A 72,089-nucleotide genomic window follows, 5' to 3' on the forward strand; every position below is an offset into this window, starting at 1 on the left:
CGTCCTGTCGGCTAGTACGTTTTTTTCCTTTAATGGACTTGTTGTGCTGCCGGTATGCTACGTCGTGACCCCGCTGCACCCTCATTTTCCTGTCACGTAATGACACGCGGTGTCACTATGTTATACTTTGAAACACGTTATATTACGTTATATGCTGCTGTTTGCTACGCTGAACGAGGTTGTGTATTACGTTATGCGCTGCTGTTTGCTACGCTGTACGAGGTTGTGTATTACGTTATGCGCTGCTGTTTGCTACGCTGTACGAGGTTGTGTATTACGTTATGCGCTGCTGTTTGCTACGCTGTACGAGGTTGTGTATTACGTTATATGCTGCTATTTGCTACGCTGTACGAGGTTGTGTATTACGTTATACGCTGCTGTTTGCTACGCTGTACGAGGTTGTGTATTACGTTATGTGCTGCTGTTTGCTACGCTGTACGAGGTTGTGTATTACGTTATGTGCTGCTGTTTGCTACGCTGTACGAGGTTGTGTATTACGTTATACGCTGCTGTTTGCTACGCTGTACGAGGTTGTGTATTACGTTATACGCTGCTGTTTGCTACGCTGTACGAGGTTGTGTATTACGTTATACGCTGCTGTTTGCTACGCTGTACGAGGTTGTGTATTACGTTATGTGCTGCTGTTTGCTACGCTGTACGAGGTTGTGTATTACGTTATGTGCTGCTGTTTGCTACGCTGTACGAGGTTGTGCATTACGTTATGCGCTGCTGTTTGCTACGCTGTACGAGGTTGTGTATTACGTTATGCGCTGCTGTTTGCTACGCTGTACGAGGTTGTGTATTACGTTATACGCTGCTGTTTGCTACGCTGTACGAGGTTGTGCATTACGTTATACGCTGCTGTTTGCTACGCTGTACGAGGTTGTGCATTACGTTATGTGCTGCTGTTTGCTACGCTGTACGAGGTTGTGTATTACGTTATGTGCTGCTGTTTGCTACGCTGTACGAGGTTGTGTATTACGTTATGTGCTGCTGTTTGCTACGCTGTACGAGGTTGTGCATTACGTTATATGCTGCTGTTTGCTACGCTGTACGAGGTTGTGCATTACGTTATATGCTGCTGTTTGCTACGCTGTACGAGGTTGTGCATTACGTTATATGCTGCTGTTTGCAACGCTGTACGAGGTTGTGCATTACGTTATATGCTGCTGTTTGCAACGCTGTACGAGGTTGTGCATTACGTTATATGCTGCTGTTTGCAACGCTGTACGAGGTTGTGCATTACGTTATATGCTGCTGTTTGCAACGCTGTACGAGGTTGTGCATTACGTTATATGCTGCTGTTTGCAACGCTGTACGAGGTTGTGCATTACGTTATATGCTGCTGTTTGCAACGCTGTACGAGGTTGTGCATTACGTTATATGCTGCTGTTTGCTACGCTGTACGAGGTTGTGCATTACGTTATATGCTGCTGTTTGCAACGCTGTACGAGGTTGTGCATTACGTTATATGCTGCTGTTTGCTACGCTGTACGAGGTTGTGCATTACGTTATATGCTGCTGTTTGCTACGCTGTACGAGGTTGTGCATTACGTTATATGCTGCTGTTTGCTACGCTGTGCGAGGTTGTGTATTACGTTATATGCTGCTGTTTGCTACGCTGTACGAGGTTGTGTATTACGTTATAAGGCTGTTTGCTACGCTGTACGAGGTTGTGTATTACGTTATATGCTGCTGTTTGCTACGCTGTACGAGGTTGTGTATTACGTTATATGCTGCTGTTTGCTACGCTGTACGAGGTTGTGTTATGTTCCAGTCACGTTCAGATACTCATGATAGCACGTTATCTGACATTGCGTTATGCTCTATAAGCATTTATTCGTAGTTGACTCTGTTATGAGTGAAAACAAAGTAGAAGTATTTCAGTCTAATTTAAAAACAACACACAAATTTGCACTGTACATCCACTAAAAGACTTACGAATCATAAAAGAATTAAGGCGTTGTGGAAAGGCATTTTCCTTTGTAAAGGGCCTAAGCACCAGGGGCCGTATTCAATAAGCAACTAAGATTGAACTTAAATTTAAGATTAGAAACTAAGCGTTTTGATTGGCCTGTAAATTTGACCAATAGGCTGAATGTGATCACTGAGGCATGTCTAGGATAAGATCAATATTTGATACTAGCTCAGACGCTACCATTGCAAGAAAAAAATACAAAGAAAAAAGGGAAAATATTAAAAACTTACATAAAATTGACATCGTTGTGTACAACTCATTGGATCTTACTTACTGATGTATCACATCCCTTAAGTCACATGCAGCTTTCGCAGTTTATGCGCATTTGTTCACTTCAAAGTTTAAAAATAGCGTCTGTATATATATTTGTACTCTTAAATTGGGAAACAATTGTGCGCTATTTAAACGGGGAAATTCAGATGAGACAGCAACATGATTGTTGCGTTTATTCTTTGTATCATGTAAAATGATGTATTATCGGCCTCTGAGTAGCTCGCGTTGACAATTCTAGGCATGTTTGGAGGAAAAACTGTATTTGCCGGTTGTTGGACCATCTGGTGTCTAGTCCCTTTAACATCACGAACCTTTTTCTTTTTTCAAAAAGACACAAATTTCGCAGTTGACAATTATTCAGTATTGTGTATAACGTCATTGTTTGTACTAAATTGCTATGCGACAGAAATACTGGTAGTATACACTGAAAGTAGTACAGTTATTTTCATACATTGTCATATATCTATACCAAACCCCAGATGTACTTAATCATACAGCAAAGGGAGGTAACGGATACTAACGCCGCGTGAAGGTTACAATGCAGTTATCTCGCTCGAGTAACAATATAACGTGATCATTCCAGGCTCATTTAAAGCTCTACATGTTGGAAAAGTTTTACCTTTTCGATGTTGGTAAAATATATAATATTCATTAATCATGCACAGCGTAAAAACATACTTAGTATGGATAAGACTCTAGTGTCAAAGGTATTTCCATATAAAAACACAAAAGCCGAAGATTTTACCATTGTTGTGAGGTTATTTGTGACCTATATATTTGATCATCCAAATACTAAACGGAAACGTCGAACCTGAAATACGACGTCAGTCTTTTGCGTAAAGTACGCATAATTAATGCTATATTAAGTTTTAGTGGCGATGCGTTGCAAATGTAAAATAAACTGACAACTGTGTTTAAAATGGGCTTATTAATGTATGGTTCTTGATCTATCCAAGAACTTGAGGAAGACAACATTCTATTTTTCAGTGACACTAAACACATTCCAAATGATCAACCATTATAATTTATAAGACCGTACATACCGTTGAACATGCTCAAACAGTGCGTTATTACAGGTCATAACAGGTCTGACACAACGGTACGTTATTTCTCGATCGAAACGACATAAGAAATAAAATAAATATAATTACATGTATAATGTCATGAGAACAGGCTTGCACACTCATAACACAAAAAATTATTAATTTACCTACGATAAAGAGGAAGCCGTGAATTATCTCTGATAATGAAGAAGCCGTGATTCACCTACGATAGCTAGGAAGTCGTGATTCATCTGTGATTACGAGGAAGGCGTGATTCACCAACGATAGCTAGGAAGTCGTGTTTCATCTGTGATAACGAGGAAGGCGTGATTCACCAACGATAGCTAGGAAGTCGTGATTCATCTGTGATAAAGAGGAAGGCGTGATTCACCTACGATAGCTAGGAAGTCGTGATTCATATGTGATAACGAGGAAGGCGTGATTCACCAACGATAGCTAGGAAGTCGTGATTCACCTGCGATAACGAGGAAGTCGTGTTTCACCTCTGATAACAAAGAAGCCGTGATCCACCTGCGATAACGCGGAAGTCGTGTTTCACCTCTGATAACAAAGAAGCCGTGATCCACCTGCGATAACGAGGAAGTCGTGTTTCACCTCTGATAACAAAGAAGCCGTGATCCACCTGCGATAACGCGGAAGTCGTGTTTCACCTCTGATAACAAAGAAGCCGTGATTCACCTGCGATAACGACGAAGTCGTGATTCACCTCTGATAACAAAGAAGCCGTGATCCACCTGCGATAACGCGGAAGTCGTAATTCACCTCTCATAACAAAGAAGCCGTGATTCACCTGCGATAACGACGAAGTCGTGTTTCACCTCTGATAACAAAGAAGCCGTGATTCACCTGCGATAACGAGAAAGTCGTGTTTCACCTCTGATAACAAAGAAGCCGTGATTCACCTGCGATAACGCGGAAGTCGTGTTTCACCTCTGATAACAAAGAAGCCGTGATTCACCTCTCATACCAAAGAAGCCGTGATTCACCTGCGATAACGACGAAGTCGTGTTTCACCTATGATAACAAAGAAGCCGTGGACAACCTGCGATTACGAGGAAGTCGTGTTTCACCTCTGATAACAAAGAAGCCGTGATCCACCTGCGATAACGCGGAAGTCGTGTTTCACCTCTGATAACAAAGAAGCCGTGATTCACCTCTCATACCAAAGAAGCCGTGATTCACCTGCGATAACGACGAAGTCGTGTTTCACCTCTGATAACAAAGAAGCCGTGGACAACCTGCGATTACGAGGAAGTCGTGTTTCACCTCTGATAACAAAGAAGCCGTGATTCACGTAAGATCGTAAGCAAGTCGTGATTCACCTCTGATAAGAAAGAAGTCGTGATTCACCTGCGATAGCGAGGAAGTCGTGATTTACCTGCGATAGCGAGGAAGTCGTGATTCACCAACAAACACGAGGAAGTAGTGATTCACCTGCGATAGCGAGGAAGTCGTGTTTCACCTGCGATAGCGAGGAAGTCGTGATCCACCTGCGATAGCGAGGAAATCGAGATTCACCAACGATCACGAGGGAGTCATGATTCATCTGCGATGGCGAAAGTCGTATTTCACCAACGATAGCGAGGAAACCGTGGTTCACCTACGATAGCGAAGAAACCGTGATTCACCTACGATAACGAGGAAACCATGAATCACCAATGAAAATGCGGAAACCGTGATTTACCTACGATAGCGAGGAACCGTGATTTACCAACGATAACGAGAAAACCGTTATTCACCAACGATAACGAGGAAGCCGTGATTCACTAACGCATACGAGAAAGCCGTGATTCACCAACGATAACGAAGAAATCGTGATTCACCAACGATAACGAAGAAATCGTGATGCACTTACGCTGACGAGAAAACCGTGATTCACGAACGATAAAGAGGAAGGCGTGATGCACTAACGAAACCGAGGAAGCCGTGATTCATCTACGATTATGAGGAAGCCGTGATGCACTAACGCTAAAGAGGAAGCCGAGATTCACCAACGATATCGAGGAAGCCGTGCTTCACCAAAGATAACGAGGAAGCCGTGATGCACTAACGATAATTCACTTACGATAACGAGGAAGCCGTGATTCACCTACGATAACGAGGAAGCCGTGATTCACCTACGATAACGAGGAAGCCGTGATGCACTAACGATAACGAGGAAGCCGTGATTCACCAACGATAACGAGGAAGCCTTGATTCTCAAGTGTTGCCAGGCTAGATCTTTACGAAAAGCTTCCGATTCCGCGGCTTCATGTCGCACTGTATAGGGCACTGTTTTAGAACTCTTCATTTTACAGGGTACACACAAGTCCTTCCGTTATACAACTTATACAGTCATAAATTCATTCATAGCCATATTTTCGCACCTTTTAATGTGATGACCAAAGGTGTTACTATCATTGTTATTATAATAATACATTTATTTATAGAATATTTGATAATAATATAAATAAACTGAACAAGCAATAAACGGAAGGCAGAAAGTAATACCAAATCGCTTAAATAAGGCAATTTACTCATTTTTTAGGAATTGTCATTCCTGACTTGTGCCTCTTAAATATGATATTATATCATGTCGACAAGAAGTTGGTCGACGTAAGCCAATTACAAAGATGTTGACAGGACCCCTCCTTGCCTAACATAACGTCAAATGGCTCTGATTTAAGTCCTCGTACTCTTACCACACATTTCAGGTCATTGTACGAGCTCATTAAAAGTCGCAGACATTTACCAGTGTATCCGGATTTGCCTAACTTGAAGAAGAGTTCCATGTGCCAAACGTGGTCAAAGGCAGCTTATAAATAAATTTATATTTAGCCATATTTATTTAAAAGGACCTTCCATTAATAACCCCGTTAGATTATCCTTTATTACTACTATTCATATAAGCTAATATATGTGAATACACAACTCTTAACTCTATAGTATTTGTTTGCTTGAACGGTCTTTCATTGCTGACGTCCTTGACGAAAACCAGACTTGTTTTGGTTAAACGTAAACTTAAAAAAAAGGTAACTGAAATAATACTAAAACGCTGAAAACTGTGGCGGTGTAGAAATACTCCTACCGCATTTATATTACCTTGTTCATGTACATCATGTATATCATATACCTTAATAATTGTTTACTCTTTATAGTTTGTCAATGATTTTCCAATGAAATACTATTAGTTTCCTGAATTGGCTTGTCATGAAAGCTAAAACAAATCCACCGACAGTTGACGATATCGAGTACTTTTGCCGTGTGAAGGAGAAATGCCACGTCTCGGAAATTCGGGGGAGGGTCTTCAAAAAGATCCGTTTTAAATGATATAACATCGCATTTTCACTCAAAACCTCTGTTGGAACATTTCTCTATTTGTAGATATTGGTTAGTAATGGAAAAATGAATTTAATTTTGAAGAAAATATTTATAGAGATTATAATTCCACAAAGTAAAGAGCAGGGATCTGAGGGCTGCGGCGCCCATACTTAATGACGTCATGATTTCACCCTTAAGGTGGTAAACAGACACTGATGCGATTACAAGCGTGCAAAGAACAATTAACATTTGTTTTTTTCAAAAACAGGCGCAAGTCACTGCACAGAATGAGATCAAGGAAATCTTTATAGTTCATACACTCGTGTTTTTTTTTTTTAATGTGGAGAATCCCCATAGAATTGAATCAGCGCTATATATTATGGTCAAGAAAGACCATTCGTGATCATAGTTTTTACGATCGAGTTGTTTCCCTTGCATGAATAGAAAAAACCCCACATGATTTGTCTGTTTTCAAATGTCACTTGCGCAAACGGACGGGGGCAAAGGAGCGAATGAAGTTACCTCCGCTCCTTTGCCTTAGTATTCCGTAAAGATTATTTGTCGTTTACTTCTGTGGGTACATTTTTACGTGTTGGTACATTTCCTATCTTAACGCTGCACTCTCAAAGATTATCTGTTTATACAACTTTTTTTTATTTTTTTTGTCTTGGAACGAGCATTTTTTTGTGCAAAAACCAGTGATAAAAGACTGCTGACGAAATATCAGATCGCATATTTTCATAATTCCGTTCCAAAACGAGTGTTTTTTGGCTTTAATCATTACTTACGGTTTAAGAAAAATGATAAAATATCAATTTTAAACTTAAATATATAATGTGCAATCGAATGTTTGACATCAGTCTCATATGAGTGTTTTCCTTGGATTTTCGAATTAATTGGCTCGTTCTTAGACAAAAAATAAAATAGTTGTCAAAACGTTCGATCTGTGAGAGTGCAGCTTTAATTTCACTTACTCATTAATACATGTACACGCCTAGTCATATCTCATAACCTATAGGTCTAACAGGTGTTTGAGTCTAGACTACATGACTGGTAATGAACAAGGAAGTTAGACATAAAGAAATAAAACAACTGAAAATGTAGCTTTAAACGGTACTGTAAATGTGATTTCTATAATTTTCCATTGTTTTTAGTATGGCTAGCGTTTTACTCAGGGAATGCTTGGGATCTTGGCAGGCCTCATTCGTTATAATGTAAGTCTTGTGGTTGCGTTAGACCAAAGTCCAAAGAAATATGACATGCTTTGTAGTAGTGATGAAACGATTATCGAGTACAATCGATAAATCGTCGCTGACAATGCTATGTCGGCGACAATCGATAGTGGTTGTCCAGAATCGATGTCGCTAATGTTACTTCCGGTAACTACGTGTTTTTTGTTTTGTGGTAAAAGTCGAGTTAATGTTAATTGTTCTGTCCGGTAAATTCTCGTTTAGTTCATTTTAACAAGGGCGGTCACTCTCGTACACAAATGCGGTGGATGTAAACACTTTTGTTAAAAAAACTTACAAATTATCCCAAAATTACAAATTGTTTTTAATTGTTTATGTATTTCATAAAACCTTATAAAATAACCTTTCTCTTTGGTGTAGTGGGTCCGGTCTTACCTGCAAATACCGGGTATCCTTGCTCGATGCATTCTGTTTTTGAAACCTTTTTTGGTATCGTTTGTTATTAACTAATTTACTTTTTTGTGAAAGTGTCATGAAATTAAGATTAATGAAATGTTCAATATAACGGGTTATGAATGCTAATCTGGTTCAAAGATATTTACATATATGGATAAAATACTAAGATAACTTACTTGATGCGGTGTGCATCATTTTACAATTGATGTGCAATTATTAAGTATGTGTTGTGTTGTTATATTTTTCGTTAAGTTATCAAAGACAGAAAAATGTTATGGACATTTACTTACTTTTGCAAAAAGCATGACTATATAGCATCACAAATACATTCCAGGCTTAACCATTAAAATGACCATGATGGTACTATGTATAAAGAATGTACGTTTCTTAGTGATATTATGAACTTTCGATTATTGTCCGATAGTAAATCGAAGTACTTGGTCCGATTCGATTCGATTATCGATAGCAAATGGAGTCCGATTTTCAAACACTACTTTGTAGCATGGTGAACAGTATATATATAGTAATATTGGCAGAAATTTCGGTACAATTAATAACGCAAAAAATGAATGTGTTGATAACAGAAGAAGTAACTCCTCCTTCCACGAGTAAACAACAATTCACAGTTGTGTGAATCAGTGTGGTAAGCGAAGTATACGATATTCGACATTCAAAAAATTACCTGTATGCCTAAGGTTGAATGTCATACTTTAAGCTAACTTCACACAACTTCAATTTACGCAAAAGTATGAACAATGAAAATAGTGAAATCTTTTTTATATATACAAATAAATGTTAGGACAATGAAAATAGTGAAAAAAAATATATTAACAAACAAATGCTGCAATTTGGAGAGCAATTGCATAGAATTTCATATCCGTTTCATCATAGAGACATCTTTGTGATCTGGCCTCGCAAGACCATGTACAGCCGGAGTTTCTCGGACAATTATCGGCGATTCCTTTAGAATGAAGTTTTGTTTCTTTACTTTCTCATATAGGTAACGTTCATCCGTGAACTGTCTATTTAAAAGAAAAATCGCTCATCGACTCGGACCAAGACACGTGCGCGGACACCCATTCGGACCAAGACACGTGCGCGGACACCCACTCGGACCAAGACACGTGCGCGGACACCCACTCGGACCAAGACACGTGCGCGGACACCCATTCGGACCAAGACACGGGCGTGGACACCCGCTCGGACCTAGGCGCGTGCGCGGACACCCATTAGGACCAAGACACGTGCGTGGACACCCGCTCGGACCAAGACGCGTGCGCGGACACCCGCTCCGATCAAGACACGTCCGTGGACACCCGCTCGGACCAAGACGCGTGCACGGGCACCCGTTCGGACCAAGACGCGTGCGCGGGCACCCGCTCGGACCAAGACGCGTGCGCGGACACCCACTCGGACCAAGACACGTGCGTGGACACCCACTCGGACCAAGACACGTGCGCGGACACCCACTCGAACCAAGACGCGTTCGCGGACATCCACTCGGACCAAGACACGTGCGCGGACACTCATGCACGTTTGAAACATACCCATGTCAACATGTTTATTGTTGAGCGATTTTATCCGGAAGGTCCCGGACATGGACACTGGCACAGACACTGGCCACGGTACACGGAACTATGGAATAACGGCCAAACCACACACAATACACGGCGTTATCAAAATAACCAACTTATTCGTAATTGCAGATGTACACTGATCACGTTGGGTGTTCACAGAGCTGTATTTTGCTTTCGCCTCGTGTAACTACAATATACGAACAGGCATCATTACACCATATCGGTTGTGTAATGCTATCATCCAAGCAGGCATCACTACACCATATCGGCTGTGTAATTCCACCATCCAAGCAGGCATCATTACACCCTACCGGTTTTGTAATGCTAACATCCGAGCAGGCATCATTACACCATTTCGCCTGTGTAATTCCATCATCCAAGCAGGCATCATTACACCATATCGGCTGTGTAATTCCATCATCCAAGCAGGCATCATTACACCATATCGGATGTGGAATTCCATCATCCAAGCTGGCATCATTACACCATATCGGATGTGAAATTCCATCATCCAAGCAGGCATCATTACACCATATCGGCTGTGGAATTCCATCATCCGAGCAGGTATCATTACACCATATCGGCTGTGGAATAACATCATCCAGGCATACATCACTACACCACATTGGATGTGGAATTAAATCGTCCAAAGCAGGCTCGTTGTCTGATGTCTCGTCGTACACACGTGATACCAGGCATTAAAGATTGTGCAGATACATGACATTGTGCCCAATTGTAAAGGTGCAAGGATTTCTTTAAAAACTGATTGGAATAATTCTTGTTAACGGTTTATTGAAGTATGACGATGACGAAATATACATCACATGTGATTGGCTGGAATATGGATTTCCTATCGGCTATTGCAAAACTGACCTACCGGGTTCTGACCCAATCAATCATAAAGATACTCTCTTTTTTTCTGATCACGTCGATAAACATAGTGTCACGAAAATGCAGCATTGGGCTATGATAGGGCCATTTAAGGAGTGCTGTGCTGTGATCTATGCTTTTCTCTTAACACTGTAGAGAAGGATGAACATTCTAGAAGAGTTATTGTGGACTTAAGCTGGCCAGAATTGACAACTGTCAATAGTGGAATTTTTAAAGACTTTTATCTCGGTGAAGAGGTTACGTTAACGTGCCCGACTGTGGATTCGTTAGTTAACATTGACATTGTGCTAGATTTCGGACGCAGCTCTCTTATGTTCAAGTCGGACTTATGTCGTGCATATAGGCAAATATTTGTTGACCCTGGAAATATTCATTTTCTAGCCAGTGGCGGATCCAGGATTTTCTTAATGGGGGGCATAACTAATTTTAAACATATAAAACCTTTTTTAATGCATTATTTTAATCAACTAAACGACATGAATTAACATCAACGCTGTCACGGATGTTTAGCAGCTTCAACCGTAAAAATCTGAAAACAGCAAACTTACCCGTATAACCGCAGCCATATTTGTTTACATTTGATAAGCTGTTTATGTAAAACGCGATGCCGATTTATCAGAATCGAATGTAAAGCAGAATTATCGAGTGCTTTTATTTTGTTGGGAATAAAAATGAACGCCTGTTTACCGGAATAAGCATGTTTATACTCTTTTTCTGGGTTGAGCTGGAGCCAAAAGCCAGGGAGCTGGAGCCAAAGCGTGGAGGCTGAGCCAATACACTGTTTAATAATGCACTCAACTCGGCATATTTGGAATTGTTGAAGTTTTGTATTTATAACTAGTATTAAGATATTGTTGTATTTCTTAATATAAATATTTATTTATGAATATTTATTGCAATTCATCTGATAATGAAATGTTGATGGAGCTAAACAATCCTTTCACAACATTTTTATAATTGTATGGTTATTGTTTCTTGACCAGTGCTTTACTCCAATCAGATTCCAAAATAAATTAATTGTAGTGGATCAAAGAAAGTGTGTCATTTAACAAAGATTAGATAAACGAAAAACTTGTAAACTATGTGCTTAAATGCATCAACTCTGAAATGAAATGACCGCTAGTTCACCAATCGGATTGAATACGTATTAGTATTAATTTTCTTATTTTTCTGTACATTTGATTAATATTTGCTATTAATATATAGCAAGGTCGCAATGCAGCATAGTTAGCACACGATGTTTAGCCGATAAACATCAGTGTGTGTGTGTGTGTGTGTGTGCGTGGTCTTTCATTTTGGATTGACAAAGTTAGTTGCTAGACATTGTGGGTATAGTGATGGTACCCGATAGTACAGCCACAGCGCCAGACTTAAAAAGAATCACTAACTGGTTTAAGTGTACATTTTTGTCATTGAAAAACTAATGTATTTGTTTACATTACGGTTCAAAAGTTATACATTGAAGTTCATCGCATTTTTTTCTTTACCATCCGTCTTTGATTAAAACACTTTTTAAAATCCCTTAACCCTTTTAAGATATTGTCAAACTAATTAATTTATCATAATATAACACAAAACGGGGTTGCTTTATTATAACGATAACTTAAAGAATTAAACACCTTATAAGTATCATCATTTTTTTTAAAACGTAATAATAAAAACCTGCGATCTGATATTTTATCGTAGATCACTGGTTTCCATGCATTTATGCAATGGTTGGCCTATACATATTCAAATATTCAAAGACATGAAAACAAAAGTTGTTAAAACGGTTAATCGGTGAGAGTAAGGTTTAACTGCATCTAGCGATGAGTTGAGATCCTTTTCGGATGATCTAAATATGCACCATGATCAGGACACAGCGGACAAGGACAATAAGCCCGGGGTTTTCGTGGTGCATCACACCTATTGTACAAATTCATACTCATAAAGTTATTCCACGGATCAAAAGCGATCGGTTGTCCGTACGTTACTATCGTGTCATAAGCTGTAAGGTAAGTCCATCACCTACCGCGAACAACAGGTATAAAACAAGTCTTCAATATACAATTGTGTTATTCCCGACGTCAGGCCTACGACTATTCAACGATATAACTATGATTTTCGTCCGATTTTAGTCGTCCTCAGAATCTTAGGCATTTCCTTCGGTTTACCCCACGAACGTTCTACCAGTCGCCTATGTGTATGACGTGCCTCCAAACCGCACATCATTTCTGCAATTCTCGTTGGTTGATCCTTCATATGACAAGTCGTGGTACCGTGACACTTACAAGAAATGGGTAGATCGTCACAACAAGTGCGTGAACTGCATGGGAAAATATTTTGAAAAAAATGGCGTGACGTTATGTTGGCGTTTTTGATATCAAAACCTTGCTTAAAAGGCAAGTTGAACACGAAGACAAGCGACATGAACTAGACTGCACATTCGACAAAAACAGTTGCGTCATCTCGGTGACAGAAACGAACACGGAACTATCACCACCCCAAGCAGTTTGTTTTCCGTCGATAAAGATAAATAAATGATGTCAAACATGTTAATCAGTTTTTTATATCATCATCATCATCATCATCATCATCATCATCATCATCATCATCATCATCATCAACATCGTCATCACGACTGACTCGAAATACCAGCCTTGGCGGCCTCACACACGGCGATGCCGGAAGCCCGGATGGATGTGGAAGGGGGTCAGAACCGGCAGCTGCTTAACCGCCTCCGCTCCCGTTTATCCCTCCACGCATATCGTCCGCACAAGAGCCATGTCTGTATGTTCCCGGCTCAACTTCTCACGCTGGATTATAAGAAACGGTAACTGGTTCGTGCACATGTAAAAACTAATAATCACCGTATATGATGTTTGTCGGTAAACACCAAACCACAAAGAAAAATGTAAGCACAATATTCTTTAACTTGTTTGAATTCTGTGCTCGGTCAAGCTTTTCCACACCATCCAGTATCGAAGTACATTTTCACAATATGTTTCGTCAACGAGCACATATTTCACAATTGTGTTCGTCTGTTTTGTCAACGAGCACGTATTTCACAACTGTGTCCGTCTGTTTCGTCAACGAGCACGTATTTCACAATTGTGTCCGTCTGTATCGTCAACGAGCACGTATTTCACAACTGTGTCCGTCTGTTTCGTCAACGAGCACATGTTTCACAATTGTGTCCGGCTGTTTCGTCCACGAGCAGTTATTTCACAATTGTGTCCAGCTGTTTCGTTGTCCGTCTGTTTCGTCAACGAGCACGTATTTCACAATTGTGTCCGTCTGTTTCTTCACAAGCACATATTTCACAATTGTGTCCAGCTGTTTCGTTGTCCGTCTGTTTCGTCAACGAGCACATATTTCACAATTGTGCCCGTCTGTTTTCTCCACAAGCACATATTTCACAATAGTGTCCGCCTGTTTCGTCAACGAGCACATATTTCACAATTGTGTCCGTCTGTTTCGTCAACGAGCACGTATTTCACAATTGTGTCTGTCTGTTTCGTCAACGGGCAAATATTTCACAATTGTGTCCGTCTGTTTCGTCAACGAGCACATAGTTCACAATTGTGTCCGCCTGTTTCGTCAACGAGCACATATTTCACAATTGTGTCCGTCTGTCTCGTCAACGAGCACGTATTTCACAATTGTGTCCGTCTCTCTCGTCAACAAGCACATATTTCACAATTGTGTCCGTCTGATTCGTTGTCGCGTCTGTTTCGTCAACGAGCACGTATTTCACAATTGTCCGTCTGTTTCGTCAACGAGCTCATATTTCGCAATTGTGTCCGTCTGTTTCGTCAACGAGCACGTATTTTACAAGTGTGTCCGTCTGTTTCGTCACAAGCACGTATTTCACAATTGTGTCCGGCTGTTTCGTCAACGAGGACGTATTTCACAAGTGTGTCCGTCTGTTTCGTCAACGAGCACATATTTAACAATTGTGTCCGGCTGTTTCGTCAACGAGCACGTATTTCAAAATTGTGGCCGTGTGTTTCGTCAATGAGCACATATTTCACAATTGTGTCCGTCTGTTTCGTCAACGAGCACATGTTTCACAATTGTGTCGGTCTGTTTCGTCAACGAGCACATGTTTCACAATTGTGTCCGGGTGTTTCGTCAACGAGCACATGTTTCACAATTGTGTATGTCTGTTTCGTCAACGAGCACATGTTTCACAATTGTGTCCGGCTGTTTCGTCAACGAGCACATGTTTCACAATTGTGTATGTCTGTTTCGTCAACGTGCACATGTTTCACAATTGTGTCCGTCTGATTCGTCAACAAGCACATGTTTCACAATAGTGTCCGTATGTTTCGTCAACGAGTACATATATCACAATTATGTCCGTCTGTTTCGTTGTCCGTCTGTTTCGTCAAAGAGCACATATTTCACAATTGTGCTTATTTCGCATATAGCTGATGTATGTCTAAATGTTGAATTCGTTATATCCAAGTTTAGTGTTGTACTTGTAAAAAGGAACCAGAACTCTGTTTTCTCCCACCTCAGATAAGTAGATCCAATAATTTAACCATGCTAGAAATTCTTATCTTGCCCACGGGCGAAGATAAAATGCCCGTATGGAACTCCTTTTTAATGGTCGTCACATTGTAATTACCTTCCTTGTTTAAAGACTGTCGTCTGTAGCATAATAGAAACCTTGTTTTGTGCCAATATTTAGAACGCTTATTAAATATTTCTTGCATCAAAAATAATGTTTCACTTTTTTAGAAATATCTAAATACCGATTTGACTATTAACATAATCTGAATCAATGCGTGCATATCCATGACAACCACGAATAGTCGCATATCCATACGCAAAAATAGTTCCAGCAAAAAATACATTTTTACTTAAATTTGTTTAACTGAGGTGGAAGAAAAAGCATCTACCATAGCCGCTTGTGTAAGATAGGTTCATCCCGACCCTAGCGCAGGGTGTTTTGCGGAAACTCGGTAAACTTCGTTTCCGCGAAAAACCCTGCGCCCTGGTTGGGATGAACCTATCTTGCACTCTTGGCCATTGAATATACTTAAAATACATATCTATCATATTGCTTCCCTTGTTTGAATTATCCATTTGTTTGTTATGAAGCCAGTATGACTGAACGACTGCAGGATAATACTGATTTACATTTTCGTAGTATGAACTCGTGCGCATTACAAAAACTAGAGTTTTGTTGCCCTTATTCACTCAATAGAAAAAAAGAGTTTTAACTTTTCATTAGAACTTGATTTGTTTTGGATGGAAGTGAATGAATTCTACCTTATAATAGTTATCATCTGTCATTTGTGGGGTTTCATGGCTTGTCTTGTGATGTTGTACGACAGTCGTAGGAACAAAGTGTCTCGTAGAAACATCTGTCGAGGCTTGAATAAGGAGTACCCTTTTTAAGCCACGACAAATTCTTCGAGTTTCTGCCAACATGTAAAATCGGCAATCGTATGACATTCACACAACATTCGTATAAAAAAATCATGATCTGGATGCCCGTTAGTAATCGCTCGAAATCCTGCCGAAATGAAGCACCTTAGACGGAATTAGCATGATTCTCCGATGTTACTCCTGCGTTATTCATAAGTCACTCCTCCATAACAATGTGTAGTGGGAAATGGTGCATTTATGCGTATTTAATTACTTTATTCTCCGATATTGAAATAAAAAGTAGACTTGGACGGTTTTAGAGGGGGGCGCTAGCAGGGTGGGCCCTAGTGCATGTACGCGCTAGAAATGATTTTGGCATTAGAAAAACACTTAAACTTTGCATAATTTTACAATATCATGTAATGGTGTGTCCCGCATTCTTGGTAATCAGTGGTTTATATCTGTGTATCTAACAATCGAACTATACAGAAATAGAGAACCAGTGCCGTGAGTATGTAAAGGACACGTGACTGGACGTATGGCCATATGTTACCGACAGACGTACGAATGAACAACGGAACAATAGTGTTCCAGTCAAGTAAACTTCCAGATGTATGATATGTATACAGAAGATGTATAAGACAACTTGTGTGTAAATTGTGCCTGTGTATTTTCAAACGATATTTGAATGCCGTTAAGGAATGTTTGACAAGAAAAATGCGTCATAAAACGGTCATTTGAAAATGTCTTAATATGAAAGAACTGGCACGTTTTCATGCTGAAATTTGATATTTTCTTGTTTCAATTAAATTTCGTCATTTTGGGTAATAACTTAATAAAATTAAAAGTCAAAGTAAATTCAAATAAGTACAGAGACCATGGACGCCGTCAAAGCTTCGCATGTACTATTTTGCCGTGTTCGGGGGCGCCAACAGCCGGAACACCTCCAGACAGACTCACGGGGCCACCTACAGCTGCGATGATGTCAGTAAACTGTCCGCCCATGAACTTGAGGGTTTCCGGCATATATCTGCCGAGATTCAGGTGCAGTATAAATTTCTTGGACAGATGAAAGCACACATGGACAGTCATTGATCTAATAATGGATAGAGTAAACGAATGTGGGGCTAGACGAACGACATTCGACACTGAGTAAACGAATGTGGGGCTAGACGAACGACATTTGACATTGAGTAAACGAATGAGGGGCTAGACGAACACCATTCGACATTGAGTAAACAAATGTGGGGCTAGACGAACACCATTTGACATTGAGTAAACGAATGTGGGGCTAGACGAACACCATTCGACATTGAGTAAACGAATGTGGGGCTTGACGGCGAACGACACTCGACATTGAGTGAACGAATGTCGGGCTAGACGAACGACATTTGACATTGATTACGTTTATGTCGAGCTAGTTCGACAAATAATTTTGGTCATTTAATGTTGACCTGACCTGCCTTGACAATGGACGTTTCACATTAGGAAATGAATGTTGAGTTGCCTCTTTAAACAGCATATAACGTAAGAAAATATAAAGCTCAGAAAATGAATGTTGTGCTGGCTGGTCAATATTTGTACATGTTTTTCAAAACAAAATGGAAACTATGACCGTGCTAAGCCAAGTCCATATATATATATATATAAATACTCTGACAGGGATATTCTTTAAAGGACTCGCTCATGTTATTATAAAATGCACTTTTTCGTATGACGAAATAAAGAGTGGCAAATCATTAGGAGTGATAATTCTAATATACTGACTGCTGGCACACTTCAACAAATGTTGGTTTATGCTCAAATATTGTCTTTAAATAGAGTTAGCAACGCTTTTCAACAAAATGCTTAAAGAATAAGTCATCCTAATATCTGTGTATACGTCCTTGTGGTAAACATTGAAATGTGCCCTTGGGCCATCATCTACGCAGTCAGCAAAGGGAAGTAACGGCTATTACCGCTGCATGTAGTTTACTATGTAGTTAGCTCCCTTGAGTACCTGCATGAAAAATGTTAACACTTGCTTGTGGTGTTCTACAAGTCAATGTTCATCTTTCCTTTCCAGTGGCGTAGCTACAAATAGGCCAAGGCCTACAACCTTTTTAAAATTGGCAAAATTAAATAACCCAGAAATGCAATAAAAGCTAATAGCTACTCAAACACTTTGAACAAAAGTTTGTATTTTTTTAACAAAGCAAGTTTATTTAAACTCCTTGCTGTGTGTATTGCTTGAGTTTGTCACCTTTGCAATAATAACTAAGTGTGTGCAATGTTTATATAAAAGTCCCAAAACTCACAAAGAACCATAGGACCTACAAGTTTTTAATGCCTAGCTACGCTCCTGCTTTCAAAAACTAATTAATATAAAAGTGTGTAAAATACTAGTTGCTGTAGATGTCGACTGTTTTAATAAATATAAAAAAGTAAATTATTTTTCACACTCCTAAATATACATATATCATTTTTCTTATTTAGTTTTAGTTACAGTTTCCCCTGGTTATTATTATTTTTCAAGTTGGAAAATACTTTTGCAATTGATGTTAGTGGTGTGGCCTAACCGCGCATCCTACCCCTGTGTTAAACAATGTGGTTCGGGCAAGGCTGCACTTCATCATTGCTTATTTCATGTATAAATTATCAAAACAGCCTGACCATAAATAAAAATTGTTACTTTTGTTAATCAGGTTAACGAAATTAATTTCTTTTTTCGGCGATGTAAGCAATAATTCTCAGGTATTGACGAATTGACGAAATACTCCCATCCTTGTGGATATTTAGCTACTTTCCGTGCATGATAAACCATGTTTTACGTACATGTATTTTGATTTTATTACAGAGCTCATTAATTCTTTGTAAAAGTGAATACATATTATATAGCTATTTTTCAAATATTTATGAGTAGATAAATGGCTTCTAAAAGAAATTGACAATCCCCCTGCGTACCAAACACTCCATCAATTTATACTCTTGCGTACCTAAAACATAACACGGATTACAGATTCTGCATACCAATATATTTCCAAGATAATTTTCATACCGGGTACTGCGTACCGCAGTCTTGAGTAATAACTGCTCTTTTAAAGCTATTGAACACTGCATATTTAAAGCTGCACTCCCAAAGATTATTCTTTTGACATTTTTAGTTGTTTTTATTTTGTCTTTGAATGAGCCATATTTTGCAAAAATGTCTGAAAACTAGTGATATAAGACTGCTGACAAGAGCAGATCGCAGTTTCATATTTGCGTTTGAAAATGTTTTATGGCTAAAAGCGTTACTAACGCTTTAATGGAAAATTAGATTTTCGGCAGCTTACCAAACAATGGAGATCTGTTCTATTGCGAGATATCTTATATGACTGAATGGAAGGCACTGGTGCCAAAATGACCTGATTCTGAGACAAAAATAAATAAACAGATCAAATCTGTCAAATTGTGCATCATTAACTTAAAGGTGGAACTTAGTTTCAGAGATCCCGATAGATTGAGAAATAAATTACTGAACATTTCAATACAACTTGAAACAATACGCCCGAGTGTACATGAAAACATTTATATTCATCTTGGTCATTTATCATTCATTTACTTCAATACATCCTCTTCACCCCCAGTGCATTATAGCCTATATAGTAGTATAGATGTCTTCAATCAAACATGTACATTTTTTTATAAAGAATTTAAAAAGAATAAAGCTTTTTTAAATTTTGCATTATTTACTGGTTTAGAAGTGATGTGTTTAGTTTTGATCAAGCGGATGTAACTACAATGTATTTTAAACGTAATTCTTAAAGTTGATTTTTCACTCTATTTTGTAGAGGTGCCACTATAACGTGAAGAGATTGCAAATGGCGTTACGCCTAAGGATCCCGTTTAGCCCTTCCGGCAATTTTAGACCAACTATTTCAGGATAAAGCCTTTACTCATTTCCGTAACAAATACTTTTGCAGGGGCAACACATGCGTTAGTTTATTGCTTGAAACTTGGTGAAAGGAACAAGTCAAAAATACATATAATCATAGAGTGCTTATAAATACGTTTGAATCACATTAAACAATTGAGGAAAATAGCTATCATCAACATTCATGAAACATGTTATACTCGTGTCTGTTGCTCTCAAATAATGAAAATAATGAAAACGTACAATTATATTCTCACAGATACGCTAGGGTCAGGTTAAAAACCAGAGATAAAACATCGCCCCAAATTGAAGTGTAAAAAGCTCTGGAAAACTGTTTCCACCGTACCTGATCAGACAACATAATTATATGCTTTCTAACAATTAACATGTAACTTATGTTACTTACATAACACTTTAGATATGGTGACCTTTAGACCCAACGGGTCGGGTGCAAATGTTTGTATATATGTTATAACTACTTTGTTTGAATTGCACATGTCACAATAATAAACAATTTACTTACTTATATGCTTTCTAACAATTAACATGTATAAGCAGATATAAAATGATCACTCTGTATGAATTAACGAAAAAATAAAATCTGCATTTTAATGGCCTTTTTTTCATAACTGGAACGATTGCTGTGGGCCTCGAACTGACCAAATCAAAAATAGTCCCCACACTTTCTGGAAATTTCCCGCTTAAAAACCCAATCTTTAAGATAATATGAATAGTTTGTACATGTAACAAATAAAAACTGAAAGGTTCAGTCAGTGATTCACTAAAGTAGGTCAAGCAGCAGAGTTAGTGTAAGTAAGTGTAGTAAGTGCAGTGTAGGTAAGCGATAACAACAACAAGTTGCAGTAACTCACTGACTGACTCTTATAATGCAACTTTCAAATAGAAACATGCGCATTGTTTCTTCAATGAAAGCACATTTGTTTCTTTAAGTAAACTATAAATTATTTTAATGTACAAACCATTTTGATTATTTTTTTTTAAATATAAATGTTTTTTTTTTCATTATTATTTAAATCTATTTAAAACCCCAACATGTATAACAGAATCAAGACTTGCTGAAGACACCTAGGCCATTACAATACAGATGATCTTAGAAATCAGAAACAATGAGAGAAGATAATGCATTGAAAGTTACAAAAAAGAAAACTGTCACATAAAATTCAAATAAAACATAAGATTGACAAATCAAAAACTGAAAGTTAACAGCAACAACAGTATGTCACATAAAAAATAAGACAAAACAAAATTCATGAATGTCATGATCCTAGAAATCAGAAACACTGAGAGAAGATAATGCATTGAAAGTTACAAAAAAGAAAACTGTCACATAGAATGTAAATAAAACATAAGATTGACAAATCAAAAACTGAAAGTTAACATCAACAACAACAGAATGTCACAAAAAATAAGACAAAACAAAATTCATGAATGTCACATCAGAAATAAGTCAAAACAAAATTTAAGAATGTCACATCACTTATAAATGAACTAAGAATGTCGCACCAAGGGCAGTGTGATAAATTAGTTTATAATGTCCAAATTTAGATACATTCGAATTGTATTAAAGTATTCAACCTCATTTCAATTTCCAGCGAGATCTGTTAATGGGCCGAATGTTCAGAAGTTGTTAAAGCAAATAATGTGTTGAACGACTTTGTTGTTAACTTTTAAATGTGAATTATTTGAAGATGTGTGGTCATATATCTAACTGGAATGGGTCTTGTTTAATCAGAAGTCCAAATTCTTGTAAGAAATACTGCAGCTCACAAATGTATCACTTAAACTTCTACAGCAATAAGGATATCAAAGTTAACAATTATGACGTTAACAACGTTGTTAACTTTAACAAACTACTGAATAGGCCCAATGTATATCTTTGTTTGCCTCTTGGTCAGTGTTATGGACATTCTTGTATTTAATGCACTAGTCGAAATCTCTCAAAATTCAAGTGTCTTCATTCCAAACATATGCAAAACAATTAACCAAAACAAAATGTCCATATTCCTAATAACTATATAACTAAGCACTACAAATCTAATTGCATATCTGTCTGCCGAAGAAAAGAGGAATGCTATGGGCAGGACCTTAATTCAAATATGTTTAAGTAAAAGGTGGATTTGGGTTAGAATGACAGTGGACAACAGGTCAGGGTGTGGGGCAGGACAAGGGAGTTCAGGACAATAAAGGTGGGTCAAGAAAAGGATTTGGTTCGAAAATGGCTGGACAGTAGACAGGGATGATTATGGGGAGGGATGGGGTAGAATGTTAGGAATACAGCGGCCCCTGATTTCAAACAAGGCATACACGATGGAGAGACAGCCAGGGAATAAGGCCAGATATAGGATGGACAGACAGATGTACAAATAGATGCATTTCATATTCAATTAAAATTAGAGTACGTTTACGTGCAAAAGTTACAAACGCACTGTTTTCTATCCAATAAAACTGAAGATAAGTGATATGACATCCAAATGTATTAACAATCACGCACGTATGTATGGGTAACCAATCAAAAATCCTCGGCCATTTTCCATCGAAAACAACCTCGGACGTATATGGCTGGTTTACAATGTCAGAACTAGGTACACTTTAACTACGCTGCATGGATCGCGTAGTAATTTCAATTAAGTTAAACTTAAACACTTAACTCTAGGAAATCTTAATTGTGTGTGCAATCATACACTTCACTGGCAATTAAATTAAACTGAGATATAAAAGCACGCCAAAACACTACATTTAATAAATAATATTACATAAAATTTTACGAACTAATTCTTCCCATGTGCTGGCAAACATGCGAGGTTGTTTTCAATAAGAAATGGCCGAGGAGTTCCGAATGATGGATAACACGTTTTTCCACTTGATAAGCGAGGCTAGTTCTTGAAGAGAAGGAATCATTTGCACTGAAATAACCACAAAATGTTCACTGTCTTGTAGTAGAATAGCTGCAGCAGTCAGAACAAGCATTTTGTTCGTCGTGTGACTGTTTAAATGCTGTTTTAAGTTCAAATGCATAATGATATACATTTTATTTCTCGATGGTGGGGGAGGGGTAGGCACTTCTCTGGTGTCTGCACTTGAATCGTTATCCTCGCCTTTTCTCCGTGATGCTGGAAATGTACGATACAAAAAGTAAGCATACAGTTTACCCAAGAGGGTCGAAATAGCCATAATATTGCTCATTTGATTAAAATAAACAATATGTCAATGGTAAGGGTGCTGCTGTTAGTTAGGGAGTAAGTGGTTGCTAAGATATATGATGATTGATAAGGAGGTTGGTTATTGTAAAGGGAAATTAGTACTGTTCCTCAAGTCAAGTCAAGACATTGTAAGCCAGTTGTTCACATGGACAATGAATGTGATTGCAATGGCAGCAGATTACTGCCTTGACAATGGTTGCTTATGAAGTCATTGGTAGATATGGATGTAGGTTAAGTTGCTAATGAATAAATTAGAATTTAGAAAACACTATCGCTGGAAAAGGCAGTAATTGTAAAACAATGTGCTGGTAGTAGGTAAACGGTTTAGGGGCGGATCCTGTGAGGAACTGACGTTAAAGCGAAAACAGATATGCATGAAAGTATCAACTACCACTGACCTTGATCTAAAATTAGTTTATACTCTTAAATTGGATAAAGAACAATTTCTTCCAGGAAAAAGGTAATCATCATTCCTAGAATCTCACCAGTAGAAGGTCTTTCTTGGCCATATTTTGTGATTGGCGGGGGATTTCAACCGACGTCCCGAAGGGTGCTGGTCTCATGTCTGCTCTAGCACTGCTCTCTGAAATTTGACAGCACCCACCAGGCTGCAAGTAAAATATTAAAGGTTGTTTGTTGTAGTTTGCAACATACTTGGCTGTTTGTTGTAGTTTGTATAAGTCTGTTTGTCTCAACCTGGGTTCGATTCCTGGCCTCACTCAGGGTGCATGAGAGTTTAATTTGTTAACACCAAGCCAGGCAAGGTTTTCCATCAGTTCGCTGGTTCCCCCACAACGACACAAGACCACACTCTCGCGCTACATCATGTAAATGGGCATCAGTTTATTTAACTTTCTTCAAAATCATTGTAAAATAAAGTTAAAATTAACTTGCTTTTCGCTTTTTATCAAACTTTTTTTATTAACTTCTGCTAATCGAGTTTGTCACATGTCAGTACTGGCAAAATACTTAATAGTAAAGATCATCAGGATCTTGAGGCTTTATCAGTTGACCCCAAAATAAGTAAGATTGTCTACTGATGATAAAAGTGGGCACTGTTTTCGACTGTGAACCAAATCATAAATAAGTACATGATTAGAAACGATCATAATACTTCCGGTAAAATGACCATGACCTTGCCATTTGACTGCTTCCACAAATGTCTTTAAGATATTGAACATAATCAATGTGCATACCAACATTAAAGGCTATTCACCAAGTTGTTAAAAGTTATTGATCGGAACGCCAATACTTTTTATTGACACAATGCCTTTGACCATGACCGAATGACCCAAAATCTAGAACGGCATCTGTTACTAGAAAAGGCCAATGTGCAAGACACTACATCATGTCCTTTGAAAGGTATTGTTCGAAAACGAGTGTTATCCCGCAGACGACGTCGTCGTACAATGCAACCCCTATAATTATGTCAGTAATTCCACGCAGGCGTAACAGACACTAATATGATAACATTTATTGCAAAATGTATTACCTCCGTTCTGCAATGATAATGTAAAGGTGGTCTAGTGGTAGGTCTTGCAGGCTGGAACAGACTAAGATGATTGCCTATTCTTGAAGAGTACGCGTGTGACTTGCGCCGTGATGTACAAATGGTATGGGAGGAAGATCATGCAGGCTGGAACAGACTACCGGTAAGATGATTGTGTATTCTTGAAGAGGACGCCGTGATGTACAAATGGTCTGCGAAGAAGGTCTTGCAGACTGGAACATGAACACGCAGAATGGGGGGGTATGTTGAACGGTTGATTTAACAGCCAAGTGGTTGGCCTCCATGGAAATATTTTTTACAATCTAAGTAAGGTCCACGACAAGAGACTACCTACCAAATATGAGGGTCTTGACCATGCAGGTCCAGAGAAAATGATGTACAGAGATATAACTATAGAATTATATAGAAATCCTGGGATTCCAAAGATGGGACCAGGGATATTATTTTAGCATGTTAACTTTATTTTAAAGTTATGGTCTCTCGGGCTGTGCCACCTTTAATCCCAGGGACATTAGTTGAGCAATCTTGTTAAAGGATGGTGCTGAGTATCAAATATCATTGAATTAGCCCATGAGATTTAAGAGAATATGTTTTAAAGAGCCATCATATTAATATCAAGATTCTACATAACACATATCAAGGGTCTTGGGGTAGCGGTTTCATACCAGAATATTTTCAAGATTCCTTAAGTATGTATGTTACTTGTGAACCCCAGAGCATTATTCGTTCATACTTGTGAGAAAACCACTATATGATGCTACGTACACATTATCAAAGGTCTGAGGCTTGGTTTGAGACAGATTTGAAGATTTTCCAAGTTCTTTTTATATATATTTTTTTATAGGAAACTTGTGACCTTCAAGGCAAGGGCCAGTTTTGACACAGTAAAAAAAATATACCAAATGACAAGATTATTGATTCAAAGAAAGGGTTAGGGTGGGCAAAGATTTCCATATATAAGTACATACTAAAACTGGTGACACACAGGTTGGGGCAAGTTTTGACCCCTGGGGCATAATGTAGCAAATTTGTGGCCTCAGGCTTATGGCTAATGTTTTGATCTTGGGAAAATATTTCCAACAATCTTGGTCAAGGACCACTATATGTTGCTACATACAAATTATCAAGGGTCGGGCCCAGCTGTTTCAGACAAGAGATTTAAAAGAGTTTTCAATACAGTTTTTTAAACAAGCAACACCAAGGGCATGGTCAATTTTGACCACAGAGCTTAATATGTTTTTTGTAGAGGACCACTTTCAGACAATGTTACACAACGTAGATCTAAGCTATAGGTTTTTCAGGAAGATTTTCTGAGCAATATGAGCTCTGCATGGAATTCATTTCTTTGATCAATTTTGACAAGGCACCACCAAAAGAACATTTCTGTGAAGTTTCGTCGAAATTGTCGAAGTGGTTAAGCATGAGATATTGTTAACAGCAGGGGTTAATGCAGAATCTGAATTTACGTAAGATTTTCCTATTGCCAATCTCTTTAGCAGGATGTACATTTAAAATAGTAAATGCAGCTTACCTATATTTGCACTGTGAGCAGACAGGTGTGGGGATTCAGAAAAAAAGTAGTTCTCCTGACTGTTTGGAGGCTGGACAATGTTTGATGCTGATATCCATTTTATGTCACACTGGACAAAGTCCTGTAAAACAAATTATCACAACAATCAATGAATTTAAGCATCCATAAGATTTTCAGGGGGAATCCATTGCTCTTAAAATATGAATGTTTTTTTTTCACAATTAAGAAAACATGCACACTTATATTGGTACATGTATATTTATTGACTTAAATTGACATTACACACTGTGCATACTGATTAACTGTCTTATACCAGAGCTGTCACAGGAGTGACGAATATCCTCGAATGCCGCCTGGACACTGGAATGCCCATCTATTTATTTGCGAAGAGGCCATAACTCTGAGGTAATTGTACACAGCATTCCCACCCATTGCTTAACCAAACTGTGATGTTTAACTGAATCTCATTGAGTCAATTAGAAGTTAAGCTGCTGACAAGAAAATGTAACAAATCAGGGTAAGAAGTTCGCTGAAAATAGAGTTTTGGTTCTTGTATACTGCACTTTCTCTCATTGTGCTTTCTCTCATTGTGCTTAATTAAATTCCATCCTTTATTTTTCAAGTTATGCTTTGGGCAAGGAAAACTAACAAAGGGCAATAACTCTGTGATGAGCTGAAAATAATTTATGGTTCTTGTACACTGCATTTCTTATCATTTTGCTTTACCATTGTAAGAAGTTTAGTAAATTCCTTGGACTTGACCCCATTACCCCTAAACTCAATAGGAGTCATCTACTTGTCAGACCATATCTTTATGTCAAGTTTAATTACTATCTCGGTCTAGGAATTGTTGAGTTATCACTTGGATAAGCTTTGGTCTACTGATGGAGGACAGAAGGACCGACCAACCGACAAAACATAGACTAAATCCAGGATTGCATTCTAATGGCAAGTTATGGATGTAAAAGTATCACATGCAACACCGCTAAACGTGAACTGCCAGACAGCTTTGAAAGTGAAATTTAAGGCATTAGGGTGTGCCATGATTTACAATCGCTAGCCAACAGCAGGCATAATTGCGTATGCCAAGGCATTAACCTCCCTTCAACCAGATTTTGGCAGATTAGATGTCCTGAACATTTATCATCAATATATAGTTATATACTGATATAACCTCGATTAATAGTGCATTTGTGTCACCAGTAATCACCTATTGTGTACTCACTCTGCACTGTGCTGCGCTGTCAACGTCGCTGTTCATCCTGCAAAAGATCTGGCCACCACTGGAATCATTGGAGAAAAGACGGAGGCATTGCCATTTTCAATGAAGATGTTGGTCACCAAATTGAACAGCTTCTGAAAAAAAGTTGAAAATTGTTCTCATAGTACAAAGAATACAGACAAAAGGTTAATGGGAAACAACATCATAGCCATATGTTTCATTTTCAAATATATCACGCCTTTACCTATTGCAACCAAATTTGGTGATGATTGGACAAATGCTTTAATTGTTAATCAGACAACATACTGGACGCCGCTCACCTACACCTATACATACACTATTTACATGCCACCATGAATAAACTAAGTTGTGCCCTCAAGTTACTAAATAGGGGCCTTAAGTTACTAAGATGGGGCCTTAAGTAGCTAAGAATTGGCCTTAAGTAGCTAAGAATTGGCCTTAAGTAACTAGGTAGGGGCCTTAAGTAACTAAGTAGTGTCCTTAAATTACTAAGTTGTGGCCTCAAAGTACTTATTATTGTCCTAAAGTTACTAAATAGTGGCCTCAAGGTACTAAGTAGTGGCCTCAAGGTACTACGTTGTGGCCTCAAGATACTAAGTTATAGCCTCAAGTTTCATTGTAGTTGCCTCCAATTACTAAGTAGTGGCCACAAGGTTCTAAGTTGTGGCCTCCAGTTTCTAAGCTGTGGCCTGAAGTTTCTAAGCTGTGGCCTGAAGTTACTTATTTGAGGCCTCAAGTTACTAATAAGTGGCCTCAAGTTGATCAGCAGTGGCCTTAAGTTACTTAGTAATGGCCTTAGGTTACTTAGTAATGGCCTCAAGTTGATCAGCAGTGGCCTTAAGTTACTTAGTAATGGCCTTAAGTTACTTAGTAATGGCCTTAATTTACTTAGTAATGGCCTTAAGTTACTTAGTAATGGCCTAAAGGTACTAAGTAGTGGCAACAAGTTACTTAGTAATGGCCTTAAGTTACTTAGTAATGGCCTTAAGTTACTTAGTAATGGCCTTAAGTTACTTAGTAATGGCCTTAAGTTACTTAGTAATGGCCTTAAGTTACTTAGTAATGGCCTAAAGGTACTAAGCAGTGGCAACAAGTTACTTAGTAATGGCCTTAAGTTACTTAGTAATGGCCTTAATTTACTTAGTAATGGCCTTAAGTTACTTAGTAATGGCCTAAAGGTACTAAGCAGTGGCAACAAGTTACTTAGTTGTAGCTGAATCAAGTTACTAAGTTGTGGCCTCTCGCGCGAAGTACTAAGTTGTGGCTTCAAGTTATTACTAAGTTGTGGCCACAATACAAATAGGGTGTTGCAGTTCTCACCTTTAAAATATTACATTGACAATGTTTCTGTCTTAAAATATTAATTTAGAGTATCTGCACATACACTAGCATTTTATAGAGACTGTGAGGAATGATGATACACCAAGAAACGAACAACTATGTAAAATTTGTTCAATGACAGCAGTAGAAAGAGAATTTCACTTTTTGTGTGTATGCCCTGTATACAGGGACCTAAGGGAAAACTATTTTAGAACTTGCTGTACTCACTGAGTGTATGTGCAGATACTCTAAATTAATATTTTAAGACAGAAACATTGTCAATCACTTACTGTAGTTGGTCTACATTAAACACGGCTGCAAAAAAGGTTCTAGCTCTTTAAGGAGCTGTATATAAAAAAAGAGTCAATGACACTTCTGAGCTAGAGCAAAAGAAATTTATTTATTAACAGACATCATCATAAAACGTAAGTTATGATTCGTTCTTTTATAAGCAAATAATTCATCCGATATCATTTCTGAACTTACTAGTGGTAGTGAAAACCTTTTTTCTTCTACATATAACTCTACTGAAAGAACTAAAAAGGTTAGTTTTCTAAAAATTAATTGCGGTATACTTATGAAAATTGTAATCAGTATCAATTTGACTTCAAATCTGTAAATTCAAACATTGCTGCTATCTCAAATGCCCCATTACATGTTTTGAACACCAGTCAAAACAACCAGAAAACAAGAGGGTAAGTCGGCCCTCTATCACTCACCTGATTGAAAAAAATGGTTCTTAAGTTATTGATTGAACAACATACTAGACTCAGCTTGCCCATATGTCACAAGTGAAACTATTATTTGTCCATTATTTTTTTTTAAACAGGCATATAAAAGCATGAAAAATTTACATTTGTGTAAAAAGTCACAAAGGGCAAGAACTCTTAGAAACTAAAAAGTTTGAGTTATAAAACTTGTCACAAAAAAGCACAATGTTACTGTGAATAAGTAAATGAAGTTTGAAGTTGACATCTTTAATGAATGTAAAACAATAAAATAATAAAAAAAACAAGAAGGCCCTGTATCGCTCACCTGATCCAATTCAAGTGTGAAATAAGAATTTTCAGGGAGACAGCAATTGTGAAAAAACTTCCCTATCAGCCTTAGACCACAATTTTAAAGGATCATCTTCATTTCAGCTACTTTAGGTCATATGAAGTTAAAATAAGATGGTTAATTGGTAATATGGGCTTTACCGCATACCAATTCAGGTTATATGGTGCCAAACAAGACTATAAAGATTTGGGTTTCACATCTCATTCACATCCAAATATAATCATGAGGTATGGAATCAAAACTTTTATACCTGCTGGAATTAAAAAATATATTACTTAGATCCTTCCTAGTGACCAAGTGTTTTTTTTTAATATCACAGATGATTTTTTTAATATCACGGATGACCCAGTTGCAAACCTTTAACCTTTAACCTTGCTGTAATAAGTACATTCTGACCAGGTTTTATATGGATAAAGTAGAACATATGGCTTAAACAGTGTTTTAACAATGTTTTCTATGATATGACCTCGTGACCTAGTTTTTGAACTCAGGATACGCAGTTTCAAACTTGAAAGACTTCATAAACACAAACATTCTGACATAGTTTCATAATGATCAAAGAGAGAATGAAACCTCTACATTGTTTACAAAAAATTTCTATGATTTGACCTAGTGGCCTGGTTTTTGACCTCTGATTACCCAGTTTCAAACTCTACCTTAAGATCATCAAGAATAACATTCTGATCAAGTTCCATGAACATATGGTCATAAATGTGGCCTCTAGAGTGTATACATGCTTTTCCTATTATTTGACCTGGTGACCTAGTTTTTGACTGCACATGACACAGATTCGACCTTGCCCTAGAGCTAATCAATATAAACATTTGACTAAGTTTCATGAACATACAGTCATAAATGTGACCTCTAAGAGTGCTAACAAGCTTTTCCTATGATTTGACCTAATTACCTAGTTTTCGACCACAAATGATCTGGATTCAAACTTGACTTAGAGATTATTAATATAAACATTCTGACCAACTTTCATGAAGATACAGTTATAAATGTGACCTCTAGAGTGTTAACAAGCTTTTCCTTAAATTTGCACATGACCCAGATTCAAAATTGACCTAGAGATTATTAATATTAACATTCTGACCAAGTTTCCTGAAGATACAGTCATAAATGTTACCTCTATAGTGTTAACCAGCTTTTCCTTTAATTTGACCTGGTGACCTAGTTTTTAACCCCAGATGACCCAATGTCCAACTCGTCCAAGATTTTATTAAGGGTAACATTCTGACCAAGTTTCATTAAGATTTTGCCAAAATTGTGACCGCTAGAGTGTAAACAGTCACATTGTTGACGACAGACACAGGGCGATCACAACAGCTCACCTTGAGCACTTCGTGCTCTGGTGAGCTAAAAATAGAAATAGAAATAATTTTAAAAAATGTGAAATATAATTTTGATAAACAAGCCCACATAAGGAACATTTCTGTGAAAATATTTTGAAACTGAGTCAATGGTTTCCCAAGGGAAGATTTTCAAAGACTTCCATAATAGACATATAGTGAAAACTAGCTCTGCCCTGGCAACCCTGTCATTTTTTATGAATCATATGGGGAATTTGACAAAGGGTCAAATCCAGTCAGTGGTTTCTGAGAAGTAGATTTTTATTTGTTTTCCTTTTAATTGCAATGGCAACCAGAGTTGACGATGGACTAAGGACAATCTACTATCATAATAGCTCACACTGAGCACTTTGAGCACAGGTGAGCTTAAAATTGGCATAAAGAATCATTTATGTTTGTTATGAATACCACAGCCGTCCTTTTGAAATATATATATAGCTAGCATACACATCTTTCATGCAACAATGCAAACACTTGAAGTCTGCAGATCTCTTACTATACCACCCTCTTTCCTTTGTTGATGTCGTGCACATCGATTGTGATGTTCCATGATCTCATTTCTACTGCTACCAGACAACTTGTCATGCTAAAGTCACAGTCCTATTGTGATCGCCCTGTGTCCGTCATCAACAATTTGACTGTTAACACTCTAGAGGTCACAGCTGTTCGCATTTTGCTTTCACAGCAAAAGGACCTGTTGAAGATATAAAGTACTAATATATCTTAAGACTTACAATGCCTACTAAACAATTAAATTTCAATCTTTCTTAAACAAGGACAAAATACAATAGATGAATACCTGTTGACATTTAATCCTTATTATGCTTTTTTTAAGTTTAACAATATCTAACACATATTATACAAACAAAATTCAACATACTTGGATTGTTTCCGTCAAATTGATCCAAGTGAGCGGCTGGTTGAGGGTAATGAGACCAGTCTAAATTCTGATGGCAATCTGGCCAAACCGGTTGGGAGGCTGTAGCTGCTCGCCACCGATACGGTATTGTACAAGTCTGCTGCATAATAAGTCTAAGTTTAGCAAAAACAAACAGCAATTTTACTACTTCATGTGGGTTTAACATTGAAGAACATGTAGATTTCTAAAATATATTGCTGAATATGCTTAGCAGACTTCAGCTTAAAATGAAGTTTCTTAAATGTCCCAAAAGTGTTTTTTCAGATCAAAACAAAAAAAAAACTTGAGTCTATCTCAGCAACATCTTTATTTAGAATTGTTTTACTTAAGTGTAACTTATAGAAGAAGGCAGGACATGAAAAAAATGTTTAAGAATTGACACAAAAAAGAGTAAAAAAATTACAGCATGTTATGTTTCATCATTGAAAAAATACTTACATAAATGAACATGAAGCATATAACTTAGTAAATCAGATTCACATTCTCTATACTAAAGGGAGATTATCACCTGAGACGATGCAGAAAATTTAAAACAAATATTTTCAAAATATTTATAAAAAAAAGAAGAGTGATTCAAACATGGAAGATGTACTTACGACTGGGAGGTCACTGTTGATTGCGAGCACCTGTATAACTTGTACTGGCCCATGCCCCGGAGATGGCTGGCTCTGAAGCATGTGCACGAAAATAACGGGCCATTGAAGTTTTGTAATGATGAGTTACCACAACACGAGAGGCACTGGAATCAGCTGTGGAGCCAGGGTTGTCTCTCAACTATCATCATTCTACAGTTAAATAAACCTTCGTTTAGAATGGCAAACAATGCGTTATAATGAATATCTTTAATGAAAAGTGAATACAAAATATATATCTCCAACAACCCAAAGAGATATGATTAATTTGTCTTTGTTTGTTTACCAAAAGTTTTCATGGTAATTGTTTATAAGCATACTTTGAACTATTTTGATAATTACTGGGGTGCTTTTTGGCATCTTGTAGTTGCAATTAACATACAAGAATGGCCGATTTTGGTGATGACGAAAACTACCAAAAGGCAGTGTCGTCAAGCTCTGATAAAATTTTGGTGTCCGAGCATTCATGCGCCCAATATGGTTTATGAACAGGAAAATACAGGTTCCATCACCTTTACGTCTTTTTTTCAGACTCATAGTGGTTGTTCTTTTGAAAAAAGTAGTGCTTCAGTGTAGTTACCCGCATACATGTAGCCATAATAGGGCTCTGCTGAACTTCGCTCAGTTTAGAGCCAGTATTATATGAGACTCCATCATAGTTTTATACTCACTTTTATTTTTTTCTCTTATAATTAAATTTTTAGTGGGACTCAGAGGCTTTAATGTTGAACCCTGTGTTCAAATTTAATTTCTTATTATGCCATTTCAATGGTCATAAACAATTAATGCAGGTTTTTTTTTTAAAGCATCGGTTGTTGATTGGCTTATACACACCCAATAATTGATCATAGAGGAAGTATCAAAATGGTTTTAATAAAAAGAACATTATGACAATGAACTTTTTTCATGAAACTTGATTAAAAGAACAATTAATGTTATGACCATGATTTATATAATACAGATTTCATAAGGCAGGGTGTGGTTTTAACCAGCAATGGATAATCAGAAAATCTTCATCAGGAAGCATTTACCTACTATAATAAGGATAGGTCCTGAAGACTTACCCAGCTCCATCCCAATTGCATTGTGTTGCCTTAGAGATACTGTGGGCTGTGTGGTAGCAGTCAGCTTTGCCACTGACCTGTACACTTGCAGTCCCTATAGTTGGCTGTCAAGAAGATGTCTAGCTATTTCTCTTGACACATACAGGTACACCTGAAAAAAGTAGCACTGAAAAGAGACCCTCTCTCCTCAATGAGAATCTCTCTGCAAAGAGATTGTCTCTCTGTGAACAGACAAATTTTCCATGAAGTGACAATCTACAAAAAGAGATACACTTTTAGAGTAACTCTTGTGCTGCAAAGAATAAGTCCCTAGTAACAGACACTAAATAGTCCCTAATAACAGACACCATATCACCACAGGTAACACTTAATTCAAACCCTTATAAAGGACACCATCTCCCCACAGGTAATGCTCGCTCCAAATAAGATTTTGTTTGAAACTTTAATTGAGATTCTCTTTCAGAGTAACCTTTGCGCTGCAAAGAATAAGTCCTAAATAGTGAGGACACCACATCTCTCCACAGGCAATACTCGCTCTAAATGAGATTCTCTTTCAGAGTAACCTTCGCGCTGCAAAGAATCAGTCCTAAATAGAGGACACCACATCTCTCCACAGGCAATACTCGCTCTAAATGAGATTCTCTTTCAGAGTAACCTTCGCGCTGCAAAGAATCAGTCCTAAATAGAGGACACCACATCTCTCCACAGGCAATACTCGCTCTAAATGAGATTCTCTTTCAGAGTAACCTTCGCGCTGCAAAGAATAAGTCCTAAATAGAGGACACCACATCTCTCCACAGGCAATACTCGCTCTAAATGAGATTCTCTTTCAGAGTAACCTTCGCGCTGCAAAGAATAAGTCCTAAATAGAGGACACCACATCTCTCCACAGGCAATACTCGCTCTAAATGAGATTCTCTTTCAGAGTAACCTTCGCGCTGCAAAGAATAAGTCCTAAATAGAGGACACCACATCTCTCCACAGGCAATACTCGCTCTAAATGAGATTCTCTTTCAGAGTAACCTTCGCGCTGCAAAGAATAAGTCCTAAATAGAGGACACCACATCTCTCCACAGGCAATACTCGCTCTAAATGAGATTCTCTTTCAGAGTAACCTTCGCGCTGCAAAGAATAAGTCCTAAATAGAGGACACCACATCTCTCCACAGGCAATACTCGCTCTAAATGAGATTCTCTTTCAGAGTAACCTTCGCGCTGCAAAGAATAAGTCCTAAATAGAGGACACCACATCTCTCCACAGGCAATACTCGCTCTAAATGAGATTCTCTTTCAGAGTAACCTTCGCGCTGCAAAGAATAAGTCCTAAATAGAGGACACCACATCTCTCCACAGGCAATACTCGCTCTAAATGAGATTCTCTTTCAGAGTAACCTTCGCGCTGCAAAGAATAAGTCCTAAATAGAGGACACCACATCTCTCCACAGGCAATACTCGCTCTAAATGAGATTCTCTTTCAGAGTAACCTTCGCGCTGCAAAGAATAAGTCCTAAATAGAGGACACCACATCTCTCCACAGGCAATACTCGCTCTAAATGAGATTCTCTTTCAGAGTAACCTTCGCGCTGCAAAGAATAAGTCCTAAATAGAGGACACCACATCTCTCCACAGGCAATACTCGCTCTAAATGAGATTCTCTTTCAGAGTAACCTTCGCGCTGCAAAGAATAAGTCCTAAATAGAGGACACCACATCTCTCCACAGGCAATACTCGCTCTAAATGAGATTCTCTTTCAGAGTAACCTTCGCGCTGCAAAGAATAAGTCCTAAATAGAGGACACCACATCTCTCCACAGGCAATACTCGCTCTAAATGAGATTCTCTTTCAGAGTAACCTTCGCGCTGCAAAGAATAAGTCCTAAATAGAGGACACCACATCTCTCCACAGGCAATACTCGCTCTAAATGAGATTCTCTTTCAGAGTAACCTTCGCGCTGCAAAGAATAAGTCCTAAATAGAGGACACCACATCTCTCCACAGGCAATACTCGCTCTAAATGAGATTCTCTTTCAGAGTAACCTTCGCGCTGCAAAGAATAAGTCCTAAATAGAGGACACCACATCTCTCCACAGGCAATACTCGCTCTAAATGAGATTCTCTTTCAGAGTAACCTTCGCACTGCAAAGAATAAGTCCTAAATAGAGGACACCACATCTCTCCACAGGCAATACTCGCTCTAAATGAGATTCTCTTTCAGAGTAACCTTCGCGCTGCAAAGAATCAGTCCTAAATAGAGGACACCACATCTCTCCACAGGCAATACTCGCTCTAAATGAGATTCTCTTTCAGAGTAACCTTCGCGCTGCAAAGAATAAGTCCTAAATAGAGGACACCACATCTCTCCACAGGCAATACTCGCTCTAAATGAGATTCTCTTTCAGAGTAACCTTCGCGCTGCAAAGAATAAGTCCTAAATAGAGGACACCACATCTCTCCACAGGCAATACTCGCTCTAAATGAGATTCTCTTTCAGAGTAACCTTCGCGCTGCAAAGAATCAGTCCTAAATAGAGGACACCACATCTCTCCACAGGCAATACTCGCTCTAAATGAGATTCTCTTTCAGAGTAACCTTCGCGCTGCAAAGAATCAGTCCTAAATAGAGGACACCACATCTCTCCACAGGCAATACTCGCTCTAAATGAGATTCTCTTTCAGAGTAACCTTCGCGCTGCAAAGAATAAGTCCTAAATAGAGGACACCACATCTCTCCACAGGCAATACTCGCTCTAAATGAGATTCTCTTTCAGAGTAACCTTCGCGCTGCAAAGAATCAGTCCTAAATAGAGGACACCACATCTCTCCACAGGCAATACTCGCTCTAAATGAGATTCTCTTTCAGAGTAACCTTCGCGCTGCAAAGAATAAGTCCTAAATAGAGGACACCACATCTCTCCACAGGCAATACTCGCTCTAAATGAGATTCTCTTTCAGAGTAACCTTCGCGCTGCAAAGAATAAGTCCTAAATAGAGGACACCACATCTCTCCACAGGCAATACTCGCTCTAAATGAGATTCTCTTTCAGAGTAACCTTCGCGCTGCAAAGAATCAGTCCTAAATAGAGGACACCACATCTCTCCACAGGCAATACTCGCTCTAAATGAGATTCTCTTTCAGAGTAACCTTCGCGCTGCAAAGAATAAGTCCTAAATAGAGGACACCACATCTCTCCACAGGCAATACTCGCTCTAAATGAGATTCTCTTTCAGAGTAACCTTCGCGCTGCAAAGAATAAGTCCTAAATAGAGGACACCACATCTCTCCACAGGCAATACTCGCTCTAAATGAGATTCTCTTTCAGAGTAACCTTCGCGCTGCAAAGAATAAGTCCTAAATAGAGGACACCACATCTCTCCACAGGCAATACTCGCTCTAAATGAGATTCTCTTTCAGAGTAACCTTCGCGCTGCAAAGAATAAGTCCTAAATAGAGGACACCACATCTCTCCACAGGCAATACTCGCTCTAAATGAGATTCTCTTTCAGAGTAACCTTCGCGCTGCAAAGAATAAGTCCTAAATAGAGGACACCACATCTCTCCACAGGCAATACTCGCTCTAAATGAGATTCTCTTTCAGAGTAACCTTCGCGCTGCAAAGAATAAGTCCTAAATAGAGGACACCACATCTCTCCACAGGCAATACTCGCTCTAAATGAGATTCTCTTTCAGAGTAACCTTCGCGCTGCAAAGAATAAGTCCTAAATAGAGGACACCACATCTCTCCACAGGCAATACTCGCTCTAAATGAGATTCTCTTTCAGAGTAACCTTCGCGCTGCGAAGAACCAGTCCTAAATAGAAGACACCATCTCTCCAAATGCCCGCTCCAAAAAAGACTCATTATAAAAAGAAACTCACTCCTCAAAGAGGCACTCTCTCTGCAAAGAGAAACTCACAGTAATGTTCTGCTCCAACAAAGTGTATCTGCCATTCTGTTTGATGTCTTCCACCTGTTAAAAAATAATACTACATTTTTAATGAAATTTGTCAGCTGTTAATGTACAATAAAACAATCGAGCTGTTTAGTTTTTTCCTGAATTTTTGTCTAGGCAACTTTAAAGTCCTTGATCTAACAAGTGGGCCATGCATGATGGCCCTAATCCTCTCACCTCATTGAAAGTTTAAAACCAGAGGGTTTTTTTCTGAGAATGAATGAGTTTATGGCAATGCAACTTGGGATTAAACTATCATCCAGTATTGTTACATGTTTTAGTGGTTAATGTCATCAAAGCACAACATTGATATTTGTTTGCAAAACTGTACACATGATCTAAATTTCATTGCTGAAGCTTAATTCAAAAATAAGGAAGTAGGTCAAAAAGCGACAGCAGGTTTTTTAGGGGGCATTTTGGGAATATGACCTATACCCGCAAGATTTCGCACAATTTGGAAAAAATCAGGAACTTCTTCATAAATAATGACAAAGAATATAATCTATATAATACTTCAATTAATAAAATTTGCATTTTCAACAAAATATGTAAAGACTCCCTTAACACCAGATTTCACAGCCTAATCCCTTTGTTTTAACTCTTTGTCAAATGTTTGATCAGAGATTGGTCCACTTGAACAAAATTGCATAAAAAAAATCTCAATTAGATTAGTTTTGTCAGTTTTTCAGATAGTAATTTCACATTTTCCATGAAATGATCGAATTCAAAAGACACTATCTTTCAGTAAAGGCTATTACATGGCTTGTGTTGTTTTTTTAATTTGAAAACATGTTTTGCTGGTAGAAAACTCTAAAGGTTAAAACTCTACTTTAAGAACATCCATTTGCAGTTATTATAAAATAAATAACGCCTTAATTGTTTTGTTTTTTTATCAAATAGACATTAAAGTATTAGTAAGTAAGATAGAGTGCTAAGACCTTGTGATTAGACAGGCTTCTTAGATATCGGGACCCGGATATTATATTAGGCCACAACAAATTGATCATTTAATCGTCAGAATATGCCGCACCTAAAATTCGAAAAAATAAATAAAAAACTTTATTGCACCCGCACTTATTATTTGGCCGCGCAGATTTTTTTTGTATAATTCTGAATTTCCCCTAATTTCTAAATTACTTTTACTTAAATGTAAACCTGCAATGTCGGCTTCATCTTTTTATGAAGGTATTTCATGCTTTTCATTTTTCACGAGTCTGTCTTTGGACAAAATCAGGTCCGGGTAACCGCAAAACAGCTTATATTTGTTGACAGTCTTTTTTGCTCTGCATATTTTGCAGGACGCACCGTTGGTATTCATTTCAGGTATAAATTTTCAGTTCACTAAATCAGTTTTCGTTATGTAAAATACACATTTTAAATGTAAATCAGTGCGATAGTCAATGGATTATAGTCTTCAGTAAACAACAGCAGTTTGACACAGCGTCAAAGGCAATAATTATCTAAGGCCACACCAAATTGATATTTCGTTCCGCGGATTTACCGCCCCTTTTTTTTTGAAAATGTAAAAAAATTATTTTTATTTTTTTTGTGCGCCCGCACCTCCATTTTGATCGCCAAGTAGATTTTTTTCAGATAATAATTTATTTAAAGGCTAAAAATAATCAAGTATAATTTTTCTACGCTAGTTTAAAATTCGTGTTTTTGTAAAGGGAAGTTACCGATGCGTAGTGTTTTTGTACTGTATATCGATCGGTTTAGCATTGGTTTCAATAAATTCAATCAAAATGGCGGCTTCCGGTATAAACAATGTGGCTCGAAATTAAATCTTATTTTTTTAAATAAATCTGTTTTAAGCATGCTTGAAGTCATTGTTGATCGTCTCATGCACTAAAGGATCATTATTTAAAGCAATCATTATGCAATAAAGCATGTGTATCTAAGACTGGTAGCGATTATATTGCATAATTAGTGACTCGTTTTGAATGGAAATCGGACAGGTCAACTTAACTGGAACATGAGTCATTGTTTGGTCCAAATTGATGTATCAAGCTCATTTTTTATCAAATTCTGACAAAACAACAGTTATGAACAAATATCTTTTCACCAATAGCGATATAAACACTGGTCTGGATATACCTTAACATAAGTAAGCGACTAAGTTTATCACCTTATATTTTGTTTTTATTTGCAGCATAATCCGGGATTGTAATATACTTGTCAATTGTAACCACTGCCCCGCCCACCCCTCGCCCTTGTTCCAGGGGTATACCGGGGACAGCAGAGGCAATGGGCTGTGTTTTTACCTTTCAGGTGGCCTCGCAGTGCCTAGTGAATGTGGTTTTGTCTTCATATTGAAAATAGTCGGGAATGGGCCTCACATAGGTATTCGGGGTTGCGGGGCCATTTGGCAGGGATTTTACCAGCAGTGTGTCCCTGCAGGTCGGGTATTTTACCCAGGTTTTGAGAGACTGGAAGTCAATGTCCCCGCTATTCCGACTTCTGGACTCAATAACCCCAAAAAGTACTCTGAAAAATACCCTTGTTCTTTTTGTTTTAATAAGCACATGTCATTGCATTTCCTGTGATAATAAAAACAAAATTTAGTCTATGTTATATGGAGTCTGATGTTTGATGATGACTGTGTAAGTGATCATTTTTTACAAATCCCAAATCAATCCTAAGTTATGTCTAAATACAGTTGTATATGATGTTAAACTGATTCAGGTAGATTTATATAAGTCTTTTCAAACTTTTTTCTAAAAGCAGGGTTATTTATTATTATAAATGATCGTCATATTAAAGTACGTTTTAATTATATAAGACATTAGATTTATCGATATAATGTTTGTACTAAACACGGATGAATAAATAGTATGTATTCCGACATTTTCCCAATTTCCATTAGAGGTTCAGTTCAAGATGGCATTAAAAATTGGGTTTAAGGGCAATTATTTTGAACAATCTTTCTTATTTATATTGAATATAAGGAAAAATATATTTTTTGCTCTTCGCTCACTTCGGTTTTTATGAAAACTGAAAAACTTTTATTTTTATTTTTTTTGCTCGCTCGCTCCAATTTTTTTGGGCAAAAATCCGAGGAACTAAACATTAATTTGGTGTGGCCTAAGTGTGTTTTAAGTAATTCATTGTTTTGTACTCAAAATTTAGTGCTAAATAAAAATAAAATCAGATTTTGGGTACAAAACTTTTATTCAAATACACGCCAGACACACGACTTACAACCATTGAAAAGGTTTTCATGAGTTTTTTTTTTTTTATTCTAAAATGCATTTCTAAGTATTCATACACTCTTTAAGTGTTATGAACTGATAAAAAAGTAGGACTTGTAAATTTTTTACAAACAGTCTGTATTTACACATATAGTATTATAATAACATCAGTAAACATCAGTAAAATTAGAAAATAAAACCTATAAGTATAAGGACTGTTTTAATTTTCTAAATTCTTTGTTCTGATGCACCAGTCAATTGTAGTCCAAATAATTGTACGTTTACGGACTTTTTTTACGATTTTTGATATGGCAAATCCTTCACGTACAAATTGTAGTAGTATCAAAAGTGAGTAGTTATTCCGATCGGGATTCCGGGTTAAAGCATTTAACTTCTAAAAAATATCATAAAAACAAGAAATATTACCAGATTATGTTATTTTATATCAGTTCCATACATAAAAAGGTCATATCCTACTAATAATTATGAGTTTGACGTGTTTTTTTTCATTTCTTGCTGTCAAAACATAGCAATATATACATGAAGGGCACCTGCAAGGCTTCACCTGGGCACAATTTTTAAATAATCGGAACATTTCGGCCTGATGGCCGAGTTGTTACGATTGTATTTACGAGGTCTATCTCGAAGCTGGTCGGAGGTGGCCGAGTTATTACGATTGGGTCGAGTTGTTTCGCTTGGCATAATTGTTGTCTGTGTCAGTCAACTTTCGTTTTATTGGAAAGGTAAACAATGTGTTTTAATGCATTAAATGCTTGTTTTGTGCAAAATAACTATTCACTTACGTGGTATAAATGAATATAAACCTTTATGATCAATTTAAACCATAAAATACTTCACTTAATACAATTTCAATTATTTTCAAAACACCCCCGTTTTTTTGCACAAACCTGTTAATAAGACGTTAGGGATTGGAAGAATCCTGTATAACCCGTCTATAATTTTAGACTACAGTCAATCGTAGCGTGTCCCCCCAGGTCCAGGGGTATACCCCGATAGCCGGGGGAAATGGGTTGTGTTTTTAAATAATTGAAGCAGTACCAAACAAATATGCAAATGTGGCACTGGTCATTGTATTAAGTGCAGGTGTTGAATTAAAGATGTTTCCATTTCAAGACCTCACCATGTCAGACCTGATGAACCTATGGTTTATAGGTCTGTGCCTTGAAAAAGAATAACATGACCACCTCCATAGCTTCAATGCCGGTAAGAACTTAATAGCAGAGACTTTCAGTCCAGCCAAGCCCAGGCAAAGTCCCCGCCCTGCGGGACCAAATGCTTGTGAAAACAAAACTGAATGTCCATGCACCCAATTAGGGACTCTACCTAAGGCCCATTCCACAGTATATTTGGCTGGAAGACAATACCATCTCAGTCACCCGACACTGCGGGGCCCCCTTGAAGGTAGTCATTCTAAAATGCCATCCATGCTTCTTTTTTTAATGATGGTTAGCCTGGCGTTTTTGTTGATACCAAACCAGTTTCAGTTTTGGTTTCAATGGTTTCAGCAGTTACAAAACCGATTTTGATAGTTTTGCTTGAAGTAACAAATGCATGGTTTTGTGTACATTTTCAACAATATGGCGGAGCTACTGTACAGTACACTCAACGAGTTAGACCCACTTTCCATTTCCCTCCACGGATTTTTGCTATCGCGGCCAACACAATGATTTTATTGACTGTCCGCGTTCCTTAGAGTTTGAATTTAAGGCCCTCGGAGGGTGATCAGTCGACCGAAGAATAATGAACTCGGAGGGGTTAACTCCGCGAAACTCTGCGGACACTAGATAAGAATCTACGCTAAAGTTATATATATTTTATTAAAATTTTCAACCGATTACGACGGCTCCAGTAAATTGCTATTATTCTTTTTCCTCTGCCTGTTTTGCATGAAGTTAGCTTACCACAAGAATGCAGTCGTATTTCACTAGTTGCATATGCATCTTATAAACTTGTTTTTGCTAATGACTGATAAACACATTTCTTCCGAGAAATTCTAGAGGTTACACATTTTCAGAAAATCAGGTCAAACACGCGTTCAAAGTTCACAGCGCATGGTTTTGAAGGCCTTCTTGCCTCGTTTTCTGTGGAAAATTCCATGAAACGTCATAGCTATTTTTAACCACCAATAATAAATAGTATATTCTACATTATTGTATTGATCATGCCCTTGACGTCAGAGGTCATGGTTCAGAATCGTGTAAATAGTCAGCTGCTTTATGATGCAAAAACTTAGTGGATATACTTTAATGATTCAATGTTTATAATTCAAGACAATATTTAATTGGCGTTTACGGACATTAATACAAAGTAAACGTTGGTATATGTAAGAATCTTTTACGCTTAACAATGTGCATAAGCATAAAAATAAATAATTTCTAAACAAGAATGATTTCTTGCTTATCTGATAAGACTTGGAGTTCCGCCGCAGGAACATAAAATCGGACGATTCTCAACGCTATCGTTCATATTAAATTTGAGTTCAACCCCTTGTCTATATAATATATATAAGAATTATTTTTTTCGAGAGAAACCCCAGCTGTGATCGAAACCCCTACCGGAGGCGGTTTCATCGGTTCGTTCCATCCGAAAACTAGTTTACTTCGAAAACAACATGGCAGATATATAGTGGTCAACTTCGTTTGTTGAAACTCGATCTTTTGTATAACAATGCCTTACAATGGGCAAATGAAAAGGGTTACATTAGTAATTGTGTAGCTCAGTAGCTACAGTACACTCAACGAGTTAGACCCACTTTCCTCGCTCACTCCGAAGGATAAAGTCGATGATCGCGGGTTTCCTCTGAGGGTAAAACTGTTGCCCTCACTAAAATCCCCCCCTAGTTCCTCCGAGGAAAGACAAAAATAAACTCGATGTTTGTTTTTCGCAATTATAGTGGTGTTAATCATTCAATTACAACAAACAAAGTGGTTGGTGTTCAAATTTATAATACTTCATCGAACTGGATACATGTAATCGTACAACATTACACGCATAGTGATATTTACTGAGGTAATTTCATATATTGGATTTTTGCGAACGTGTGTCCAAATGCGATGATATATGGATATTTATGGATAATTTAATACTCTGTTGATTTCAGTCTTTTAAAAGTTGTTTGTATATTGACATAAGTCATTTTATTTATAACAAAAACATTAATTTAACTGTAAACATTGTTTACTTCATTTTTTGGAGGATTGCAAAATTTGAGTTCAACCCCTTGTCTATATATATATATAAGATTTTTTTTTTCGAGAGAGAATTACCCCTGTGGTTTCGATAGTTTCAAAAACTGGTTTCGGTTTTCGTTAAAAAACGATTGAAACTGGTTTTGGTTTAATTTGAAACTTTTACAACAAATATACAGTTCGTGAAACCGATATAAAACCGAAACCAGTGTATTACCAACAAAAACGCCCTTAGAATGACTAACCTCGAAGGTAAAAAACACTTCCAAGAAAAGTGACCACCATGTAGACAACAAATCGAATAAACACATCAAACGAACACCAAGAAATGTCAAACAAACATGTGAATAAGATTCTTGATCAAAAGATTTGCAAGGAGTTAATATATAAGAATATTTACACACCTTCGAGACTTCGAGACGTTTCCGCCAGGCGCCAAAATTTGCTTCCATCAATAGTTAAAACGTCCCATAAAACGTCCATATATGCAAACGGTTAAAACCAGACTGGTACGCTACCAATCTTCTACGCAGTGATCTCCCCTGACTTGCAGAATAGATCTCTGTCAGTATCTCGATTCCAGCTATGTAAACCGTTTTTTTAATGGTTTATTTTTCTTTTCTATTTTCATTCTTTTTCGAATTTCAAATATTCAAGGTGCATTGAGATTTAAAGGTAATATATGATAAGATAAGTATTAAAGTTTGTTATATTTCGAGTCGACAAGGTATGATACAAATAACATACATATAGTCTCGTAGCGCTTTTTTATCCGTCTTTATTTTAACTTCATGTAGAAATATAACAGATGTAAAATGGCTATAAAAATAGAATGAATGGTTAAAATGAAATGAACAGTCACAACATAAATTGCAAACACATGTCTGTAAGTGAAGTATTGGTATATGAGTGTAACTGTTATCCCATGCAAAATGCATTATACAGAATAGTCTCGAGTGATGGCTACGAAAGCAGTTAGCATTTTATTTAATCTTTGAATACTTAAGTGCTTTCGAAAAAAGAGAGAAAAATAGTAAGATAATGTTTAGGTAGAAGGGAAGAAAGGAGGTATTTATGCATTTTAAGTAGTGATTCGGCAGAGGCCATATGTTTCCATGGAAGTTTATTTTATTGTTGATAACAGCCGTTTCGCGCTCTATTTTTCTTTTAGTTTTACGTAGTTAAAGAACAAAATCAAATTTAAGTATTATTTTGGCTAAATGTATTTCTAATTTAGATCACTTTTCAATCAATTGTTTGAGTCTTAAATAAGACAACAAAGAGATAATGCCTCTCTCCCGCCTGACAATGAGTGATTGCTGTTCACAATGCAAGGGCGAAATTGAATTTTCTTAGCGGCACTTACTAATAGGAAGTGGTCTTCTTCAAGTTCTTGGAAGGAAGCAGATCTTAAACCATACAAACATCTAAGCCATAATTATATGTTTAAGTTGAGCAATTAGGGCTCAGCCGAACAGATCCATTTGTTGCTTTAAAGGTACAAGTAAACAAACATTGTATATATCATACGTACGTCACGCAAATGACTGCTGTGGTTTTTCAGATTTGGCAGTTCGGTTTAATATTTACATGATTAAATCTATATCATGCTTAGTGGTTATATAAGTTATCATAACCTTCTTCACATTAGATATAAAATACATATAATATTTACATTCAAATAAAAGACATTTTCAGATAACATAACAACCATGGTAATTACTTTAAATTTGGCTTTTCTGTTTATGTACATGTACATAACGTAACTGGATGGCAGACCGCTACCCATATCAAATATTATTTTAACAATGTAGATGAGTAGTGTTCCACTTACATCATTATAAGGTAGGTCAGAATATAATTATTCCATAATGTATAACACATTGAAAATTTGAAAAGATCTGGTTAAAAGATATGTAGGTCTTTATAACTTATTTTTTTATATTACTATTTATATTTTTAATTAAGTAACACAACTTTTAATCATGATTTGTCGACGATATTTCAATATATGATAAAAGCTAAATATCCACTAGGGTAATATAATTGACAAGAGACGAAAGTTTCCAAAAATAATTCGTCATGAAAAAGATAAACGCCCAGTTCATGGTTGATTTTACCTAACTGAGGCCACAGGCAACTATTTAAAGTAAGCCAGGGGCAGCTGTTGGGATCTGCATCAAACTTTCAAGTCTCTGTGCATGAAATCGCATAAAGCGCATTTCTTGCACAACATATTTGTTAAGAAAATGAAAAAAATATTTTTTTAAAATACGCAATTCATTTGTACACCTATTTATCGGTACCTTCTGTGATTGGCATCGTTAGGTCGTACGGTCGTGATGTTGACAAATTTGAAGGAGTACAATTTACGAACAAACGGTCAGGAAGCTTTCATTGCATTTTAGGACTTACTGACACAATTTACAGCAACACAAATGGTAACGTTTAAAGATTTTATTAAAGCGCATTTCTTGCACAACATATTTGTTCAAAAATGAAAGAATGTTTCAAAATACGCATTTTTTTCTGGGACTTGAACGAACCTGCTCCATTATATTCACGAAAACTACAGCTCAATCCTCCATTGTGGAAGAGTATCTTGTTAAAGTTGTTCTATTTCTGTAGTCGATGCTAATGTACATTTCAATACAGGACAATTGTAATTGTTATTAGTTATAAGATAATTAATTAATTCCTTGTGTGAGCCGTTAAATTTTATCAAAATACGGTTTGCGTGTATTGTTATCATGCATTTCGAGTAGTCATATCACGATTCTTACGAAAGGAAGACCCTTAATACTATGTACTACTCTCTGTACAGTCAATGTAAACCATTCTTTCTCCTTCAATTATTCCAACAAATGGATTTTATTTTCGACGGAATACAATGAGCTTCCTCCAATGGTTCGATTTATATACCTATATGACCCTCTCATCATCGATGGAATAGTACAATTGCCTTTTCGCTAGTTTACAATTGCAAAAAAACAACATTTTCTATATTAAATGGACCTGAAGACAACCTGAAAAATAATTATTAGGCTAACTGTAGATGGTCTTACAGTTTGATATCAGTCTAGAAGATAATTGTACTATAGAAGTGTAACACTATCTTAATGTATTCAGTAAAAAAGCAATTTAATCTTAAGAATTTGCTTTAAAAAAATCAAACATTTTTCTTATTGTTGAATTTAACAAATTGATATGTTTTTGAAAGAACTCATAAACCTTTTGCATGATGATTTTGAATAATTGTGGAACATATGTTGCACTGATGTCAGATATTCGTGGGACGTAATTATATGCTCCTACTCAACGTGTACCGTATTGCGATTGGCAATTGCTTTTTCATATCTTGTCATAACATATCTATGTTTTTATGTTCATGTGAATATGAAATACCTATATTATCCAGATCTCATCGAGACCGACCAAAGAGCTAAAACATATGTCACTTGAAATAAATATAATTCCGACCAATAATTAAGATTTTTCATTACAATTCAACAACGTTATTGATCAATACATTTCAACTGAACGTCCTAATTGGAAACAAGGTTTTATTTCACAAGGTGACGTGACATCCATTAGCTCTGACGGTGCCAGGAAATAATAAAGTTAACAAAATTTGAGAATTTTGTATTCGAATGCCATGTAAACATTAATGTGACACGCCAAATATCTTTAAATTCGTGAACATCTGCATGTGAGCATGTGCTTTAGTTTAGATGAACATGTTATATGTTGTTTTCTATTTAGTTTATCCTGTTTGATTTAAGTATTGCATGTCCTATTACAAGGTGTTGACATTCTTCATAAATTCAATATCCTCCGGATTATGTGCATGTATTAAAGATGCTCTAGTACTCCCAAATAAGATTTAAGTCATTTAATACATATGTTTTAATATATCAAAAACGATAAACACATGTTGAAAACAATGGTTGATATGAAGGATACCGAGTTTAATTTGAAAGAAATGTGCAGAAAACATTGTATTTCTGACTTATGAGGCAATAGTAAATCATTGTAAATATTTTAGCATTCGCCAATCAGTGACTTTGCGTATTCAGCCCATCCCTAAACCGCCGATGGAGTCTTCACGAGTGACATCCGATGTGGACAGCAATTCAGGCGACGAATCAGGATGCGATATCGACCTTGACCCGCAGGGAGGTACTACTGGACGTGCGATGCCTCGCGACGGCACGGGTGTGTCCTTACAGCCCCAGGCTATCTCCTTAATGTCCATCCAGCCATGAACACACAGGGGAGCAAAGTGTCCACGTCGCATGTATCCAACCCCACGGAGACGGGCCTCAAAAGTGGAGCACCAAGTATCACTTCCGGTTCGAACCCCAATGGCTCCCCCGATCTCGAGTCTGCTCAACCTAACAGTATTCCTCATACGGAGAGCTCCAAGCTCTAGGGTTGCGCGGGGAGTGTGGCATTCGGTGACGGTTGTGTAACACGCCCGTGCTCATCTTCGAAACTCCATTGTGCCCATATCTCTTCTGAAGAATTCCAATCTTTGATTAATTCCCATAACGAATCAATGAAAAGTGATTCTCGTAGTATACAGCATCCTGAAAATAGAAATAATAATTTGTCGAATGACCTCTGTTATGATGCTTTAGATTTAAATATTGGTTCACTCAACGTGTGTGGCCTAAAGACATGGCTTAACTACCCAGAATTTGTTGATCTAATTAAGAATTTTCATATTTTCTGTGTCCAGGAGACTAAAATATACAATTTTGATATCATAAGTTTGGATAATTATCACTTTTATTCTAAATCAAGTTTAGGCAAATTATTCACGTCTATCCTTAATGAACGCATCAACACATTCCTCTCTAATAATAATAACTTATTAAACGAGAACCAAACCGGATTTCGCGCAAATCATTCAACCTGCGATCATATTCTTACATTGCATTTCCTTATAAGTAAACTAAGGGCCCAGAAAAAGAAACTGTTTTGCTCATTTATTGATTTTTCTGCCGCATTTGACTCTGTCTAGCGAGCTGGCTTGTGGCATAAGCTAACGCAAACTGGCTTACAAGGTAAAATTCTCACAGTCATAAAAAACATGAAAACAATACATAAGTAGTCGTTTTTACTCAAGACCTAATGTCTTACACTTTAGTGAAGTTTTAAATTGTAAGAACCCGGATACCTTAAGGAAAACAGCAATTTTTGTTAAAATCTTAGTTAATCACTTTAAACGAATCTGATCATGTATTATATAGTTTTTCTTTTGATATCTCATAACTATATCGATTATATTGTATCCTAATTCAAATAAATGAATTTGTTTTGTCATAAAAAAATAATACTATTTAAACTAACCACATTCCCCTTACTAATTATATTTGTTTTGTATAATGATGAACTCCAAACCTATTGTGAAGCCGCCATTAACCCACATATTTATACCTGTGTTAACATATATATATATATATATTGCGTTTTCACATGCTTTTACTCAAATGTAAACTGTGATATAATAAAAGAATATTGAGTTGAGTTGAGTATTAAATACACGGTTATAATCTTGTTATCAGTATATTCTTTCATAAATGCATAATTGAATAAGTAGCTGAAGGTTAATCACTCAAAATATATGTTTGCTATACATGTGTATGTACTGATTTTGAATAAGAGTGTCACTTTAACGATAGTGTTATCTAAGCTACTTATGCGAAGTGTAAACACTTGTAAACTACCTGTAATTATTTCTTTATATTCTATGGCATCTTAAGTCCCTTCGACTATGACTCAGTTTCTGTAGTCAATTTCATATTATTTAATTTCTTTGTTCGAAACTAGTGTCATTTGTTTGTGTTGTTTCGTGACGTTGTGTGTCGATAGATAATAAAGTGTCTCTTTGGCATTGTCCCTGTGGCACTTAACAGGTCATTGTTTAAGTGCTGACTACTGGGCGTGTCCCTATCGTTGCTGTTGTTCTATCAAAAATTGAAAATGTATGATGCAAAAAGAGGTGTCAAAATACACATTACAGTTACACTTTAGCTGGGATTGTACTGCCAAAATAATTGAAAGGGAAAACGAATAAAAATGCCATTGTGGAAAGGTTTGCCTTGAATTACAAACTATTAGTATACTTGTAAAACCCCGAACATGTTGCAACATCTCTTGAATTATATAGTAAACGAGTTAATAACCAATTATGACACACTTGTTACAGTATCTTCCAAACAGCATATATCTGATTATTGTACATAATACGACAGTAAAATAATAGTTTAAAGTATTATTATTTTTTTGTAGATTCTACAAATAGTTAAACATCATCACCACTAATAACATTGGCTTTAGCAACACAATAACCATCGCCATTACCATTACCAACAATATCGTGGCCTTTTAACGTGAATGAAACATTACAATGAGTATAAGAATAATAAAAAAGTATAATAGTTTCATATAAATGAGTCATGTCTAAATTGTAATATTTTTCTTAGTCAATTGAATACATTTCACTGTTTGCATTTTGATATAAAAATATACTTTTATTTAAAAACAATATTATTATTTTTTACGATGACTTTTCAAAATGTCGAACCATAAGTAAACCTGTCCGCAAAACACGACCTGTGTAGTTAACGCATCACATGGTGTAACGTTGATAAGTTTGTGCTGAAAAGATCGATGTTTTGTAATCGAAACATAAATGAGATATGCTCTTACCTCAATCATTACTCGGACGTTTTGTAAACACGATAAACTGTTCTTGTATATTTGGTCTTTTACATGACATATAAATATTTAAATAGTCCGTGCAGCCACCTTTGCGATTATCGGTTCCCTTTTCATAATTCACTTTTGTTTAATAACGTCCAGTTCGTATGACCTAAAAGTAGCAGCACAAGACAGTGATGTGCAACGGAGGACAAAGGGCTCTCGCGAAGGTCAATAAGCCATCGATTTTCTTGTTTAGGAGAAAAATAGTTACATGGTGAGCTTATAATTTAAACGCCGACGAAAGAACCCTCCGACGACTCACCGGAAGTTCTGCGTTAGATCGGTTGTGCTTTACGGAAACAGGCGGAGGACTTTATACTCGTACTTCATATATCATCAACTGTTAAAGGTAAGTCAATCTGCATTGTTTCAGGGATTGTAAGAAATACAACAGTTATCGTTCCTCGCAACATCTTCAATGCGCTTTAGTGTCTTTTTGGTACTGTCTTCACCCGGAGGTACAACCATATTCATCGGTTAAAATATTATTTTCCGAGGTTAGATATGTGTTAATACTGATCTTTCTGAATTATACATTAGTAAATTACGCCGATCTAAATGTAGCTGGTGTTATTGATATACGATATGAAAGGGGAAATAACTTATCATTTTATCAGTTTTTGCAATTGTTTTCGCTAATGATTTGCTGATAAGTGTTTATTATTTGTTTTATTATGTAAAAATGATATTTAAAAACACATGTTGTTTGATAAAGATGACAATTAAACAGTAAAACTAGTTTCTCTTATCTTGTGTTCCTTTCCAAAAAAAATAAGATCCCCTTCGCAACAGAGCTCTAATAATTTATCTATTTTTGCAATAATCAATTTTTAATAAATCGTTTTCACATTTCAAACTACCTTTTATTTAACTTTTCCAGTTTAATTTGAATTAAGTCCAAATCATGATTGGATACTGTGAAGTATGGGTCGATAATATTATGAGGACTGCTGACCTAAATCAATATGCTGGATGACTAATATGACTCACTTCATTGAGATATGGCTCACAAAGGACTTCCCATTCGCATGTATGTGTGATAGATTAATAAAAAAGCCTCCCTGCCCAATTGTTGTTTTGTCTTGTTTTGTTTTTATTTAAAAATGTATGAATTAGCGCAACGGTATTGATGCATTATTTAGAGGATAATTGTTATTTCAATGCAAAAATGTATTTCTTTTCACAAGTGTCCTAGAACAACAAATTTGCAGGAATGAAAAGCCAAGACTGAAAACATAGTTTTTTTTACGATCACAATTGAAATCAGATTGGATCTTACACAGATACCAACATATTTTCAATTATTTTCTTGGTCCAAGAGACGACCCTAACAACATCATTTATATAGTTTATACATATATGAATGCCGTTGTGTTCCAAATTATAATGATACATGCAGGATTGATTTTTAATAGAACGGGGCATAAAACCATTGACCAAATTACATTGGTCGACATTTTTGGAATTCACATTCGAAAGGTCAAAAATTGTAAGCATATGTGGATTAACTATGGATTAAGCATATTGTTTTCAAAGTTTAAGAGTTTCTTTCATGGTACATTGTTTTATAATGCATAGGTAATCAATCACTCTCACTGTCAGAGATCGTTCTGATTCGTTTGTAGACGGTTCGTTTCCAAGATGAAGCCGAAGAGTAAGGACCACTTTTTATGTTGACATTTGATATATGTTTCGGTATTCTGGTGTATTTATCATTTATTCTTATCATATATAATCTCCTATAGTGTGCATTCTACCGCTTCTTATTGTAAGTGAAACTATCCGAACAAAATGATATTAGCGTTTTTCGTTTTAATCCGTTTCAATAAAGCATGTATTATTAGTTACACTATTAGTAGTGGGTTTATGGGATAAATACTTTCGTGGTTTCATTTCAAGCAAAGCCACAGATGGCATGTCTGATTATATGATATTTGATTATATCTCGCAGAGTACCTTTTATAAGTAGGGAGGTACCAATTACAAGGGGTGTCTGGATTAAACATTCTCTCCACGTGATCGATATAGACCATCCGGTAGAGCCTTTTGCGAAAGAGGTGAAATATATAATAACAAATAATACAATGTGACAATGTTGAATATGTATGTTAACTGAAACATTTTTGACCTAAATTGTTACCCTTCCACGTTAAAATGGCGGAAAACCAAGCCATCTCATAAAATTGATAAACTATTACGGAGACGCAATAATAGTTTCCTTAAGTTCATGGATTTCATTTTTTATCTCAGATTGAAGCTCGTTTTCATTCTTGGTTTCATTTCATGATGCAGTTTCCTTTAAACATATATTTTATGTCAATGTAAAGCTTCCCTACATTATAAGAAACAAATTGTGTGTACACTTCACCCGAAAGACTGTAAACAAAGTTGTTTACTAACGCCATGAAGCACGAAACCTCAGGTCTCATTCGAAATCATTTTCTTTGACTGTGCAAAAACGTCTGTGTTCGAAAGCACATTGTCGATTGGCTAGCGGTATATTCTGAATCAATCAAATACGGCGTTAGAAACAAAGCGTTTATCCGCGTGTATTTTCCTTGAAAGCTCTCTTTTTTCGCAGAGGAATCGCGGACAATTAAAAAAGATCGTTCTGTGAATGGGAAAACAATCGTCAGGTTCGGCAGCTTTTTCTAGGTAGGGTACGATTACCCGAAACAAACAAAAATAATTTAAGCCTAATAATTAACTGAAAAAAAATTGGATACAGATGTTTTACAACCATATTATTGTTTGTACTATTTACAGTTTTAACGATGTATCTTGAATATACAGTCCGTTTTCACAGTGTCCAATTACAAAAAAATGTAATATTTCTCACTAATGGTTTACCTCGTACATAGGTTCACCCGTACATGGGTTTACCTCGTACATGGGTTTACCTCGTACATTGGTTTACCTCGTGCATAGGTTCACCTCGTACATAGGCTTACCTCGTACATAGGTTCACCTCGTACATAGGCTTACCTCGTACATAGGTTTACCTCGTACATAGGTTAACCTCGTACATAGGTTTACCTCGTACATAGGTTTACCTCGTACATAGGTTCACCCGTACATAGGTTTACCTCGTATATAGGTTTCCTTCAATTTCCGTAATCACCAGATCAATTGGCATATTTCTTCGTACAAAGAAGGGACAGAACTTCAACTAAAATTAATGCAAATCAAAGTAGTGGTTATGTAACAGTTAAGACGAAAGGAGTCTATATGAGAAAGTCTTAAGCAAGATTAAGGTCCGTTTGATTTGTTCAGATACCTCAGCCGCAGAGTCGAAGGAAGTATAATTCGACGCCAATATGAAATTTTCATTCTTGTCTAAACATGTGATAATGCAAAAGCCACTGCTTGCTTTTAATCAACACGATATGTTTTACATTTTCCTTGTGGACATGTGTGACAGCAAGCGACATGCACGTGCCTTTGTTTGCTGTTTCAGTATGTACGTTTTAGATAGATGAATAGTTAGGCCTCAATGTATTTCATTTAGTGTTATGCCATGCTTTGCCTAGCCCCATTGGCTAGGCATATGTTATATTGTCATTCCTGGTAAAAATGCAATATATACTATTTGTCCATATGAAGTTAATATGATTTCGCTGTTAAAAGGACTCGCTCATGTATTAACACCATTTTTTCCGGTAATGAATTCGAAAACTATTTTACTCTTTGATATCAAAGTTTCACAAAAGTATTATTTTAAAGTAAAAAACGACATTCGGGTTTCAGTTCGGTGCGAACCCACGCCGGAACAGTCAAAGAAAAATAAATAAATGACAACAATAATACAATGCAAAAAAACAGGAAAAGGCCCAGTAGTCGAAGGTTTATTTATAAACCCTGTTTTAATGGCCACACGACAAGGCCCTAAACGATAATAGTCTAAAGTCAATAACATATTAACAGCACATGCAGAAAATCAAACACCAAAAACAAACTAACACCACACACACAAATACAAAAACCACAAACAAGCCAAACCCTCATCAAAATTGCTTTACCGTTAAATGATGGGATTACCACATTGACGCGGTCAGTAAACAGGGGGTGTTGGTGAATTAAGTTAGTTGCTTTAAAATGTTTACAAACCTGAGTTTCACCAGTGCTAGAACATATTTAAAATCTTTCATTTTATTTAAATATACTGTGAGAATGACATTTTAAACTTTGTTGGAATAATTCTGAAAGTACTGTTGCTTTTAATTAGTGATCAGTATTTCAAATGAATTAAATTATGTTGACATTCAAAAACACTTTGGTCAGTGAAGATATATTTTGAACTATTTGAAATGATAACATACTTTATTGAAAAAAACTGATTTTAAACTGTTGGTAAAGAATGCTGTTGTTGTTTCAAGTTTGAGGCTTATTTCACTTTCTTTATTCCGTTTGAAGGTCATAACAGAATATGTCAAAACGTTGAGCACATTAGTTTTAATTGTTTTGCAAAAAATGAGGAAAACTGATATTAGATACAAATCCCTAAACCTCTTTGACATAGACCTATATATTTACCTTTTTTGTTTTTTCAAAATCCTACTTTTCCGTTGTTTCCCAATCTAACGATAAACATTGAACAGTAAACTTCAGCTTAGTATTATACAAAAATATACCTTTGTACAACTTCTAATATTTACTTAAGTCTTGCATGCACACTGGCAGGAACTTGTTTATACACTGTTTTCATGCAAAGTTAACAAATAATAACTGATAAAATACTTAATGTTGTTGGAAGAAAATAATTATTATTGCTAATAATCAATGAGCATGTATGACTTTTTTTTATTAATTTGCAGCCCTGCTGAAACTATGAGACCAGCTTTCCTTCAACAATGTTGCCAATGTGTTTTGAAATCACTATGTATCATTGTTTGGCTACTTTAGAAGAAAGAACTACTTTAGTCAGGATAAGTGCTTGCGATGTGATGATTTTCGATCAGGTAATCGTTCAAACAAGCCCCATCGAATGAGCTATGAGGACTACTAACACCAATAACATATGTTTTTAATTGTGCCAATTGTCACAGTAAAAATAGTAATATCGACTTTTTCAAAGACAATCATTAACAATGTCATTTACTTGTGATGTTGTATTAAATAAACGCAAAATTGAAATACTATTCTTTAAGTAAGGCCTTTTTGTTTCAAATAATGTCAATTTTACAGACTATGCAGTTTTTAGTGGGATACCTTATAAGGCTGTGCTACAGTAGGTTGAATGAAATGGGAAGCAATTTTCCGTACATTGAAAAAAACTGTATTAAAGTGACTTGGAATAACTTTTGTTTTTCGTCGAGTTACTGTACTATTTTTAAAAGGCCTTTATTTTCGTTTTGATTGATGTTTTGTAACCAGCCTCCTTACATTTTATAATAAAAAGAGCTCATCGTTAAGCTTGACTTGCGTAACGTTCCCGCTCTGTTATCTACTCTTAAAGATTGTGGCATTTTAATTTAGTTGAATTACATTCCATTGATGATGATAGCCATGTCCATGTTGGTGTGGCTGCTTACGACAATGATGATAATAATGACGAAATATAGGTTAAAGGTAACTATGAACGTTAACATACCATTTTCTGTGTAGAATCAATAATATTCAGATATATGGTGTTGTAGGGATATGTAACATGTTTTTCATAATTGGTTATTAATTGGAAGATTTTATGAATAAATGAATCTATTCAATGGATGTTTCAACATATTTTGGTGTTTAAACCTATAACCATTATGCGATATTTAAGGTAGCTCAAAGATACACAAAAATAGGTACATGTCTAAAGGAATACCAAATATATTGCCTACCACGATAACGGCTTGTTCTTACCAATTATTATTATTATTATTTTTATTATTATTATTTACCAAACTTATATAGCGCCCTTTTCATATACACGTTCAAAGGATCTTTACAACGATATAATCTGATAGTTAACTACAAGCAATATCATTAAAATACTAGACAGCTTTTGAACAATAAATGTACAAGATACTAAAAAATATGAAACACAATAAAATGAAATGTGGTATTTAACTGGTCGTCCAAATTAAAAACAATAAATATCAATATCATACGATAAAAAATAGTCTAGCGAAACGTTGAAAAATTTTAAAAATGATATTAATATAATTTACGCCTGAAATCTAAATTGCATTTATATATTGTATCAATAGTCTAAAACAGTTTACATAGGATATGTAACTGTACTAAAAGATCATGGTAGAAATAAAACAGGTTGTAAAATTATGTTTAAAATCACATAATGGTCACACAGTCTTCGTAAATCACTGTCACAGATCATTCCTGGTAAAAATGCTACTCATACGCCTGTTTGAAAAAGTGTGTTTTAAGTGCACGTTTGAAAGAACACAATGAACTTGAATCTCTCACACCGGATGGTAGGTCGTTCCACAGTTTCGGAGCTGCATATTCAAAACGTCGGTCGCCGTAGGTTACAGTTATACTTTTTGGTATCACTAAAGTAAGTGGTTTGTTTTGAGATCGCAGATTTCTTCGTGGTTTGTAAACACATAGCATTTCTTTCAAATATTCTGGTGATTTTCCGTTTAAAGCTTTGTAGGTATGCGTTTAAATTTTAAACTGAATTCTGTATTGCACTGGAAGCCAATGTAGTTCTTTAAGTACAGGTGTGATATGATCGTACCGCAAGGTTCTGGTGATGATGCGGGCAGCTGTATTTTGAACGATCTGCAGTTCGTTGACTAATGTTTGAGAAACTCCATACAGTAGTGCATTGCAGTAATCTAGGCGCGCGAGATAACCAATGAAGTCACAAGTTGTTTAGATGCATCAATTGTCAGATAATTCTGAATTCTGCCTATTTGTCTAAGATGTAAATAACATGATCTGCATACTGAATTAACGTGATCTTCCATGTTCATGTTTGAATCAAAGATGGCACCTAATTTTTTTACTTTAACAGACTGTTTAACTTTCGAGTCACCGACGGTTACAGATAGATCTTCAATGTGTTTGGAGTTATGAGGAGATTACAACATGATGACTTCTGTTTTATCAGTGTTAAGTTTGAGCATATTTAGATTCATCCATGATATTATGTCTCGAAGGCACGATTGAATGCGTTGTAATGTTTCTTCCTTAGAAATGTCTTCTAATGGTTTGAAAGATAAATACAGCTGTGAGTCATCGGCGTAGAGATGGTATTGCAGCCAATGCTCTTTGCAAATGCAGTGTGACCGGGTTTGACAGCACCCCATCAATGTATACTGTCTGTTTTCTATCTTGAAGGTATGATGGTATCCATTCCAGTGGTTTTTCAGCGATTCCGAACATATTTTCAAGTCTATGTAACAAAGTTTTGTGATCGATTGTGTCAAAAGCTGCCGATAGTTCTAGCATTACTAAGATGGTTGCATTACCATGGTCAAGGGATTTAAGAACATCATTTTGGACTTTGATAAGTGCAGTTTCTGTCGAATGGAATGTACGATAGGCTGACTGATGTTTTTCTTGAAGTTGATTTTCTGTCAAGTGTTCATCAATGCGAGAACTCACTACTTTTTCTAGTGTCTTTGATACAAATGATAGATTTGAAACAGGTCTATAATTTTTTTAAATGTTTTGATCCAGTGTTTGTTTTTTTCAAAAGAGGTCGAACATAAGATCCTTTAAACTCTGATGGAACTTTTCCTGTGCTGAGCGAAATGTTGATAATGTTCGAAAGAAATGGTAAAAGTTCATCGAGGCATGATTTTAATAGGCATGTTGGTATCGGATCCAGTTCACATGATTTATTGGAAGATTTATTGATTATTTTCTTAACTTCTTCTGCTGATGCTGTTTCAAAGTGAGTCAGACTATTTTCAACACTCAATTGTTCTGTTTCTGATTCGACTGGGTTAAGAACTAATTTTGATTTTATCTCATCTCTGATGGTTTCTATTTTCTTAACAAAAAAGTCACTAAACTCTTGTGGCAATTTATGAGTTTTTATGTTTGTAGTTAAAGATGTCTCAGTTGGACCGTTCAGTAGATCTTTTGTGATTTGAAACAATTGTTTTTGATCTCGACCACAAGCTGCTACCTTATCCAAATAATGATTCGCTTTAGCCTCTACCAGCATATTATTTACTTTTGCACATTGATTTCGGTAAATTTCGTGGTCAACAGTCTACAGTTTAGATGATTGCCACTTTCTTTCTAACTTACGCCGCAGATGTTTTGCATCATGTAACTCCTGAGTATACCAAGCACAAGACGGTCGTAACACTATTGTCTTTGTTTGAAGTGGGGCATGTTTTTCGAGTAAGGTGGATATTCCATTTGTATATACTCCTACAAGTTGTTCGGGATCTGTGCTTTCAAGATTGTCACGTAAAATTTCTGATGATTCAATGTCACTTTTAAAGGAGTTTATATCAATTGAGTTCAGTTTTCTATATGTCACTGTCTTTCGGATAGGTGGTTTTTTTCAGCAACGGTATTGAATATAACAGCATAATGATCTTTTGTCACTTTTCCCGATTTATTGTCAGACAACCCTGGATCAACAACATTGATGTTCGAAACTGATGTGTCCGTGTCTCTAGTGATGACGACGTCAAGTGTATGTCCAAGCACATGAGTTGGTTCTCGTACATGTTGCACAATTCCACATGATTGTAAAATGCTTGTGAATTTAATTGTGTCCAATTGAGTGGGGATATCCAGATGCAAGTTCAGGATTCGGTTATTATAATGTTCTTATCAGTCACAGCAAATTATGCTAGAAATTTTGCCCATTCTTCTAAAAATACACAAGTTTTTGATCCATTTCCTTTAGATTGGGGTGGGCAGTAAACAATAGCTAACCTCATTGAATAATTTTTAATTGTTACCTTGCAATCCAAATGTTCAAATGTTGCGTAGTCACTTTTATTAGTTGAGGTTAGAACCTGAACGTTAATGTTTGACTTATAAATCAAGGCAACACCACCATAACCTCTACCACCAGGGCGCGGAACATGTTTGATTCGATAGCCTTCTGGCAAAAGCTTACTCTAACACGCTTTGTCAATTGAAGTTCCAAGCCATGATTCGGTGATAGCGACCAAATCGAATTCGTTTGAAAGTATGAAATCACAGATGGCCAGAGTTTTATTTTTAACCGATCTAGGGTTTATGCAACATATATTTAACTTTGTATGGCCTCTTTCTATAGAAATAGGTTCATAATGTATTGTGGTCAGTGTCTTTATTCTATTCTTGTCATTGCCACTTTGTAATAATGTATTGTGTCTATTAGTCAATGTTACTGTTGAAATTGCTTCTGGTAAGGATTGAAGGTTTGAAAAGTTAACTCCATCATTGTTGTCCCAAGATCTTAATACATAATTACCACCTCCCCGGGCACCTCTGTAGTTTAAGAGATTAAGGTTTCGAATATCTCCTGGGCACTCTAGCTAAATCCAATAATTGGTCCCTGTTGTATCTGATCAAGCACATTGTATCCTCTGATAATCGCTCACCAACACCTTATGATAAAAATCAATTTATTTTATATTTATTTAATATATTCAATTTTTTAAATCAAAAATATCTAGAAAATGAATAAACGTTTCACAGAAATAATTCCACAATCAGCCTCCTTGATAATTAATATAAGTTAATGCTCAAAAATCTCCTAGAAACCCTCAATGGTTAACACATATATATTCCAAAATATGAGATCACTAAAAAAGCAGTCACACCAGGCGATTAACACTTTTGCTATCAATCCCTGATAAACACTTTTTTTAATATTGTATATATTATGTACTGAATTGTTTGTAAAGAGTTCAATTTTGACCCTGTGCCATTATTTGTTTAAAAAACACACCCAAATATCTTTAAAAATTACAGTTAAAATCAACATGACGTTCGTAACACATAAATCACAGAAGAATAATCTTCAAAAAATCCAATTTTCATAAGTGTGAGATAAGAATACACGTTATGAAAATATTAGTATGTGAGAGCACAGAAAAATGCAGCCAACACCTGGCGCAACAGTTGCAATTACCGGTCTGCCTAAGTTTCATGTTAACAACAGAGTGAGCCGCTAACAATTAGGAGTATCCCCTGTTCAAACGCAATAAAGTAGTCAGTTATCAAGATAATTACTGTTGCACTCTAACTGTATTGTGTTGCCTTCTACAAACTGTGGGTGTCTCTAGATTTAATATTATATCTGTTCAGGCAACACTTATTTAACTTTTTTATGATGTATAGAAAGACATTTTACGGATAGGTTAGAGGGTTTCTGATTATATTCAATATAATTTACCAAGTTTTCTTGAAAAACAACAACAACAACAACACACCCACATTTTCCTAATATTTTGTTAATTATCGACAGACTTTAAGCAAGTTCAGATAAATGACGGACATCTTGCATCCAAAGTAAATGGTCCACGTTATATGGTCTGACCGACGGCTTCAACTTAGGTTTCTAGACGCTGAACTATGAACACTGTAGGAATCAAGACGTTCACGTTACACATCAGTATTTATCATATAAACTTCACAAATATCGGTCATAAAAGGCTAAAAATATCAATCCTCTATAAAACTAAAATGATAGTGCCTATAATTATGTGTATGTTATTTAAAGTGTTGTCAAACAAATGCACGTCTTTAAAGGACAGTGGGATACGGGGCCATAACTTTACAGTGCATGTCATCATTTTCACGAATGTTCAGAAAGCTACAACCTATTTAACTAAGAAACACTTTTCGCGGCGAAACCTGGAATTTAGCGGTACCGGACTGCGTAAGGCGGGTTCCTAATAATGTGCAATCTTTTGGCCAATCGAAGTGGCCACCATCTTTTTCAGCCAATTCTGGTGTGCAGCGGTTTTCTGATTTGTGTGATTGGAGTGCAATTCCTAATTACCGCTATGGTTCGAGTCTCCGTATTGCGGTTTAGCGCTGTCCTGAGTCGTTGTTGACACGAGAAAACTAAAGCCGTCATACGCAAGTGGAAGGTTGTCATGTCCGCATGTTACTGCGGAGTAACACTGAAAAAAATTCAAAATAAACAACCAGCGCAGATTTCAACAAAACATGAATCAAACATTATATTCTTATACTCTAAACCACCTGGTCTATAACTTATACTTTATTACAATGTATAGTTCATACGAATTAACAAACACAAATACCAGACCATAGTATAAGAATTAAACATTCTACAGTTTAACGTTCAAGCTGAGGTATTTCACTGTTGAGACAAATAACTATGGGTAGGTGGATTGTGCGGGTGAGTCGACTTTTGGAGGAGGGACAGATGCGTAACCCTTTGAGAGAATTTTCAAAAGGACAGGGATAATTGATGTTCTCATTTTCCACGGTATATAATGCGTAGGCCACTAACAACTTTTAGTTGACTTGTGTCAAGTAGAAGTTTATTGTTATGGAGAGACGTTCCCCTTTTTATGGACAGACATCATGCCAGTTTGGATAATTGAAGGACATCTTGCATCACTCATAAAAGTGCCAATTGTATGGTTTGACCAGAGGCTTCAAATTAGGTTTTTAGACGCTAAACTATGAACAATGTAGAAAACAAGACTGTTCATGTAATATCACAGTGTTTATGTATTATATAAACTTCCAATCTAGCCATATGTATTGGTTAAGCTTTAAAAAGCTACACATATTCTTTAACTACAAAAATGATAATGCCTATATACGAATGTTATTCAATATTAAGGGTCGGCAGAAAAATGTACGTCTTTTAAATGACAGCAAGAGACGGGTCCTTACTTGACTATACATGTCATCCCTTACACGAATGTTCACAAATTAGAGAATGTTCAAAGAGTAACCAACCGATCGCAAATCATACACATATTTGACTTAGAATACCATCCGCGGTGGACCCTGGTAAAAAGTGATATTGGACTGGGGTTTCCTTATTATGTTAAACCGTTTCACAAATCGGAGCCGCCAAATTGAGCCCGTAGAGCCGAAATGTGGCCGGACTGCATAGAAAAATCATTTTAGCAGTAGATATGCCGAAACAGACCGTGAATTGAAAACAAAGCTTAATTATAGCGTAGTCTAGATGACATTAGTGACGTTTTAATTCAAACATTTAAAAGCAAAAAGGTGAAGAAAGATGTACGACTTTGTACAGAGCTGCTTAAATGTCAGCTTTGAGCTTGTATTGGTCAGATGGACCCCTTCCTTAGCGTATAATTATTTTTATTTTTTATTATTATTATTATTATTTTTTTTTGGGGGGGGGGGGGGGGGGGGGGCAGACAATGGCCACAAGGTGCATATATAGATTTTGCAGCATAGCTATTGACCATTTTGCAAACGGCAAACTTTCAGAGAAAGCATTTGAGACCAAAATAACTAATTCCTGGGCAGCTGCTGTTTTGTGAATTCCAACAGTTTATCAATCCAAGACATATTTTCGATTGTTTATACCCGATCTATATTATAAACTCTTTCGTTAAACAAAAATGACGAAACGTGTTTGACTTGTTAAAGGGACATTCCCCCGTATCCCTGTCATATGTTTGTGACAGATATTAGAGCCGCCTGTCCGTAGTCATATCCTTGGTATATATTTTTAAATGATGGACGAACCGATAAACCAGACTGAAATATAGATAAATAGGAACGTTCGTTAGAATAATAACTGTTTCCAGAATACCCAGCACATGAATCATAGGTTAAGATCTTTATTATTTAAACCATGAATTGTATAGCAGGAGTATGTTCTTATTAAATCAAAGCATTTTCATTTGTGGTAATTGTTAACATCTCGTCATAAAAAGAAATAATGTGCATCATATAACGACGTGTATGTCTTTATGTCTGTACATTTTAATTACGATTTAATACAATACATTGTTCCTATTGCATTTAAGATTATATGGCAATTTATCCGTGAAATTACAGCACCAATTTAATATTTTACTGCAAACAAAGGATTAAACCTTTCAACTTTTAGAACAACTTTTAAAATATATTGTAGTCGCATTGGTTTAGCCTAAGTGTCGTCGTCGGGGCCGTCGTCACCAGCGTGTCACACAGACGTTAACGTGAGTGTGAAAGATCATTAACAGTTCAATATGAGCACATTCAACTTAGTGCATTATTTCCCATTGTCAGTTAGCTTGATGGTTAAGTACAATACAATGAACCTAGTGTTGTAACTGAAATTGTATGCTTAACTAGTTCATAGCTTGTGAATGTCAATATATTAAACAGCGAGTTTAATACAATTATTTTAGCGTTTTATGTTTAATCGGAACATGAAAGTGGGGTTTTCTTTGCTCCTTTCGTAATACAAGAACATGACGCCATGAACCTTTTAGTGTCGTCGCACTTATATTAAACTGAAGCTAACATGTTCTCCATTTCTTTATTTTATAACAAAGTCATAACAGTCTTGAATAACGAAGCAGTGTTTATAAAGCATATGCAACATATCAAAAAAAATAATTTTTTGTTTTGGTAGTGGTTCTGGTTGTGATGATGCTTCTAATGATGATGGTTATTCTCAAGACGATAATGACGTTAGTGGTTATACTGATAACAATCATTCACTATTGGTATACGTTTTGTTTTTTAACAATTCATTTGACTTCAAATTTGAGTAAGATTCAGATGAACGCTGTATGGAAGGCCTTGTAACATGAGTCTCAAAGTCAGTTACTGCTTACGCAAGACATACAATTAAGGGCATTTATGTCGTTGTTCATGTTGTCCTTAAGTGAAATATTAAGCAACCTTGTGTTCATATCGTTTGGTTTGAGCTGAGTAAGATTTTTCTGCAGAAGAGGTCGAGAAAACTAGGGAGTTGGTCCGCAAATCTTTCAGGGCTGGCATGATGAAATTGAAATTATTTCTTTCTTTTCTTTTATAGATATTTGCAATTACAAATTTACCAAAAAATAGTGAACGTTCACGTTGTCGGTGCTAAAAAGAAGAATGACATACATATTAACTGTTGAGAACATTTAACCGTATTTTATTTACTTTATAAATATGACTGCTTAACTCTTTTTTATTGAATTTAGAAGCCAGTGTTTCCTTGGGGTTCCACCGAAATGCTTTACATAGCAATTTCTTTAAACAGAGACGGTCCTTAAATGCTTTTTTTCTAAAATATAACCCTCACTGTTCTACTCATTTGTCTTTCAGGGATTGAGCATGTTGTACAAAAAATATACAGAGGTAGCTAAAAAACCACCAGGATGATAAGCGAGAGGTTGGTAGCACATTAATGCGTGCACGCGTAAACATTGCGATACTTTGAATGGACTAAAACTGAGGACCACGTTTTAATATAAACACATCCATTTGATCATTTATTGGAATAAAGTTTTGCTTTGACATATATTGTTCACTGTTCTAATTAGAATGCATTATCGAGTCCTATTTAAACACATAAAACAAAATCACATACACATATTACAGAAGACGGCTCTTAGTCTGAGTGAAGACAACACCTTATTATAAAATACACAAGTAAATAATTGATTGTTTAAATATCATTTCGTGTTGAGATAGCAATTAATATTCTATATATTTATAAATGCAATTTTATGCAATGTAATATCTGTTTTCATTAATAACATGTAATAAAATGTTTTTAATTATGAAATGAGATTTAATTACTTCAATGTAATATCAACCTCTTTATCCACGAAATACATTAATATAATATATATCTTTCTTGTTCTGTTTTCTGTCTGAAATCTTGGAAACATCTGGTAAAATCACGTTTTGTCCATCTTTAGCTCCGATTGCTTCCCTTTTGAATACATTCTTCTTTGCTGCATGCCTGTTCGCCAAGAACTTTGTCGAGCCAGGCATACACTGTGTCGCACATGATAGGACAAGGACTATCAGCACGACTGACCACATTTGAGATTGCATCACTCGTTCTCTGAAATTGTAATGTATGTCGTGATTATAGGCATAGTAGTAGTATTTTGGTTCACTGCTGTAGCATGTTTGATACGCTAGTCGATTCCTTAAATATCATATGACTGATAAAAACTGCCTAGAAATGTTTAAAACAAAACATATGCAACAAAATCTGCTTCCCTTATTTCTTTGTGTTTTTATATAAAAACGAGTGTTATATTTCCACCAACAGCGTGGGCAGTTCGTTGTTTTTGCTTAAAAAATGATAGAAATCCTTCTCATAGATTTCCTATCTCAAGGACTTAAACCACATATCTGCGACCCTTAACACAAAATTGTCTGAACCATGCTTTTAAACAGTAAAAATTATTATTTTGTTGGGAATGCTAAAAAAATGTTTCATCGTGTGCTGCCCCTTACGAGTATTTGGGAGTAAAGATGACCCCATCAACGATTAAGTATTTATGCTACCCCATGATTGATACAGTACTTATTTTGTGCCATTTAAAAGGCATTTTCCGCAGTATCTTAGCGGTCCGGCATTTCTAAAAACGATTAATTCGGGTTCGTCCCAATTAGCTGCCATACTTGTATTCGCACAAAACTGCTCAATAACATTAATCTGTTGTTGTAGTGAGTTCGCTGATTCAGCACAGCTAGCTACGTCATCGGACAAAAGTCAGTTATATACTTTCGTCTGTAATAAATATTCCAGATCCACACCTCCGTCATCATCTCCTATTGTCGATAGATCGTCAATGTCTGGTTTGACTTATCTCCTTGTCTCGTCCTTGTATTAAATATAAGTATTCAGTAATTGTGATTTTGGTGTTATTGTTAGATTGCGCGTAAGAAGTCTCATTAAGCATTTAAACACAAGAATACAGTGTGTTATACATTTGCTCTAAAACTTGTGAGAACTATCCATTAATGTCTTTTTATGCAAAGATTTGAACAAAATTTCGTCTTTTCCGCAGCTTTTCCCATTAATTATTTAAAAGATGATTCATTTATCAGATTGATGACATATTTCTGAATAAGCAATATCAATTGTTAGTTTCTATATAAGTGAAACGTCGACAAAGTAATGTTTGATATAGTGATATTAGAAGGCTGACTAACGATTAGATAGGATATTCAGATTTTATGCCAAAAGCAGCTGATTCTTAGACAGAAATTAAAAAGGCAACACTGTCAGTACTAATATGTGATTCAGCGAGTTATACATAAACATTATTAAGAACTATTCTTTCATACCCCTTCTATTAATTTCTAAAACTAATGTGTTTTATGATGAAAGCACGACAATGAAATGGTGAATACCATAGAGCACAAAGCGTAATGTCGTCCTTCAACAATACGTTATATAACCCGAATATGTTGCAAAATCCCTTGCATATAATTACTGTTATATAGTCAGCCAAATAATACCCAATTAATAAACGCATGTAACATTTTCTTCCAAACAGCATATATCTGGATATTATACATTATACGAAAGTTAAATATAATTTTAATGTTTATAGTATTTGTTGTTCCTACAAATACTTTTAATCATCACCATAAGCAGCAACGGCATTATCAGCACAATTGCAATCGACATTACCATCAACAACAATACCGAGGCCCTTTAACGTTTCTGAAAAAAATACAAAGAGTCTAAGAATAAGAAAGATATATAACGGTTTCATACAAATGGCTAAAAATCGAAATTGTAATTACTATTGAAGTCATCTGTATACATTTGACTGTTTGCATTTTGATATAAAAATATACTTCATTTAATAACATTGCAATTATTATTTCTTAGATTTTTCCAACTGGCAAGATATAAGTAAACCTGTCTAATAACACGACCTGGGTAGTTAAACAGTAAACGATAAAGAATTTATGAATGTTGTAAGACGAGTACTCATGCCGAGGACGACTTTTAAAGCACTTTTTAAGAGTACCAACGAGGTCGAGCTACGGAAGCATCCCCCGGGTGTTTTTAATGGAGAATGGCTGAGGAGTTTCGAATGTGAATATCGGTAGATAGTTGTTTAATGGTTCGTCTTCGTCACGCTTAATTTTCATATAGATAGTGAACGAATATTATCAGGTGCTTATACCAATAACTGAAAAATATTCATTTCGCAAATTAAAAGCATAGAAATAAAGCTGTATTTTTATAATCAATTCAACATGATAGGGATGATAGGGACTAGTTCACGTTTCTTGTACACTGGGTCGGATATCAAACAAAACAATGTTTAGCAAAGAAAGAGCTCCATTGCTTGTATTTTGTTTAAAAAATGACAGAAACTGCTCTGTTTTGCCGAAATGCGTTAGTAATATTGTAATATCAATTATTTATGGCTAGGATTTACAAAAGTCTGTTGAAATGAGCACCTGCAAGGTACTGTTTGGTGTGTGTTCATAAAAGTGAATAAAATAATTCAATTTTAATAGAGTTTTTAAAGAAATCAGTACCTATATAAATTATTTTCCATTAAGTTAACAAAGTAAGAATACAAAATATTTACCTCGGAAATTTGGTGTAATTTACAATTTTTCAACAAACGTTTTAGTCATCCGTTCAAACACAATATGCATAGATTTATGTTCATAATTATATACGCCTTTGGGATCCACGTGTGAATTTTCAACATCTGTTGCAGTTGCATGTTTCAACGAAGTGGTACAAAATCCGTTTAATATATGCAGGTTTAATGAGAAAATCCACCCACAATTGTTATATGACGAACAGCAGTTGCGTTTAATGATTTTGTAATAATGCCTTTTAAATTAGCTGGTTTGATTAGAAATGTCCACCCACAATTGTTAAATAATGAAAAGCAGTTAATTTTAATTTAGCAGTTAAAGTTAATGACTTTACTCCTGGGAATCATAATTATTTATACAAAAATACACTTTCTGGTAATCAATTTAAAGTTGGTTAACAAAATACACATTAAAATTCTACATTTAATTTAAACTATTATTTGAAATTTTACGAACTTCTGCTGATGAACTGGCATACATCTGAGATTGTTTTCGATGGAAAATGACCGAGGTGTTCCAAATGACGTTGTCCTTGACAATAGTGCATCAATTAGTCAATAAGGCACTAGCCTCGTGATTAAAATTAATTAAATCACTTGAGTAGCACACGCAAAGTATTTAAATAAGACGAGCTCAGGGCGGATCCTGGAATTGATGTTAGAGGGGACGTTACTTAGGGGCACAACCCTCTGACAAACGCCACTCTCTCAGAAACGAATGTATATGGCATAAACTGTTTGCATGGGGGTTTGGGGTCGCTCACTCTAAGTAAATTTTAACAACTTGTTTTCAGAACTGGTCCATTTTATGCTATTACTTTTTTCTCCCATGGTGAAATAATGGGCCAACTTCGAAGAATTTGAGGGGGCACGCGCCTCGTGCGCCCCCTTCTTAATTTGCGAGTGGGGGTTGTGGGTGCAGTAACTATTATTAAAAAAATGTGCAATGGGCAGCACATAACTTTTAATTAGGTCATTAACTAAATTTTACCAAACAGTCTTGGCATAATAATTAGTTTTGTATATAACCAAATTCCTTGAAATTTAAAACTATGTGGTTAAAGATATTTAGGTCCTTAATACTTATTTTTATAGATATACTGTTTATATTTTTAGATTAGAAACACAATCATGTATTTGATAAATACCTTATCAAACCATTAAAAAGCTCGAGGAAAGTGTCCATATATTAAGTGCTAAATTTTCCTATGAAATAAAAAGTATTGTACAGTACATTTAAGGTAGTGGGGTACGTTGCTCAACCAATTTTCGACGTTAAAAATAAATATTTTCTAAATTTACTTAAAATTGGTCAGCATAAAGTGCTAAGCTTCCTTTAATCATTTATGCGAAATAAAATACCTTTCCGATGAAGGTTAGTGCAAAAACCGGCTATCTAATATGGCACCGTAATTTCTTTAATTTCATGGTAAATTGCGTCATCAAATATTTAAATCTCATCGAAAAAACATGTAAATTGCTATAAATATAAATCTTGGTGTTTTCATTAGTAAACTTTCCATTTTTCTTGCGAATAATCATGTCTTCTGCTTAGTTGCATCGATCTTCTGCATTTGTATTTTATATGACGTTGTTTCCGGTTTTATTGAACACGTGCACGGTTTCGACAAAAACGCGCACTTGCTAACACAGATTGCACGTATCGAACTTTTGATCAGAAGGTCCCGGGTTTAATCCCCACTCGGAGCATCATTTGATGAGAGTACTGGTTATCAACCAGGAATGTTAAATGGTTATGATTTTATGTATATGATATAGATCTTAAAAAAGTTATGTAACATTCTTATGTATAGGTGATGATCGCAAATTATAATAAATCTTACCTTTACCAAAACGCATGCACGTGTATGTGCATAATCGCTATCATTCATGCAACATATAAAATTAATCAATCATTAATGCAAACCTATCAAAAACACATTTTGTTTTAGAAAATCATAAAAAATGAAAACTACTTGTGCAAATTAGTGAGGATGGATTAAATAATAGTGTCTGTCAAAACATAGTTTGTAAATAAAGTAAATTTAAATACACTGATATTGATAAATCATTTATACAATACTATAAAGATCTACTAACAGTCAAAACTTGTAACAACTATGTAATGTTTATTCCTGGAAAAAAGTATTTCTCTTTTCAAAAGCTGCATTATTACTTATTAGATCTGTATGAGTGGAATGCACAAATAAGCGCAGCAAAACACGTGTCGTTCGCTTACTTCAAGAAAGACAACGGGCTACCTGCTATTTAAAATGTTTGCATTTGCTTGCATCTGTACTTCACAAATTGTAGAACATGCATGGGGACAAAATGACAAATTGACACTGTATTGCAAAATAAAGATAGTTCTCAGTGAAAATATTGGAAAAAATCAATGCCTGTCGGGAACAGCCAGGTAAATGTCTATAAGAGGCATATAGTAGAAATAACTGACGTCTCAGGCCGGATTCCCTATCTATATTTAAGTTTGAAAAATCTAGTTCAGATTGATATGTTATTATATTGTATAATTCTGAGTGATGCACACGTTATAATTACTATCATTAAAATCATTCCAATACCTACACTTAGAGAGAAGCAAATGATAAATATCTCAGAGATTAGATTTACTACACCAAAACATGGCTGTCTTCCGACCTGATGCAACATGAATTCATTAAACAATAAACGGTGGAAAACATCAAAGTGAGTGAATTTTCGTAAGAGAAACGCGACATGACATTTTTTAATCAATTGGTTTTGAACTGGATTTTAAGGAAATGAATGCTTGTCATATTCGTGAAACGCTAGAATTCACGGAGTGTGATTGCTCTTTGTGGCACAAGGAAGATGAAGATGAATGATAACTTTAGATCATTCAACAGTAGACACAGGGGCCAAAAACAAATTATGTGTGTTTATTTAACCCTATATGTATATACATATCAGAAAATGATTTGTTTCTGCCCCCTGTGAACAGTAGAGTAAAAACAAATATAACTTCAGACTAGAAGATAAAATTACCGAAATACGCATGAACGTTACCGAAAGACGCCTTGTAATGCATTTATTTTTAATAATCCTGTATATATAATGATTATACGCATTGTAGCCAAAAGTTAAAAAATATATTGAAATAATGACTTTATTGACAAAAAAAACAAACCTTTTTTTAGTCAAAAAGAGTTATCTCCCGTCGTCAACCGAAATACGATTTATGGATATGGTTAAACTGGAGTAAAAATGCAAGAAAGTTACCGAAAGACGCCTGCTATTGTATTTATTTTTTAATAGTCATATATATTTGATGATTTTACGCATTGTATCCATAAACAATTTAAAAAATATATTTAAAAATAATGAGTTTATTGACAAAAGAATTTCCTTTATTTAGCCAATAAGAGTATTCTCCCGTTCTCAACTGAAATATGATTTACGGATATGTTTAAGGTGAAGTAAAAACATGAAAAATACATACAGTTAACTTTTTTTTTTCCATCATTTCTTTACATACATGACATATACATTTGAATAACATCGAATAATATGGAAGGCTGCATTAAACATAGCCCATAAGCATAATTAAATTCAATGAAATATTGACCGCTGCAAATAAAATGATAAACATACAATATGTATTTAAGGGGCTGTACTCCGTATGATAAAAGAGCGAAAAAAGAAGAAA

At 36.1% G+C, this 72,089-nt stretch overlaps 2 long non-coding RNA genes across 5 annotated transcripts; both read right to left on the reverse strand.

The window, feature by feature from the left end:
- Nucleotides 1-21,940: 21,940 nt before the first annotated feature.
- Nucleotides 21,941-44,627, reverse strand: LOC128246961 (uncharacterized). Of its 4 annotated transcripts, none has more exons than XR_008263405.1 (11): nucleotides 44,585-44,627; nucleotides 37,745-37,798; nucleotides 33,834-33,984; nucleotides 32,734-32,922; nucleotides 32,099-32,234; nucleotides 31,715-31,912; nucleotides 27,470-27,600; nucleotides 26,245-26,365; nucleotides 24,696-24,925; nucleotides 23,689-23,811; nucleotides 21,941-23,113 (listed from the first exon to the last, which is right to left on the reverse strand). It is a non-coding gene; the product is annotated as an uncharacterized LOC128246961 (long non-coding RNA). The 4 variants fall into 4 exon arrangements; XR_008263406.1 differs by having other exon boundaries at nucleotides 31,723-31,912; nucleotides 32,099-32,237; XR_008263404.1 differs by having other exon boundaries at nucleotides 32,099-32,237.
- A 20,659-nt stretch (nucleotides 44,628-65,286) lies between these two features.
- Nucleotides 65,287-68,527, reverse strand: LOC128246956 (uncharacterized). Its single transcript, XR_008263397.1, has 2 exons — nucleotides 68,387-68,527; nucleotides 65,287-65,880 (listed from the first exon to the last, which is right to left on the reverse strand). It is a non-coding gene; the product is annotated as an uncharacterized LOC128246956 (long non-coding RNA).
- Between the last annotated feature and the right edge of the window lie 3,562 nt (nucleotides 68,528-72,089).

The sequence above is a fragment of the Mya arenaria genome, chromosome 9, assembly GCF_026914265.1.
Source record: "Mya arenaria isolate MELC-2E11 chromosome 9, ASM2691426v1".
Taxonomy (NCBI): domain Eukaryota; kingdom Metazoa; phylum Mollusca; class Bivalvia; order Myida; family Myidae; genus Mya; species Mya arenaria.